Raw genomic sequence first — 67439 nt, 5'->3', positions numbered from 1 at the left:
TTGAGGTATGCTGACCCGCCAACCCGACCCGATTGCCACCCCTAGTACCCATTGACTCCCACACTATGACTTTCATAAGCGGCCCCACTCATAAATTGAGGGGGAAAGGGGGACACTTTCAGGTGAATGTGGGCCTCTTTCTTGCTTAGAGTGACACACACACACAATTTCTAAGACAACTTTGTTGAAATTTTGCTTCTTTCTTTTGCCATGGTAGCCTGTAACAAACACAATGTTGTCAGTATCGCTATCAGCCTTGTATCTTTTGGCTAGCGATTCAGATGAATAGGTCAATACCGATACTCAAGTGAATCGTTCTGAGTCGGTCAAAAAATAATTAAAAATATATTATGTGTCAATCAGAGCGAGATACATGTTAAAGCCATTAAAATAATAATTTTAAGTATTTTTTATATTTATTAAAAAATAATTGATCCAAGGGTGAAGCCTATCAATTTTCTGCCGATACAATACATAGCGCCCGATATGCACTGATTCTGACAAGATTGAACAAACGGACTCCATGGAAGGAAAAAATCTTTCATGAAAAAGAAGATGGATTTGCGAAAACTCCTCGGCTTTCTCTAAAATTCTTTTCACATAGGAAGATGTGTGATGGTTTGCACATGAAAAGATGATGGTGATGGGAAAACTTTTCTCGCATGAAGTGATAGTCGATTTCAATATGCTTAGTTCGTGCTTGAAAAATAGAATTTGCTGCAAGATATGTGGCACCGAGATTGTCACACCATAATGTAGAGACTTCACAGGAGTGGACGTTCAGCTCTGGTAACAATTGCTTAAGCCAAATGAGCTCGGATACAACTCCTGCAATAACTTTATATTCAGTTTCTATGCTGGACCGGGCAACAATTCATTGTTTTGTTGAACTCCTTGTGAGAAGATTTGTTCCCAAACAAGTCTGATAACTACTTGTAGAATTGTGATCATCTAAGCATCTTTTTCAATCAACATCAAAGAAAGCATATAGATGTTGAAAAAAGAACTTCTTAATCTGTAGGCACAAGTTGATGGTTCCCTTGAAGTAACGTAGGATTCTTTTTACAAGGGCCCAATGGTAGAAGATTTGTTCCCAAATAAGTCAGATAATTGTGATCATCTAAGCATCTTTTTCAATCAGCATCAAAGAAAGTAGACAAATGTTGAAAAGAGAACTTCTTAATCTGTAGGCACAAGTTGATGGTTCCCTTCAAGTAACGTAGGATCCTTTTTACAAGGGCCCAATGGTCCTAGCTTGGTTCATGCATAAACCGACAAGTTTTATTAAATGAGTATGCAATATCAGGTGTAAGGCCCTGATGATGCTTCTATAGTGAGTGGCGTCTTTTAGGAGTTGTCCCCATGCTTTAATATGGTTACATTTGGAGCAACAGGAGTAACAACCATCTTGCAATCTATCATTCATGTCTTAACGAAGATGTCTAAAATATATTTTCTCTGATAAAGCATAATACCTGAAGATTCTTAAATGACTTCTACCTCAAAAAAATAGTGCAGGGTACCCAAATCTTTAGTGAAAAACTCACACCCAAAGGCCTGAATAATATTTTTAATATTGGTAAATGAGTTTTCTATAACAATAATATCAACAATATAAATTAACACAAACATGTGTAATCATCGACCATGAGAAACAAATAATGATGGATCAACTCTGGACTCATTGAATCCCAATTTTTTTAAATAAGTATGTAATCTTTCAAACCACATCCTGGAAGCTTACTTCAGACTATAGATAACACGCTCAAGCTTGCACACAAAATTAGGATGACACTTATCTTCAAATCCTAGGTTGACTTATGAAAATCTCTTATTTCAAAACCCCATGAAGGAATGCATTATTCACATCTAATTGATGAATTGGTCATCCCAGACCAACAACTATCGAAAGAATCATTATGACAAACGTGGGTATGACAACATGGCTGAAAGTTTAGTTTATGCCCTCCTGTTGGCTATAGCCTTTGGCAACAAGTCAGGCTTTATATCTTGCTATGCGCCGGCCTATTAGCATGCCTCTTAATTTTGTAAATTTATTTGTATCAAACAAGATTGGTACCTTTATTAGGTGAAACCAGGGACTAGGTATGGTTTTGATATAGGACCTTAATTTCTTCTTTCATAGCTTGATAACATTTAGGTTTTGTGAGAGCTTGGTGAAACAAGTATGGTTTTTACTTATTTCATTGACAAGAGTTGTAGAATATTTGATGTCAAAGAATAATCTTGGTTTTAGAGATCCATCTTGAGATCCGGTAACCATGTGATGGGTTTGAACAAGTATTTGAAGAGGATGGTCAAGGGCAAGATTCAAACCTTGGGCATCATGGACGGTAGGTATCTCTTGGATGACATTGGATTCGTTAGGCTGGACAACTAGGGGACATGTCCTGTTGTGAATCATCTAAGAGGTCGATGGGGTGATTAGGATAAGAGACCTTACGGTTAATTAGACTTATTATACTAGATGAGTAATTTTTTCTGGAGGTTCGAAGACAATAGGACTCCTAGATTGGTTGGATCTTTAACTCTGAATCCACGATGACACTTATTGAGATGTGATGGGCTATTTCTTTTTATTATAGAGGAATAATCCTTCATAAAAAATGACATGCCTAGAAATAAAGATTTTTATGGATGCAGGATCATAGCACATGTAACATTTATAATTTGTATTGTATCATAAGAAAATACAAGGTTTGGATCTTGGGTCAAGTTTAGACTTTGTGTAGGGAACCAAGTAAGGATAACATGTACACCCAAAAAATTTAGTTCATAACTTGGGACACGTTTAAGGAGGAGCTCATATGTGGACTTTTGGCTAAGGTTTGATGTAGAAAGATGATTAATAAAGTATGTAGCATTTCTAAAGGCATCCACCCAAAATTTATGATCCAAAGGAGCATGATATAATAAAGTCAGACTTGTTTCCATAACATGTCTATATTTTCTTTCTACTATACCATTTAGTTCGGGAGTGTGAAGACATAATAGCTAATGTTGGATGCCACATTGACTTAAAAAATTTATAAAATCATCACTCACAAACTCTCCACCACCGTCACTATGATTTTTTTTTTAATTTGGCTACCAATCTATTTTTCAACAATGTTTTTGAAGTTTATGAAACATGCAAGTCTATCAGATTTCTTGACTAAAGAGAACAACCATGAGAACTTTGAAAAATCATCAACAAGAAGCAGATAAAATTTGTACCCTTCACCAGATGGTACAAAAGCAGAACCCGAGAGATCCACATGAATCAACTCTAAAGAAACTTGAGCAAAAAACTCTGCCTTATCAAAAGACAATTTATAGAACAGGATGAGCATAAATCAGTATTGTCACTCATAAATAAAATAGATTTATTTTTCTTAAGTTTTTTCAAAAGCATTAAACTAGAATGTCTCAAACAACAATGTCAAACTTTATCAAAAAGTCTAAACTTATTATTTCCAACTTTAGCAAAGTTAACTGAAGGTAACTGGTTCATTCTTCCATATTGTCCACTCGACCATGGATAAAGTTCTCCTATACTCGGTTAATTTAGGAAAGTAGTCTCACTCTGGATATCCTTCACATAAAAACCACTAGCATTGAATTGAAAGGGACAATTATTATCTTATATAAATTTGGCTATAAAAAAGAGATTTCTTTTAATAGAAGGCACATGTAGGACATCTTTCAACACAAATTTCTTATTTCCAATGTTCATGAAAATCTTACTTATTCTCGAGATAGAAAAATGAGTCTCGCTTCAAATTACCATAATACCATCTTATCCTTGATAATCACTCTTATTTGTTAAACATTGGTCTTCAGATATGACATGATGGGTGGCGCCTGTATCTAGGTACCACGTAGGATCTTGCATGCTACTAAGACTCATAGCTACAAAGGCTTTTGTAATATCAAAACATGTGCGGGCAATGTGATTTTTACATCCGCAAAACTGACATATCACCTTATCATTTCTCTAACTGCCTTCACTTGAGGTGGCCTAAATCATCATTGATTATCTCTTGTACCAAAATTTTGAAAATTTTAGAAAAAAGTATTGAAACATCCAATCCCTCTTCCTCTACCACCTTGACCTCCACGACTACAACAATACCCTCTTTGAGAAAAGAAGGTGGTGACTGAGGTGGCTGACTGCTGAGGAGGTTTAAGATTTAATATTCGAAGCATCGTTTCTTAATTTAACAAAAAGTAAAAAATTTCCCTAAAATTTAGAAGCTTTTCAAGAGAAGAGGTAGTGACAGTGATGATAAAACTCTCATATTCTCGAGATAACCCATTCAAGGTAAACTGAACCAAGTTTGCATCAGCGACTGGTTCATTGATAGCACAAATGAAGTCCACCAAGAATTTGACATGATTCAAATAATCTACCATAGACTTTTTCTCTTTTTTTATATTCTGAAAATTTTATTTTAACTATAAGATTCAAACACTTGAATGTGAAGCATATGATTGTTCTAACGCAATCCATGCCTCTTTAGTAGATGGGATACAAATAATTTGTCCCAACATGGCCTCAGTAATAGTGTCCTTGATCAAATTCAATGTGAGTTGATCTACCAATTTTCATAACATGAACTCTGGATTAGGTTTTAACTGATTTTCTTTAGAAAGAACCTAAATTGGTGCCAAACAAGTGTCATCAACATATTTGATCAAATCCTAGGTGAACCAAACAGTGAGCACCATAGCAAGTAGTTGTCCCTATCCAACTTTATGGACACTAAAGATGAGAAGGTGTTTTATTGGATTGCAGGATTAAGAATCAAGGATGACAAGGATGAGGCCATCTCAGAAATGCAGGAAAGATCACAGGCAGGCTCAAACATGCAAGGAGGAATACAAGACAAGATTAAACACAATCAGAGTCCACTTAGCTTTGATACCATGAAAAAGTAGAAAACACAAACAACTAAAACACATAATGTAACGTGATTCATTCAAAACCGACCTACGTCCATGATGTAAAGTCTCCCTCTCTAGTTGATGTTGAGAGGAGAGACTATTCCTTGTTTATTTATAGAGAAAATTTCAAGGTGGTCTTGGTTTTGGACTCTACAATTCTTTATAACCTTAGAGTCCATACACCCTTGAGATACATGTTTTTGAGTGTCCTTATCATTGTGGGTTATCTCATAAAGAGTTAAATTGGCAATTTTGATCTCTTGATTAATATAAGAGTTCTAATTAGTTAGGGACTCATTATAAGACTGAATTCCTCTAGAGAACGTTGTAAACTTCTGGGAGATTTTTGGATTCATGCTGAACTTTGGATCTGAATATGATCCTGTTATCTTCACAATCCTCATTATGAACAACTTCAATCAACCTATCAAGGGCCTCTTGGCTACTAAGAGATGTGAGACCTTTATTGATCAGATTAATGTTGTCACTTGGATGAAAGAAAACCTTAACATTGACATGTATAATAGAATTTTGCTTAATACTAGGTCTAAAAAAGATAGATCCAAAAATGAAGAATCACCCAAGAGCCAAGTTGGTGTGGCTACTCCTCAAAAAGAAAAGAAAAAGTCTAAGTGTCCCAAGCAAATTCAAGGGCAAGGCCAAAATCACAGATGAGCTAGCAATAAAGAGTTCACCAAGATCTAGCATACTCAATCTCAAGTCTTGGATATTTTGCTACAAAATGAGGATTTTGAATTTTTTAAAGTGGCAAATCCTCTTCAGATGAAAAGAAGGGACCCAATGAAACTTTGTAGGTATCATCAAGCTCTAGATCATGACACTAAAGAGTGTATTTTCCTTAGGCACATAATTGAGAACTGCATTGACAAAGGTAAACTGATCTTGAAAAATGAAGAAGCTCAAAAAGAACCAAGTTGCATCCAAAATGAGGAAGTCTATATGATTAGTAGAGCTGAACCAATATTAATTTTTTTTCATAATCCTCGGAGTCTACGTTGACCTTCATGATAAAAAAGGAGCCTCAAAATAGTCAAAATCACCATAACTTACCTACCCTCAGTAGTGTGATGAATTGATATCATTATGCTCACTAATGTGAAACTTAAGTCACGAAGAAAGAATATAATACTTCTACCTAAGTTTTGAAAAAAGAAATTGTGTTTGAGTTATCCAATGAGGCTATCATTATAAAAGAAGAAGATGAAGCCCTTCTGAAGGCTCAAAAAAAGGAAAGTCTTGTCATGGTTCTAAGAAAATAAGTTCATATTGTGTTGGAATCAACCATTGACACTCCCATTTTCGAGGAAGAAGAGGTGTTTGAAATTTCTATTGAAGAAGAAGACCTTAAATATGCTGACGCGATAAAAGATTTTGACTCATGCAACTTGATAAATGCAAATGATCATGCTTATATGAACTATCCAGATTACATTACTAAGAATTGAAAAACTAAAATTCTTTATGTCTCTTTTGAGAAAGAAGAAAATTTTACTGATACAATTTCTCAAGACAACTCAAAAATAGATAGAAAAAGATGCAGCTTTGTCATACCCATGTTCATGTTGTTCCTCAATCTTGTGATCTCGGCTTGAACCATGTACAATGTTCATAGAATAACCAAGGTATTCATATATTCAATTTAAACTTTTGTCGCTCTTGTTAAAAATGGTGGATTCACCTGTAATTTGTACTATACTAAGCAAATCTATGCTGGGTCAAGAGAACCAAAATGCCAGTAAAAATTTTCAATAATATGGAAGATCAACATCATATGTTATTTTATAGAGTCATATTTGGGGCAACATTGGAGCAAAAGTCAAGTTTTCAATCCTTTGAAAAATTGATGTTGCAAGGGAGGTGGATAAATTCATAATATGAGTCACATTATATCTTAAGAGAAAAATGTCAAGGCCCTTTCTTCACAACATTTGAAGTCTACTACTAGGGCATATCCAAAGCTCATCTTGTTCTCCACATTGAGTCAGAGAGTCACGGGAAGTAAAACTACGCTATCTAAATCAAGTTTGCTTTCAATCTCTTACAATCTAGAGTCATGCATTCATCATTCTCACATCTTTTGGGAATGTGAGTAATTTATTCTAATTATCATTTATAAATAGTTATTTGAAAAATAAAAAAATGAAAAACCAAAAATCTAAAAAATAAAAAATAACAAATATAAAAATCTAAAAAATATAAAAATTAAAAATTAAAAATTAAAAAAAAGATTGCCCTTTTTGCTACAAACTTTGTCATTTGAATGGATTTTTTTCAAAAGTCATTGTATTTATGAGAAGTCTACATGCACTGCACCCCACTCCTTGCATCACTAACGGTGGTCAATTTTTTTTCATTATTGTGAAGAGCAAATTTGAAACTAGAATAGTTTATGAGATGAAAGTATAAAATGAAGAATCTTGTAGTAAAATAGAATGATAGATATCTTTGTGAAACTTAAAAATAGCAAATGATAAATCATATAGAGGCATGTTGAGTCTTGTGCTATATGGTTTAAGACCATCATGATCTACTTAGAGGAAAACCTCTTCAAGTTGAAAGATGTCAAGATTGCCTTCTGCTTTGACTTTGCTTCTCATCCCTTCCTTTGGTCAGTCATATGGATTTATCCATATTATGCTCTGGTATTTTCTGCTCTAAGTCTTGTTTTCAACATCTTTGAAATTAACTAAGTTGGTTATATCATTGTACAAAACAAAACCTACCAATTTAGGCCTTATCATGGGGCATTTCTTTTTATTTTATGAAGATGGACATCAAGAAAAAAAAAGTGAACAAAATGCCAAATGCAAAAAAAAAAAAAAGTGAAAAAATGTTAAAAAAAAAAGTCATGTCATCCTCCTGGTTTAGTGGTTTATCTTAAAGTCATCACCCAGTCTTAGGTCCTAGTGTAAAAATAGTGCATTATTGAAAAAAAGTGAGAAACCTCCAAAATTTTCATTGCTTCCTCTGCAATTGAATATCTCATGCAAGAGATACGTAGGATCCCTTACTCATTTGTTTTTCTTTGAGCCTTATATTCAAAGATGTTGTGTCCAACCTTCTTTGTTACTCCTTTTGAGCCTTATAATACCCAAAGTTAAAAAGAAGAAGTTAATTTACCTTGTGAAAAAAAGTATTACCGTGCATTATTGAAAAAAAAGTGAGAAACCTCCAAAAATTTCATTGCTTCCTCTGCAATTGAATATCTCATGCTAGAGATACCTAGGATCCCTTACTCATTTGCTTCTCTTTGAGCCTTACATTCAAAGATGTTATGTCCAACCTTCTTTGTTACTCCTTTTGAGCCTTATGATACCCAAAGTTAAAAAAAAGAAGTTAATTTACCTTATGATTGTTTTCCAAAGTTCAATAACCAATGTCCTATTTATATTCTTCAAAGTCTTTAAAAAATGATTGGCTCCTTGAAAATATTCAATATAGATAAGTTTAATGCAAGTCTTGGAGTGAGGAGGTTAAAGTACATCAGAATGAAAAATCTCAGGTTTTTTATGCACTTGCAACTCTCATTTTCGGGCTTAAATGGCCAATGAGTCTTGCTTATTTAAAAGTATCTAGAGTCTCAATCTTTATAAGATTAGATTGGTAGTTATTGAATAACAAACTTATACATGTGTTTCTATGACTAGTTGCTTCAAAATTTGAGGGTCAAACAACAAAGGTCTGCAAGTTGATCCTACAATAAGAATTATTTTGATAAAAGTTTTTGTAATCTTTTGTTTGATTTTATAAAAATTTGATTTTTCGCAATACACAGATCATTGTAATAGCTTTTGTAAGAAGCATCATTTTGAGCTAATTTAAAAAAAAATCTATCTTTGTCTTACTTGTTTTATCTTGAAATCGATAGTTGGTCATTGGTAAGACCTGTCACCTTGAATAACTACTCATTATGCCAGACAGACCCTCATATGAAACATGGTTCTTATTTTATCTTGATACTGATGGTTGATCACCGACAAGACCCACACACCTTAAATGATTGATCATTAAGTTAGGGAGTGAGAAATATTTGAAAATACATTTTATCAACATAATCATTTTTCATCAAAGTTGTCAATATTGACTTCAAGCAAGCTAAGGACAAGTATCTTCTCCGTTATTTTCTCAAAAAGTTGATCTTTTTTGTGTAAAAAAATTGTCTAAAGAACTTGCTTTGTGATTAGCTTAATCAAAATGAGTCAAATCAAAATTTTTCATTATGTATCATGATATCATGTCATATGCAATTTTTTACATGTTACTAACTGATTTTCTTGCAACTGACATGGTTCTTAGAAACCTAATTATCCCATGTCCCATTAAGAAAAGTCTACCCAGTCTCATCTTAGAATCATCCTATAGATAGATGAACATTAGGTCTATAGGTTATCCTACATATTGATAGAGTAATCCCAAACCCATTTAACGAGTACGTAAACCATTTCAACCTTCCTATCTCTACAACGTAATTGTACCAAATAATATCATTTGAAATGTCTTTGTCATATCCTAATATATTATCATAAAAGTTTATCTCTATCTATGTTTTTTTAAAGAAGTCTCTATTTTTTGAAAAATTTGTCTGGCAAACTTATGCAGTAATGTATTTGTTTTGTCTAACCTCACTCAGCAAAGACTTTCCACTCATCATGTTGAGTTCAAGGGAAAGCCTTCGTGTAAAACAATGTAATGTATCAGTCTTTAGTCCAACTGTGCTTAGTAAGACCTCTTTGCCTATATAGACCGGCAACATAGAGAGACCCTCATGTTAAGCTATGTATATGCCTTTAGCTACAGCATGCACAATTTGTCATCATTGTCATTGTTCCTTATAGGACTTTTTCGAAAAAAATAATATTAGAGTCAATCTTTTGTCTTTCAAAATTGGTGTGTCTATATCTTTGTTATCGACCATGCTTTGAATGCTCGATAATAAAAAGGGGCATTTTTTAACACCTCAATTTTAACTGAGTTATTTCATGGTAGGAGTCACATACCAAAATCCAATGTCTTTGACTTATTTTAGAGTTATTCTAACTTCAACTTTATTTTTGGCTTTCAAACATCATTCTTTAGAATTTTTTTCAAAATATCGATTAAACAAAAGATCTTAGCTTTTCAACAAGTCAAAAATCAGGTCAATATGACATTAGAGTAGAAAGTTATGACCAAAATATTGTGACTTGTTCAATAAAAATTTATTTTTTAGCTAGGTCTTACTTTGTGCACATTTTTACCATAAAATGATCAAATTTGGTTTTTTTACTTGAAAATAAATTAAAGTCAAGAATGCTAGCTTTCCAACGCATAATAAATCATCTCAAAAAAACATTTGAATAGAAAGTAATAGGCAAAACAACTTAATCCATAAGACCGGTTTTAACCTTTTTTTGCTAACAATCCATGTGTCGTTAGCAAAATGCTGATGACACATGAATTGTTGTTAGCATCTTTAATGTGTCATTAGTAGTTTTTCCCATGTGTTAGCAAATCCCAATGTGTCGTTAGCACTTTTCATGATGCGCCATCATTTCTTTTTAACGACACATTGATTATCGTCAATAGTTTATTTTGACCAAAAACTGCTTTCTATTTGGAGATAAACCCTCAAATCTTATCCTTATTTTCTTAAAAAAATAAAAACAGAATATCCCCTAATTCTAAATAACTTAGATCTTATTTAACCTATCTAATTCCTAAAATTAGGCTAAAATGACCCTTAGTTAATCAAGAGTCTATTCGAACCCAAGCCAATAGGATTCCATCAAGACAGGTCTGGACAAATCCTGGATTTACGAGAATCATGCCCAGATCCATGAGAAAAAACTATAAATAAGGGTCCACCTCCCATTCTGACAATTGGAGTTTGAGATCTAGTCGTACCTATACTTTGTCGAATGCTATTTACAACTAGAAGTAGCCTATTTGAGCTCACTTAGCCTAGCCTAGGATCTAGATTCCATACCTCACCCATCTTCGAAGCCCGCGCCTAGCTAAAGTGTTACTCGAGTTTCATCATGCTAGTCATGTCGTAGGAAAATGCTATCTAAGTTCGATGTGAGATTTGATTTATTTATTATTTTATTTCATTTATTTTTGTAAGTCTGGAATTCCATAATTTCGTATATTATTTGTATTTATACTTTTTTCTCGAGTCTTGATGTCTCACACCATAAAGCTTATTTTTTTAGATCTGCATACGAAGTATGTGTACTCACAAAGACACATGCATTTACGAGGCAAAGGTGGAGCTGCTAAAAGACCTCACCATAGGCGACAAGGGTTATATCACGAAGAAGAGGGGCCGAGCACCAAAATATGGCGAAAACTTGATTAGTTGGCCATTACCGACTTTACATGAGAATAGTTGGGCGAGTGGTCTTCATCCCCACAACAGGCCCTTCCACCACCAAGATCCTCTAGTGACATATACGTGAGACCAGAGACACATCACACACAAATATTTGTCTTTCATGAATTTCACCCAAAATGGGTCCTTAGAAATCATGGAAATAATGAAAGGGAAAAGACCCAATGGTCCAACCAAGAGAACCATTCAGGCACTTCACCTGATCCCAAGAGATATTGATAGGGATATAAGGGATTTGGATGGGTTAACATTCACCCCCCAAAATCTCTCAAATTCATAAAAAATGAATCTGAGGGTGATAATGGTCTTTTTAGAGTCGGAATCAGGTGCAATCGCATGGCACAAAATTTGTGCATTAAGCACCTCATCCCCCTTCATCAGGCCTTGGGTCTCACAACTGACAGGCTGCACAAATATTTGTGCAATCATATTGCACTAGATCCTTTCACCTTCTAATTGGCTTTACAAGACAATAGAACATTGTAGGCAAAGAACAAAGAAAGAAATCTAGAAAAGGTGTGAGGGAACTTAAGAAGGATAAAACCTCCCTTTGTGACCATAACCCTTATGTGCCTATAGGGGTGGCAATCGGGTCGGGTTGGCGTGTCAGCATACCTCAACCCGAACCCGACCCGTTTATTAAACGGGTCGGCTGTGGCAAACACGAACCCGACCCGTTTAATAAACAGGTAACCTGACACGACCCGCCAACCCATTTAATAAATGGGTTGGGTTGGGTAAACGGGTTTTCAGGTTGGCGGGTCAAGTTGGCGGGTTGACGGATCGGGTTGGCAGGTAGGCAGGTTGGCGGGTCGGGTTGACGGGTTGGCAGGTCGGGTTGACGGGTCGGGTTGGCGGGTTGATGGGTCGGGCAGACGGGTTGGCGGGTTGGCGGGTTGACCCACCCGCCTAACCCGTTTATTAAACGGGTCAGCCGGGTTGGCGGGTTGGCATACCCCCAACCCGAACCCGACCTGTTTAATAAATGGGTTACGCGGGTCGACCCGTTCATTAAACGGGTTGGCTTAAGCCCAACCCGAACCCGCGCGGGTTGGCGGGTCGGGTTGGCGGGTCGTGTCAGAAATTGCCACCCCTATGTGCCTATATAGGAGTTTCATGACAACAAGCAGATAGGGCGAAAGAGGATCACCGTGACGAATCCCACGAGAACCATGAAATCAATCACACCCATTGATTAAAACCGAGAAGGATACAAGGGTGACATTGATCATGATAATATTGAGTCGCCTTTCATGAAATCCCAATAAAAGTAGACTTTGGTGAAGGAAATCCCAATCCACGCGATCAAAGGCTTTAGCATTCTCTTGAATCGTCCGACCCTGAAGAAAAGCTCCCTGGTTATGGGCGGTAATACGAGTAAGTACTAATGTTCGCATTCAAAGAAAGTTACACAAGTAAATTGGTCTATATTAGTGAGTCTCAATTTTGTCTGCCACATGATCTCCTCACCATGAGGAGCCAAAGGTAAAGACTCTCTAGGCTTGATCTCATGGTTAATGGTGTTTATATTGTCCACTGCCATAAGAGGTTGAAGTTGCACGATATGATTTTAGAGATTGTCGACCTTGCTATCCACACGGCAGAAAATCGATAAGATACTAACCTGATTTGGCTATTTTTTAATAAATATAAAAAATACTTGAAATTAATTTTAATATTATTTTAATGGTTTTAACATGTGTCACGTTCTGATTGACATGAAATATTTTTTTTAATTGTTTTCTTTAGCCCGATTCGGAACGATTCACTTGAGAATCGGATCGTTGGCGATTTAGGGCCTATACCGATACTGACAACATTGCACCAAGTAACCAATTGAAGAAACAAGGGGGGGGGGGGGAATGAGACCAACTCTCGCAGACTCCATCGTGCTTGCCTATTGTGATACAATCGACAGTACTTGCAATCAATTTACTGAAATCCATTTTTTTTATTTTCTTTTAAATATTTTTGTTAAATCTATCTTTGTAGAAGTGATGATCTACATGCTCCATTCAGTAGAAATCGGCTTCCATATCGACAGTACTCCATCGTGCTTGCCTATTGTGATACAATCGACAGTACTTGCAATCACTTTATTGAAATCCATTTTTTTTATTTTCTTTTAAATATTTTTGTTAAATCTATCTTTGTAGAAGTGATGATCTACATGATCCATTCAGTAGAAATCGGCTTCTATATCACTGAAAGTTATGATGTGTGTATAAGGTTTTTTGCAATGTTGTCACCGATTCAGCTGTACCCGCCGATACCGATACTCAACTGAATCGTTTTATATCGCTCTATATCGGCCCAAAAATAATAAAAAAGTATAGCGTGTCAATCATAACGTGTCATGTGTTAAAACCATTAAAATAATTTTAAAACAATGTTTTAATTTTTTTTTTTGGTATTTTTTTACAATTATTAAAAATAGTCAATTCGAGCCTACAGCGTATTGAATTTCTGTCTATACGATGCGTTTCGGTCGATATGTACCGATACTTATAACATTGGTTTTTTGACAACACAAAAATCAACAACCATAAAATCTACCAATTTTTCTTAACTAGAAAAACATATTATTAGAAAAGACGAGATCCAATGATCAATAGCCACTAAATCCCACATCTTGAACACATCATTGAGTCAAGAAACTTGCACCATGAGATTCCAACCGGATTGTACGTACAAACTATCGTACCAATATACATATTTTATATAAAATAAAAAATTGTTTTAGTGTGTTAAAATTATGATAAAAATGAGATATATTAAAACTATAATTGATATTTTTAAAAATAATTGCATTTTGCCAATATTGGTTGTGACTAGGGATATCAACGGGTCAGGTTTGGTTTGGACCTAGGTGAAACCAAACTTGAACCTTGATTTTCCAGTCTGAGCCTGAGTTTAGTGGGGCCTAGGTCTAATCAAACTCACCGTAAGAGAAATTATACTCAAACCTGATAAGAACTACTTTTGAACCAAACCTGGACCATAACCGTTAAAATATAGACCCGGGTCTAATCGAACCCATCATAAGAGAAATTATACTTGAACCTTGAACCTGATAAGAACTATATGAACCAGACCCGGGCCATAACCGATAAAATACTATTTTTTATCATTTTACATTAAAAATTTGTGAGTCTTAATCTGAACTAGAATTGGGCTTAGTACAATTTTTCACAAACTATACCAAGATTCCTGTATTAATCAAACCTTCAGGTCTTCTTATTTATCACCATACCCGGAACCTATAAGGTTTGGTAGGGATGGGGTCCGGGCAAACCTGACCCGTTGACACCCTTAGTTAGGGACAGGGGCGTAGCTAGGGGGGGGCAGGACTGGGCTGTAGCCCAGTCCTGACTCCCGAAACAGTTAAATTTTTTTTTTTAAAAGTCCAGTCCTTGCCCAGCCCCGATTCCATATGAAATAGATTTTTATCCATTTTTGTAGCCCAGCCCAGCCCTGACTGCAGCAAATAGTTTGATTTGTCTATATGAAATAGATTTTTATTAATAATTGTAGCCATTTTTTATTTTATCTCAAAAAAAAAATTTTCGAGGGCGCTGCCCCCGAACCCCCGACTATGGCACAAATAATTTTTTTTTTTGATACACCCCTATTTGCCCCCCCTTCACATGAATCCTAGCTACGCCCTTGGTTAGGGATGACAGTGGATCGGGGCAGGAGCAGTGGACAAGGTCTCCACCCCTCGCCCCGTCTCAAAATCCTGTCCTCCATCTTTGCTCTTGATTTTAACTTCCACCCCCGCCTTCATGGTCCAAACAGGACGAGGCGGGGCAGGGCTCCATTTTTCGTCGGTCCACTGTCATCCCTAAAGAAGGATCGGGGTGGGGCAAGGCGAGGATTGGAGGTGGGGCGGGGCGAGAAAAAACTTGAGTCCATCCCCACCTCCATCCTACACGAGTTTTGATTTTAACCTCTATCCACATTTCATATCCTCCATCTCCGGTCCAAACAGTCGGGTCCGATCGGGGCGGGGCCACTGCCATCCCTACCCATAGTTGTCACCGACTGCTATCAGCTTAAACAATCAATTTGGGTGCGGATATGAGTCGACACGCTGAGCTGGATACTGACACGTGTAACTTTTACTATTAAAATATAATTTTTATTCAATAAGGCACTAAAAAAATGTGTATTATCGTGTCTTATTTTTCGAACTTACGAGTCCAAATCACGTTACGTGTCCTCGTGTCGACGAATATTTGTGAGGTAGCTTAAACCCTTCCCGAAGGGGTGGAGTGTAAGAAAAGTATGGAAAGGAATGAGCTTTCTATCCCTCTTCCATAAAATAGAGCAACCCCCCCCCTCCCCCTCTCTCTCTCTGTGATATTTCTGGTTCCGGAGGCGATCGATCGAAGTTGCGTCGATGTCTGGTGGGTTCTTTCGGGTAAGAATGATCCTTCTTTGTTTCTTCTCTCCGATTTCATTCCTCTTTTGTGGAGTTTTCAGTCTCTGTCGATTCTTATTTTCTCTCGGAAACGAGATTTCTTTCGAGTGTGGCTTATTTTTTTTTTTGTGGGTTTTTACCCTAAGAATTAGGGTTTCAGCATTTTGTTCATTTTCGCGAGTTTCGCTGCTTTTCCTCTTTGGATTACAGGGCACGTCGGCCGATCAGGACACTCGCTTCTCGAACAAGGCGGCGAAGCTTCTCAAGTCGCAGAAATTCGCGCCGGAGCTCGAGCACCTGGTTCGTAATCTTCTTTGATTAGACCTAATTCATCGATTAGAAGCTTCCAGTGTGCCTTTTTCTTCTCATTTTTTGGATTTCTCGGAAAATTACGGGGTTTTCTATTGGGGCCGTTTGTGTTGTGTTTAGGTTGATACGACGAAGGTGAAGATGGACGTCATCAGGCCGTGGATTGCGAACCGAGCGACCGAGCTTCTTGGTTTCGAAGACGAAGTTCTCATCAATTTTATATTTGGATTGCTCGACGGAAAAGTAATTTCGCATACCGCAATCGATGTTTTTGTTTGCACAAATGTGGTTCTTAATTCACTTTATATAAATGCTTCTCTGTCATTTGGTTTGCTGCAGTGCTTTTGAACTGTTTTTGTGCGTTTCGAGAGAGTTCTTTTAGTTATTTGTCAGTGAAATGTCTAAAAAATGTTTTGTTTCTTTCAAACTTGGTGCAATTCGTTATTTGGAGAATATTCTTTAATTTGTTTGTCAGTGAAGTACATGAAAAATGCTTAATTAGAAAAATAACCGTTTCAAAGAGAGAGAGTTCTTTGTAGAATTCATTTTCTCTTTTCATTACTTGACTATCTTTGAGTAATTTTGGCTGTTTATTTATGATATTTGATCCTTAAATATGTTTTTTTGAGAAATTGAATTGCTAGAGTAGGGCTGCTATATGATTGTTGTTTGTAATTTATTCAAAGTTATATTTTGTTTAAGGATGTTGATGGTAACTGGGATTTTCGTTACTTAGCTACCCCTGAGCAAATTTGGTTGTTTTTTTACGATGTCTGATTCATGTAATACGATTTTTGAGAAATTCAAGTGATGGGTGACGATATCTCTGATTTATTCATTGCATTCCGTTGAAGGATGTGGATGGGAAACAAATTCAAATCCAGTTGACTGGCTTCATGGAGAAAAATACAGGGAAGTTCATGAAGGAGCTATGGAGCCTGTTGCTTAGTGCACAGAAGAACGTTAGCGGTGTACCTCAGCAATTTTTGGATGCCAAAGAAGAAGAGACAAAGAAGAAGAAGGTCCTATTTTTCAACACACTATTTTCAATAATGATTTCTATGAGTATGGGTGTTAATATGAATAGTTTTAAGTGAAATTTAGCTTGATCATATTTAAATGTAGCGTACACATCTTTCTTTTGAATATTATTATTATTATTATTTATTTGTGGATTTCAGGCTGAGACTGATCGCATTAACCAGGAAATTCAGCGAAAGAGAGAAAAAGATAATCGAGAAATGGAGTGGGAGAATAAGAGGAATCTGGTAACAGACTGATAGTTGTATTATGATAAAACTTGTAATGAAGCATCAAATTATTATTTTTAGATGTTATGAGCATTTCATTTGGATTTGACTTTTCTTTTCTTTCTTCTCAGTTCAGCTAGCTTCTCCAATATTTTGGGTTCATATCCTTGTTTACCTCGAACTACTGTAGGATGGTGAGACTGATAACTTGGGAGCTGCCAATCATGCTTCTGATGCTAGCTCAAAGCATTTGCTGCCAAAGACCTCAAATTCTCATATTGAAGACAGTGACACAGACAGACATAAATTGCAAAGAAGTGAGAGGTTAGATACATCACAAAGTTTCCTTGTCATCTTCTTTTTCTTCTCCTTAGAAGTTTGAATACGGATACCCCCATGTTTGCTTCGGTTTTTCTGGTTTATTTATCCTTCCATATGCACCGATAAATATTATATTATCACTATGTTAGGTTTTATTTGCATTTAATTTTTTTCTATTACATGTTTTATTCTTATTAATATCTTTACTAATTCATGCTGAGGCAGCGACTTTCCAAGTTAAAAAGGCTCATACAAGCATACAAAATTAAAATGAAAAACATGAAATATGTGGTAGATTGCCGACAGCCTAAACTTCAAGTAATCCTTCTGAAGATTTTCATGTAAAATGTTCTTCTATGTGCTCATAAAGAGGTTGACATGTGGTAGTTGTAAGAGTTGAGTGATTGGTGATTGCTCTTTTACAGTTCAGATCAGAGTTGCCAGTCGGGGAAGCGGGAGTGGGAAGCGATTCAGGAAGTAGAAGCGGGAAGCGAGACACTTCCAAAATTTTAGGAAACGGGAAGCACGGGATTACTTAGTAGCGAACCAGGAATCATCTCGGAAGCGAGGGGGAAACGAAAAAGAAAAAAAAAACAAGAAGGAAAAAAGAAAAAAAAAAGAAAAAAAAGAAGGGGAAGTGTGCTTCCCAATTTTTTTTGGCGCTTCCCAGCACGTTTCACGCTTCCAAAACGTGCTTCGGGCTTCCCCAGGTCCTATGACCCTTCCGGTAACCTTGGTTCAGATCATATGATATTGTAGATGAGGAAATAGATGCTTTTTTCTGTTGTAAGAGTTGGGTGATTTTTATTTGCACATGATACTGTGGAAGAGTATTGATATGATGAGCCAGACAGGAAACATAATGTCTCCATTATTTCATGGCTTACCCTTGTAAAATAGTGGTGAATTCGGTGAAACACCCATTGGATTGTGCAGGCGAGAAGTCAGTTGTCAAAACCTAATGGTCTATTTTATTTTATTATTTTGTTCAGTTATTGCATGTGTATGGGGGTTGATGCTGATATTGAGCTTCATATCATGTGATGCAGCGAAAGGAAATGACTTCTGGTGTTGTTTGGAAGGTCACTGAAAAAAATTTAGAAGTTTATCAGGGCATGGGTGAACCATGTACAGCTGTGGGGAATGTCATATCTCATCAAGGATGACTTTTTGAACTTGTAGGTCCATGTAGAGGTCTCCCTGGGTTTTTTGCTTATCAATTGTGGATTGCTAAGAGAGGTTTTCTTAAGTTTTTGCTGTTTGTCAGTTCGGTGTATGTGTATACATATGTATTATATAGCATCAATGTGTGGTTGAATTTTGTGTGTGCTAACATCGTCTATCTAGGTGATTCTACCTCTTGGTTATGCTGTCTTTTGTTTTTCTTCCCTCATAGCATGCCTAGATTCCTCGGTGGCTTGACGATTTTCAATTGTGGCATCATGGATAATCATATCATCTGTTTGAACTGTAATATGTTAGTTATATTTATATGTAAAACCAAATATCACAGATTAGGATTCTATTATTTGGCTGTGATAGGCACTAGAACATGGTTGAAGTAGGCAAGCTAGCAAGTTAGAAAATGGATGGTTCATGATTTAACAGTGTCAATGTAGTCAATCTTTTGGGACAGGAAATAAAATATTATTAGCATCTGGGTTAATCTGTTGTTTTAAATCTGGACTATTCATCAAAGTATTAGGGAATATGACTCAGACCAAGCCTTCAACTATGATCTGTTATCAACAAAAAAATGATCTGGTGTTAAAATTGATTCACTAAAGCAAATCTCAAATGTGTTTTGGGGGGGGGGGGGCTGGGTGGTTGGCATGAGGTTGTCTTGTGTGCATATTTTGCTTTGAATTTAAGTGCTTACTTGATTTTTATGCTTGGCTTATCTCTTCTTGTTAATTTAGATTTGGCCTTGTTCTCTGGGAAATCCTTGACCATGATATCCCTGAAATGCTTCTTTCTTTTGCATTTATAGCTTTATATTTTTTTTTATAATTCATGTGGTAGCTTTAGGCATTTCTTCAGCTCCAGAATTTCTTATACCATTCCCTCAATCTGTATATTTTCCCACTGCTTTATGATGTCAATAGTGAGGCCCCTTTTGCCTGTTTTAACTGTCAGTTACTTTCTCTGTTTTTCTTAATCTGCCAAAAAGTAGTTCTAATAAGTTTTGTTTCAGTATGTAGGGATTTCCATCATTGATATTTTAACACTTTGCTTTTTGCCTCTGCTATTTTAAGGTAAACATTGGGCTGGTATTTGTTGTTCCATGTAATGGCATTCCTCATGGACATGTTGGAAAAGTTGAATAAGTGCATCTTACACAGCACCTGCATGGCCAATGTTGATATAAGTGGCTTTGCTCCTGCAGGTTTGCAAAGTCCCCACTTGTTGATGACCGATCTCCTTCACCACACAGGTGTGCTGTTGTCCTCATGGTTTAAAAACTCGCCGGGTCAACCCAGTGACTCTGTCCGACTCGTCATTTACTGGTTCAAGCCAGTGAATGACCTAGAAATTAACAACTCGGCTGAGTCAGCCGACTTGGCCAAGTCTGCCCATGACTCGGCTGAGTCATACATATATATTATATTTTGTATATAATTACATATATCATATGAAATATAATATAAATATTATATATATTATATATAAAAATATGGTTATACATACCCAAAATGAATTTCTTTTTTGGTTCATATCGCTGACCCCAATTGTTTTGGGATGAAGGCATAGTTGTTGTTGTTGTTGTTGTAAACATATTATAAAAATATCATATAACGCATATCATATACAATATATTGGTAACATACTATAAAATATACATAGTATATGCATATATTTTCATATTGTATATAAAATATAAAGTTAACATCGCCCGGCCGAGTCACGAGTCAATCAAGGATGAGTCACTGGGTTTTAAAACTATGGTTGTCTTTTCTTTTCATTTATAAATTTATTCACTGGTATAGGCTAACATACTTTGGGTTATCTGTGTAGAAACTCTCCACCTTCCCCCAGACCAAGGAGCAAATCATTCTCAAACACGAGGAGCTCCTCGAGGTGTTCTTTTTTTTTCATTAAAATTTAGTTTACATTGACTTTTCTTACAGCTGTATCTTTGTTGAGCTATTTTTCAGCTCAATTTCTCGCTTGATTTTTCAATATTGATTTGTTTCTTGTTTGCAAGTAAGATCCTTGCAATAAGAAGTTGTTACAAGTGAGGAAGGATTTAGATCTAATATATTACACATGATAGTCATAAGCCCATACAAGGCACCACCATGATATTTTTAGAATCTTTGGCTCCATATAGTGTTTAATTTTTAAACTTGCAAATGCCTAGTAGAAGAAACATTGACAACTCTCACACTCTCTCTCTTTCAGTCACAATGTGAACACACATTGGCACATTTGTATGGTGCTGATTTGGACTTGTGATTGATGCCATGTCTCATTATACTTTTTCTAACAGAATCATGTCCTTATAAATTATGACATGGACTTTTCTTGATTCTAGGTCTCCCTCTTCTAGTGGAAGATATAGATCAAGGAGCACATCAAGATCACCTAGACATCGAAGGCACTCTCCTGATGGAAGACATTCTTATTCTCCAGTACACTTTCCCCTCCCTAAGCGTTCTCCACAGTATGCTCGGTCACCTCCACGTCGCAGATCACCTTATTTAAGGAGGAGGTCACCCTCACCGGTAAGGCAGAGGTCACCAACTCCTGCTCGGCATAGATCCATTTCCCCTTTGCGCCGTAAATCTCCATCCCTTGTGAGAAGAAGGTTTCGGTCACCGTGGCACAGGTCTCCACCTGTGCGAAGGAGGTCCTCTCCTATGCGATGTAGGTCTCCTTCTCCACCTCGACGTAGATCACCTTCTCCTTCTAGGAGGAGATCCCCTTTGGTTCGATCCACAAGATACCATAGAAGGTCTCCTGTCTGGTCACCTATAAGACGCCATGTGGAGGTCTCTCCCCACCAAAGAGACCGGTAAATACACAATGAGAACTTTGAACTAAATTATGTTTGTTTGTTATCATTGAACTATCTAACAAAAATATTTTTGGAACCATACGGTCTCAGGAGCCGAAGCCCATACGAAAGTAGCAGTCCTCCATACAAAGGTCGTAGGAGCTTGAGTAAGGAGCCTGGAGGTCGTGTATATGGTTCAGAACCGAGTAGATATCGAGATGAAGAGAAAATTCGCTGGTAGCAGCACCTGTCCTTGTGCCACACATCCACATCCCCCCCTCTATATGGGTTGTATTTTATTTTTTTCCAAATTTTTTGTTTGCAACATGTGCAGGACACGTGGAAGGTCCCCTGATGCCCATGCTCTTGAGAGAGATGAAAGTGAACATTCTGGTGGGGGGCGCAAGGTTCCTGAATCTTCAGTACGGCCACCATCTACTACTTTGAGGTCACCACAACGTGATGCGAAGACTCAACCTGGTTCCTCTCATAAAATCTCTAAGTTGTCACTCAATGAAGAGCCACATGGTCGCATTGAATCACCTGTGTACGTGCGAAACACAAATCTAAATGAGGATAGAGTGTCACTATCTGATCTTCTCTCATTTTCGACTCAACAGCAGTTTATGAACATATTTTTTTTCTTTCTTTTTCCCTGATAAGTTGTGAACATGTGTTCAGCTATTGATGTGTTTAACTCCTCTACTTTTCTCAGTGAGCAAGTTCAACGGGAGATCCCCAAAAGGAAACATAGGGAACAAAGGGTTACAAATGAGCATGAAATCAGCCCTTCCAGGTTTTAGTTTATGTTGATCATTCCTTTTTCTTCTACGACAAATTCCCCTGGAAAATTTCCTTTGCATGCATTTTTTGTTGAGTAAGACCTTTTGTTATTGTCTTACATGTATGTTAGTAATGATAGGGTGCTCTGGGAGCAACTACATCCACCTAGTAGAAACTATAAATTTTCATAATTCTTGAGTTCCTTTTGTTGATGAAACCCTATAGGATATTATCCCTATGTGTTCTTACTTGGCAAGTTTTTCATCATGTGATTGTCACATACATGTAGGTTTTCTAAGGTCCTTAAAAATTGATGTCCCACAATGTCCAAAAAAATGATCCAAGGCATGATTCCTATCAAACTAATTGTGCTGTATACATGTGTGAGGTCTGATTAAGTAGTCGTAGGATACACCCATGGTTTCTATTAGGTTGATGTAGGTGTTCCCGGAGCACCCTATCATTATCTCTCTCTCTCTCCATATATACACGTGTTGGGGTAATAGTGGACACCTAATTGTCAGATGCTCGTTGAATGCACCTTGCATGTCGATGTGGCACATAAAACAAGAATTAGCAGCAATCAATGACTGCCACTAAAGACTTTTTTTAATAATTGTGCACATGATCAGCAGTGTGCATGTTTGGTGTAATGTATGCCCTACTATATATATGTAGGGTCACTAGAATATGTTAACTGGAAATATGTGAACTGGAGCATGAACTAGGCATTTCTGATGCTTTGTTTTGCAAATCCAACCTTGCAGAGGCATTGGGCATGGTCCAATTCTTATGCATCGTAATTTGATGATCCAAGAGACTGTTTCTATAAAAGCAAGCATCCGGATCACATTTTATGGTGAAATTTAAGAAAAAATAAAAAAAAACCCATGAAAATCTCGGTTCATGCAGTTCACATATTTCCAGTTAAGATATTCTAATGGCCATATATATATATATGATACAAGATTCGTGTTAAATATGCCATGATGCTAATAAAAACATTTTATCAGATTTCTAGTGTTTTTTCAAAATTCTAACCATATATGTGTTGAACATGATTGATTTACTAGAAATCGACACGCAGATCATGCATTTTGGATGGAAAAATGGTATTTGGAGCCTTGAAAATTTCTGAAAATTGTAGATCATTGATTTTTTAAACCTTATAACCTAACCATGCATTGGTACTGTCAGAATTTCAAAAAAACACCAGAAATCCGATAAAATGTTTCATTTAGCACGGATCCTGTATATATATATATATATATAGGCGGCACCTATAGCACTGGTATTTTGAAAATATCACGCTATTGTCGGTTTTTCAAGGCCAGCCTATATTTTGCAGAGATTTTCAAAATATTTCCAGAACCTAAAATATCAAGAAATTTTCCCAGATTTTTCAAAAACATCTTTTTTATATATATTTTAAGTAACTTTTTTTTTTGCTTATTTTATGTTTTTAAAACTTTTCTAATTGTTTTCTCATATTTTTTCAAGAAAAATGATCGAATACCTATTATTTTCCTATCTTTCTTATTATTGTTTATATATTTTTTATTTTAAAGCTTACAAATTTTTTTTGAGGAAAATCACTTTTTGAAAGAAATTACCTTGAATGATACAGGTGACTATATATATATATATATATATATATATATGTGTGTGTGTGTGTGTGTGTGTGTGTGTGTGTGTGTGTGCCCACGCGCGCGTGTATTAGTACAATGCTCATGCAAATGCACGAGAAGGAAAGCATTAGAAGAATTGTTGCATAAAAAATTTAGAGAACTATAAAATGATTTTCTCATGATTCTGTTTCTCTACAAACACAACCCTTCTTGTACAATTATGACTGGTTTGGCTTGCAAAATAATTTACTCGTATGTTGAGATGCATTTTCATGCTATTAAAGAGTGCTGCTTGAAGGCCGATGATCATTGGAGAATGGTACTTGACGGCCAATTATCAGCCAGGAACCCAAAAAATGATGCTTATCTCCATCCCACATAAAAGCGAAGATGCCCATCAACGGCTTTTTGCAATATTGTTGTCCAATATATATATATATATATATATATATATATATATAGAGAGGGAGAGAGAGAGAGAGAGAGAGAGAGAGAGAGAGAGAGCCATCTTGCATAACATACATATATATAAGGTGTTTTGTGCATTAATGTCAATAGTAGTCACAAATATCGGTAGAGTCGTGATATTATAGGTTTGGTGATACATCTCGAGAAAATCTTGGGGCTTAAAAAATAAAAAAATAACAAAATTAAGTTAGAAAATTTCATGTTTAGACAAAATTCATAAATAATAAAAGAAATAAGTAAAAAATGTAAAAGAAAGAAGAAAAACATATTTAAAATGTAAAAAAAAACAGTAAAACTAATTGATAATATCGGGATAATATCAAGAGAATATCGAGATATTCTGATGATAATATAGCAATATTATCAAATTGGTGATATATCACGATATTTTACCTATATTATAGTTTGCTGAATTTACAGCGATAATATCGTGATATTTTCAAAATATTGCGGATATATGTGACTATGATGTCAATATGTTTTTATTAATAACATAAGAATGGAAAGTAAGAGAAGGAAAGTGAAGGGTGTAGGCATGGAGAGTTTGTTTTGGGAACATTTAATGCAAATAATGAAATTGAATGAGAATGACAAGATAGAAAGTGAAAGGGTGTATTCATGAAGAGTCTTTAGAATAAAAATGAGGAAAATATCATTAATAGATGTATGAAATGCTTGTTTTGGTGAGTTGGGTCCTAATAAAAATAAAAAATAAAGAAATCTTTTTTTATTGGTTGATTTTTAAGAGAGAGAAAAAGAGAGGGTAGCGGGGATTATAGAGAGAGCATTGAAAAAGAGAAAGCATAAGGGTGCATTAATGCAATTGGGCTCTATTTGGGAGAAAAGGGTATCAGAGGAGCTATGAGGGTGTCAGAGACGATTGCATGACATGACAGGGTCCAAATGGATTTGGACTTGTTTGGAAGAAGGAAGTGGAGGGAAGCGTAACTGTTGGTTTGGAGTTAGACAACTTCAAATACTAGAAATTTCAAATTTCAACTCCTCTAACAAAGCAGTATTTACAACTCCTTCAATCACAAGGATTCCAGTGGGTTCCTGAATTTTCGATGATTCAAATTTTTTACCCGTTTACCTCAGTAAATCCTATATTTACCTATTTTACCCCATTATTGGCTGCAATAATGGTGCCATTAAGAGGCTTACAACTAGGTGTGGTCCACAGGCCGGTCTGGGGTTCGCTAATGGACCAGGCCAATCATGTGTTGACCGGACCAGCCCATCAATTGATGGGCTGGACCAACAGCTTGGTTTGGGCCGGCCTGCTGGGAAAATCTCAGCCCATGGCCTGCCTGTTAGGCCTGTGAGCCTAATTGGGCTGGGACAGACTTATTATATTATATTTAAAATATATATTTTATGTTGTATATACATAATATATATTTTATGTTGTATATACATAATATATATGTATATAATATATATATATATGTATACATAATATATATGTATATATTATATAAAATATATATACACGACTTAGCCTGTATCCTCCCGGTTTGGGCCAGGTCGGGCAAAAAGCTCGATTCGTGCTGGAGCTTAGACCTAATTTATAACTACACTCGCCTACAGCCTAGCATGGTGATGTATCAAGAGGAGTTGAAAGACTGAATCCTTGAAAGAGTTGCTTATGCTTCCAAACAATAAGGGGAATCCACAACTCCTTTAAAATCCATTTCCCTTGAAGTCTAGTTTTTGTATTTCCTGGACTCCTTGCAAATCCCTCCAACACTGCATTTAATGGAATTGGATGGAAATGAGAGAGAGAGAGAGAGAGAGAGAGAGAGAGAGAGAGAGAGAGAGAGAGAGAGAGAGTTGTTTTGGACAAATATTAAAAAGTTAGATAGAAGACTTGTAATTGACTAAGAAGAGAGGCTTCAATCACCTGTAGCTTCCTACGGATCGGGACTTATATATATATATATATATTGTTAAAACTGCTTGGGTTGGCAGTTCTATCGTGAATACCGAGAAGGAGGAGTGGAGAAGAGAGGAGAGAGGAGAGAGGAGAGAGGAGAGGGGATTTCCTTGGAATCGGCAGCCACTTCTTTTCTGTGTGCTGCACTAAACATCATTAGTATAAAATAGGTTTACAATAATATTTTACAATGGCAAGATTGCCCCTGGTTAGTAATGTATAATACATTATAATGTAGCAACCACGTGAACCTATTCTATATGGATATGGATCCAGTATTGGATTCATATCCGATCTATATTCTAATACCCTCCCTAAGTTGTGCATGGGATTGAACCATGTGCAACTTGTTCTTCTGAAGGCACATAGACCGGTTCAATCTCTTTGTCTGCTATCTTTTGTCTGATGAAATGTTGGTCAATCTCAATATGTTTGGTCCGACCGTGATGAACATGATTGAAAGCAATTTGTACAGCACTTCTATTATCACACATGAGGGTTGAACTTGAGATACTCTCTCCCATTTCTGTAAGGAGATGCCTAACCCAGGTTACTTCTGCTGTGGTAGCTGCCATAGATCTATATTCTGCCTCCGTGCTAGACCTTGCCACAACTTTCTGTTTTCTGCTACTCCATGAGATAAGATTGCTTCCAATGAAAACACAGTATCCTGAAACCGACCTTCTTTCATCTAGGTCTCCTGCCCAGTCTGCATCTGTATAGGCCAATATGTCATGTTTTGGTGTTGCCCATGAAGATTGAGCATATTTGAGTCCATCACCCACCGTGCCTTTTAGATATCGGAGAATACGCTTGACAACATCCATATGACCAGTCTTTGGTTCATGCATAAACTGAGATACTTGATTTACAGAATATACAATATCTGGTCTAGTAAAAGTAAGATACTGTAACATGCCCACTAAACTGCGATACTTGGTTGCATCAGGATACAACTCGTCATCACAAATGCTGAGTTTTTGATTGACAACACTGGGTGTAGGCACAAGTTTGCAATCTGTCATTCCTGCTTTGGCCAAAAGATCAAGAGTGTATTTGTGTTGAGTTAATGACATTTCTCCATCCTGTCTGTCCACCTCTACACCAAGAAAATACCTTAGCTTTCTAAGATCTTTCATCTTAAATCACATACTCAGCAAAACTTTAATTTGTTGAATATGCTCTGGAGCATTACCAGTGACCACTATATCATCAACATATATAAGTAAGAAAACTACAGTGGTTCCATCCCTATATATGAATAAAGAATGGTCTAGTTGAGAACGAATAAAACCATGGTTCTGAATCTCTGAGGAGAAACTTTCAAACCATGACCGGGAGGCTTGCTTTAAACCATACAATGCTCTGGTTAATTTACATACATATGCTTTTGGGTCTCCCTCTACATAACCTTGAGGTTGCTCCATATAGACCTCTTCTTTTAAGTCCCCATGAAGAAATGCATTTTTGACATCAAGCTGAATAAGGCTCCACCCATGCTCAATGGCCAGGCCGAGGATAATGCGAATGGTTCTCATTTTCACTACTGGACTGAAGGTATCATCGTAATCTTCACCATATTCTTGGGTGAACCCTTTGGCAACAAGACGTGCCTTGTATCGTTCAATGTTCCCATCCAGTTTATATTTAATCTTATACACCCATTTTGATCCAACAACATTTTTATCTGGGGGACGACCAACTATCTCCCATGTTCGACACTCATGAAGTGCCTCTATTTCCTTATTCATCGCCTCAATCCATTTGTCAGATTGAACAGCTTGACAAAATCCAAGTGGTTCTTCATGTTTTTCAACCTTGGATAGGAAAATCTGAAAATCCATAGAGAAGTTATCGTAACTTACCCAATTTTCAATTGGATGCCTTATTCTGCTTGATTTTCTTGGTGCCTCCACATTATTAGGGAATGCCATGTGTTCTCCAACAGGTGCATCTGTTTGCGCTCTGGGTCTTCTGGTGTAGACATTCCCTTTGTATCTCTGACATTCTATTTCCGACACCTTATCTGAAACCGTCTCATCATGTATGTTTTCAGGAGCCAAAGTGGTACATTCAGCAGCATGTGAGATAAGTTCAGCACTGAGCCATGGATTATACAAATTATCAACCATATCACCATGTTCACGATCATAGTTGGCTTTATTTTCTGGAAAGTTATTTTCATCAAAGACAACATTTCCGGAAATTCTGATCTTCTTATTGATAGGGTCATAACACCTGTACCCCTTGTGTTCATCTGCATAACCTACAAATTGGCATATAGAGGATTTGTCCTGAATTTTGTTTCTCATGGATTTGTCAACATGTACATAACATGTGCATCCAAAAACTCGTAACTCATCATAATTAGGCTGTATACCAAAGAGAACATAATGGGGAGACTGGTTTTCAAGGATAGGCATAGGAAGACGATTTATCACATGAGTGACAGTATGAAAAACTTTTGTCCAAAAGTTGATGGGCAAATTACAACCATGCATCATACTCATTGCACTCTCCACAATATGTCTGTGTTTACGTTCAACAATTCCATTTTGTTGTGGAGTATACGGGCAAGAAACTCTACGATGTATCCCATTATCTTGGAGTAAGTCTAAAAACTCTTTGGAGGAATACTTACCACCTCCATCACATTGGAGAATTTGAATATTTTGGGAGAATTGATTTTTAACATAGGCATGAAAGTGACGAAAAATAAGAAAAACCTCTGATTTGTGTTTCATGAAGAATATCCAGGTAAAACGAGAGAAACTGTCAATAAAAGATACATAATATTTACTTCCAGAAGAAGAAAGATTGGGAGCTGGACCCCAAACATCAGAACATATTATCTCAAAAGGAATAAAAGATCTTTTATTTATTTGATGAAAAGGAAGTACATGACTCTTGCAAACTTGACAACTGGAACACATTTTATTCTTTAATGAAAATGAAACAGACTCTGAAAGAAAACCATTGGACACTAACTTTTCAATAAAGACTTGACTACAATGACCAAGACGAGAATGCCAGAGATCTGGCTTATTACATTTGGATAAACTTAGGACGTTTTCAGAGACATGATCAGACTTGGGCTTTAAGACACTGGAGGCTGGATCTTCATTGAAGACATACATGTTTTCACGTCGCTCTCCTTTAGCGAACATCTCCTTCGTTTGAAGATCCTTGACAAAGACAGAAGTAGGAGTAAATTCCACAGATGAATTGGTAGAATCAACAAGTTTAGAGATACAGAGACACTGTTTTTCTTTATATTTGGTGCATGAACGACATCAGATAAAGAAATAGATGACTCAGACAAAGGAATAAGGACATTGCCTATGTTTGAAATAGGGTGGTGAGTCCCATCTCCAGTTACAATCTTAGATTTTCCAGAATAGGGAACCAAGTAGAGAATTTACTCATTGCCAGTAACATGAGTCGCTGCCCCGGAGTCAACATACCATATTCCATCATCATTCTGTTTCAAGTTCAAGTTGGCCATCGCAGATAAGAGAAGATCCTTAGCATCATCACTGACCTGAAAGGTACCTGCAGTTCTTGGTGTAGCAATATTTTTATTATTTTGCGCTCTGTTTCGATTCTGCGGGTTGAACCAACAGTTGGCTTTGATGTGACCCCGTTTATTACACTGATAGCATGTGAGAACATTTCCTGAAAAACTGGCTGTGGAATTTGGTGTGGGTAGTAATCCGCGTCCACCCTAGATGGCAGTTCCCCTGCCTCTGTCACGTCCTCCTCGTGCTCGATCAACTATCATCCCTGTGGCAAGAACCTCATGCGTAGATGATTGTCCAGCTGAAGTATCAGACATGCTCTTCAGAGTCATTTCGTATTGAAGTAGTTTGGCGCGTAATTCCTCAAAACTGAGTAATGTAGGTAAGCACAATAAGGAGGTCACAAGGACATGATATTCTGATCCCAAGGCATTCAATGTTTGTTGCACCTTTTCTTTATCTGATACTGGATATCCAACCATGGCTAACTGGTCCGTAATGCTTTTAACTTGATTTAAGAATTCAATAATGCTCATTGCCCCCTTTCTTAACATCTGAAATTCGCGTTTGAGAAACAACACTTTAGCCTCTGATATCTGAGAATATGTCTGAGCTAAAACCTCCCACAAAACTTTGGATGTGCAATAATCAGGAATGAAAATCAATATCTCTTGAGATAATATGGAAGTGATGTATGCAACAAGAGCCTGATTGCGCTTCATCCAAGAAACAAATGCAGGATTGATAGTATTCGACAATCCTACATCTTCTTTGGTTTCGGTTATGATAAATTCTGGAGGTATAAGAGTAGATCCATCCAAGTGGCCTGAAAGGTCTTGACTACGAATAAAAGGAGCAATTTGCCTTTTCCAAGTCAGGTAGTTGTTGGTAGTCAATTTTTCTGAAACTAGCTGTCCAAGGAAGTTGGAAGAAAGACCCGAATTGCCTGAAGTATCCATTGGTAGCTGGTTGACAACGAGAAGATACGGCTTGCCTGAAGTATTAGTGACTGAAACTGAAATGAAAACACTGGTGGCTGAAACAACAAAACGACAGAGCAATTCAAGATAAAAGGTTAAGTAGAAGAGAATAAAGCAGTCGTGACAAAACAGTTTTCAGACCAGCAGTAACGTGATGTTCAGAATTGATGGATAAGAAAAGCAGAAAATAACGACAGCGTGGGAAAGAAATAGTTGGCGTGATATGGGAATGAAGCTGAAAGGAATCTCAGCGAAGGAAAATAGAAGAAACAGTTGATAGAAGAGAAGTATTTCAGTAGTAGAAGGAAGAGAACAAAAGACTCGCTGAAAAAGGGGAGAAAGAAATGAATCAGGCGTGACCTGTTTCAAACTCGGCTGAAGGGGATGAAGAGCAGAAGACTCGGCTGAAGAGGTGACCTGTTTGAAACTCGACTGAAGAGGAGGAACTCGGCTGTTCTGAAGAGGAGGAACTCGACTGTTCTGAAGATGAGAAACTCGGATGTTCTGAAGAGGAGGAAGAGGAGACTCAGCTCGTCTGTGAACTCGACTGAAGGTTAGGCACGGTAGGTCGTGAAGTAGGCCTTTTCACGATCGCTGATGAGGGAAAAGACTCGGCTGAAGGCTTGGCAAATCCTTTCACAATCCCTGACGAATGCACTTTTACGCCCAGATTAATCGTTGCTCTGATACCATGTTAAAACTGCTTGGGTTGGCAGTTCTATCGTGAATACCGAGAAGAGAGGAGAGAGGAGAGGGGATTTCCTTGGAATCGGCAGTCACTTCTTTTCTGTGTGCTGCACTAAACATCATTAGTATAAAATAGGTTTACAATAATATTTTACAATGGCAAGATTATCCCTGGTTAGTAATGTATAATACATTATAATGTAGCAACCACGTGAACCTATTCTATATGGATATGGATCCAGTATTGGATCCATATCCGATCTATATTCTAATATATATATATATATATATATATATATATATATATATATGTGTGTGTGTGTGTGTGTGTGTGGGGGGGGGGGGGTTGTGTAAATTTTGAAATATATTACATTTACTAATACCATTCAAGTGATGGCATTTTTGGGATATTTATAAACATATGGGTAGCTATGGAGAGAGAGAGGACATTGGTCCCAAGAACATCTAGCGTAGATGCACCTGCTATTGGGACTCACATACCATATATTAAATGTTTAAAATGTAAAACATAGAGATTAAAAAAGTTAAAAGTAAAAGAGTGGGGTTGGAACTACCATAATAGTAAATAAAAAACCACATAATCTGCAAATGAACTTAATCATTGCAATGAAGTGGGAAGGGATGGGAGACAATCAACGTGTCATGATGTATTGTAATGAATTTGGTGTCCAATTTTTATGTCGTGACAAACGTGCACAAAAATGATGTCACTGTTAGGGCTGCACGGGATTTGGGTTCAAGCCGAGCTTAGGCTGGCTTAGCTTAGCTTAGCTCGTTAAAAGAATTTGAATGTTTAGGCTTGGCTTAGGCTCGAGCCGAGCTTGAACACCTTCTGTTCATAACCGGCTTGAGTCGAACTTGAGCTAGGCCTGGCTCGAGCCAAACAACTTTATTTTAAAAAAATTGTTTAAAAAAATAGGAGAGGTTGGGTTTGAACTCACACCTCCTTTACGAGGGGACACCGACTTAACCATTGTGATAACAACCCTCTTGTTGGTCATTTTGTAAACATAATATATACATAGATGAAAACTGATGCCTCGTGTAATTGTGCGAATTGAACTCAATTGAGCTAATCAAACTCAATTTCTTGTTTAAGCTCGACTCGCTTATATGAATCGAGCTTGAACCCTTGCTCAAGCTCGGCTCATTTATTTTCTTGGACGAGTTTGGGCTGAGCCCAAGCTAGCTCGGCATTTTGTGCAGCCCTAGTCACTGTAACATAGCTTTAAACCCTTTGGTTTAATGTTAGCAACATTCAACTGATTGAAATAACAAAAACACTCCAAAAAAAAGCAAATTTGAAATTACATTTAAATACTTGTATGGTTAGGTTAAGTCTTGTTTTGGAGGAAAAAAAGTGAAATAAAACATTTAAAGAGTAACAAAGTCTATTATAGTAGGAAAAAGGTGAAAGTGACTCTTTTGACCCTAAAAGCAACTACATATTTTCAAAAAATGCCATTGATGTTGGTGTTTTGATTATTTCAATCAATTGCATGCTGCTAATATATATAAGTCCTAATCCTTGGGAAGTTACAGGTGACTGAAGCCCCTCAGGTCAATCACAATTCTTCTATTTCAACGTTTTAATCTCTTTGTCCAAATGCACCCCTATGCCTTTTCTTTTTTCAATGCTCTCTATAACCCATGCCACCTGCTCATTTTCTTTCTCTTTAGAACCAACCAATGAATACAAGCTTTCTTTATTTTTATTTTTATTAGGACCCAACTTCCCAACGCAAGCATTCTCATACATCTATTAATAATATTTTTCTTATTTTTATTTTAAAAGACTCTTCATGCATACACCCTTTACCTTCCATCTTTTCATTCCTATTCAACCTCATTAATTGCATTAAATGTTCCCAAAAAGATATCATGCTTACGCCCTTCGCCTTCCTTCTCTTACTCTCCATTCTTATATTCTCAATAAAAACATATTGACACTAATGCACAAAAAAACTTATATATGTATGCTATGCAAGATGACATTCGTTCATACCTCTCTCTCTTTCTCTAACCACCTCCTTGTATCTTTCTCCTTTTCCATATATTTTGTGGTCAATAATGTTATAAGAAGTCGTTGATGGACATCTTCGCTTCTACGTGGGATGGAGATGAGCGCCATTTTTTGAGTTCTTGGCTGATCATTAACCATCAAGTACCATTCTTCAATGATCATCGGCCTTCAGACAATACTTTGCAACTCAAACCGGTTATAGTTATACAAGAAGGGTTGTGTTTGTAGAGAAATTGGATCATGAAAAATTCATTTTATAGCCAAGGGCAGCCACTTGTGGCCACTCGCGATATTGTGGCAATTCTTGTTTTAAGCTATCGCATACTTGTTTGGTACCTTTCAACTGAGCGACAAACCCGATGCGACTGACTGATGAGCCGAGCAAGTTAAGGAAAGTGCGGGTGAGCGCTCTTGCTTGGGTCTCTGTGAAGGGAGACACTTCGCTCTACTTCCTTGACAATAAATAGAGTGTCTTTTCCCTTCGACGGATGGAGAACCCACAAGCCAGAGGGAACGAGAAGAGTATCAAAAACCAACAATTGCCTCTCTCTCTCTCTCTCTCTCTCTCTATATATATATATATATATATATATATATATATATATATATATATATAATGTCACATAGGTGCGGGGGTGCGAAGAGGGTATATATATATATCATAATCACCGATATGGCCGATATTTTGAAAATATCACGATATTAGAGGCAATTTCAAGGTTGCTGATAATATCGAGATTATATATCACGTTATTTTATGAGGTTTTTTTTACTTTAAGTTTGCTTTTCCTATTTTTTTGTTTCTTTTATATTTTAAAACCTTTAAAACATGTTTCTTTATATTTTTGAAAGAAAAATAATACAAACCTTATTATTTTCTTGGGTTTTTTTGTTGTATTTATATAAATTTTTTTCAATTTTTTAAACTCCCAAGATTTTCCCGAGATATTCTCGAGATTTATCAACTTTTGAAAATCTCTTTGAGAAATGCCCTCTCCGAGAAATTACCTTTAACGATACATGTGACTATGATATATATATATATATATATATAATTTTTAACGGTTTTAACTTTTAAGTTAACACTACGAGTATGTGTGTGCATTCATGTATTTATATATATATACATATATATAATATTGATAACACTGAACTTGGTTAGGGTTAACTAAATCTACTTTTAGACAGAAATGGACCTCAGTGTGGTTGACTTCACCTGACACAAAGGGAGTCGTGTTGAAGTGTTGAATGGGTGCGGGTGCGACGCGGGTGCAGTGCCATGTTATATATACACACACACACACACACACACACATTGTAGAGTATGAGAACTAGAGTATGAGTGTGAACTGAGATCTTCATATTTTTTTTCTTCTTAAATCTGACCCTACGAATGTGATCTACATGCATGGTTTCAAAGAGACTGACTCTTGTATATAATAATAATAATAATGTGTAGCTTGCAGACCATTTATCTCCCAAACCATTCCAGACCCCTTTAGAAAACATACTTTTATGTCGCTTTTGGTTAACCTAAACCAATAGATGTGATCTCTATGCTTTATTTAGTAGAAAACATATATTAATTTAAACTTTTTTCATGTTTAGATGTGTTTTTTAGTTCAACAACAAAATCAATGGTTCATGTTGCACCAAAAACTTGATTAACTAAAAATCAATAATTTTTGTTAAATTGATTAAATCCAAAGCATTGTTTTTAGTGAGTAAACAGTGATAAACATGTCTACCAGTTTGGATTAAGCAAAAAACACATATAAATATGTTTTTTAAAGGGGTCTAGGATGGTCTGGGAGATAAATTGTCTAGAAGCTACACATTTCTATATATATATATGTATGTATATATATGTATTATATACATCTGTGTGTGTGTGCTGATGATGTGTGTCTTCCTAGAAAATGATAACAATGACCCTTCTCATGTGATTTTCAACTTTAACCGTGACAAAATGCATTTGCAGGGGAAATTCTAGTGATGGACGTGATGCTCTGAAAAAAGCAAGCAAACATACACCTAAAGTTCATGTCAGAAGTGAGTTTCCTCGTGAGAGTGAAAGGGAGTATTCTCCTCCAGCATTAGCGGTTAATTCATCTCCTGAAAATCAGGACCACTTTGAGTTGTCTGAATCAACGAAGAGAGATCAGAGTCCCAGGAGGTGATCCATCTTTACTCTTATCCACTCAGGGCACGTTTTCATTGTGTGGAAAGTGGGCAGTTTCCACAGAAATGCATGGGCACCCATGCCATTTCTGCGGTCCCCACATTTCAACACAAACATGGGAGCTGCTTTCATTGCGGAAATCAGCTCCCATTTTACACGCTAGAACCCCTTTCCACGGACTCATGTAACGTGTGTGTGTGTGGGGGTGGGGGGGGGGTCCGATTTGCATTCCACAAGAGGTGCCGCGGCACCCTCTTCCACGGGATGCAAACACATCCTCAGTGATTTTCTTTTCTTCTGTTTGCTCTCTGAAATTATCTTTTGATTCCAGGGGCGCTGTTTCTTCCCGGGAAGATCACTCAAATAAGCAGACTGAACATTCATCTCATATTTCTGAAGAAATTGAATATGGCCCTGGCAGGCCAGACCAGAACGCTTCTCAGGATCATGCACTGGTAAGGCAGTCATCTTCAAGGCGACCTACAAGGGATGATTCATCTCCAGAAGAAAGGTTCACTGATGCAAGTATGGCTTCAAAGAAAATGCACACAAAAGATAAAATGGATGAAAAAGTTCTGTTACCATCTGCAAGTAATGATGATTATGACCTTGTGTACAAGAGGGAAGTCAAAAAATCCATAAAGAAGGTGGAACATACTCGTCAGGTGGATGCATATAGGTCAGATGGTGAGGAAAATGTAGACAGCAAAAAACAGAAGAGAGAAGAGAGCGAAAAAATGTATGGCAGTGATTATGATAGTGATGATATTTCACAAAATGATGAGAGGAAGGAAACAAAAAGGAGGAGGAAGGAAGAGAAGAGAATGCGAAAAGAGGAAAGAAGAAGAAGGCGTGAGGAGCGGCACCGGAGAAGAGAAGAGCGACGTGCAATCAAAATGAAGGAAAAATCTGATGTTGATTCTCCTGATTTTGAAAAAATTCACAAAGGTGCTGATAGGGCGGATGGTGATGCTGTACATGAAAATTCTCATCGAAGTGAAGAAGATGAAACAGAGTCGGAGCAAAAAAGGCTTGAGATCGAGCTTCGAAAGAAAGCTCTTGAATCATTAAGAGCAAAGAAGGCTATTAGTCACTAAATTTTTTCTCTAAGCATTTTGAGCTAATTTTCTTTTGTACAACTATATTTACAATGTTCTATCTATGTTGTGAAGAATGTGCCCTGTTTTTTCGTACACTAGTAAATTGATGTATTCTCTGTTTGCTGCTGACAGTTAAAATTGATAATGTTGATTTCCTGAGCTATTTAATGATGCAATCATTTCCAAGCTTATGCTGGTGGGCTTTCTGGTAATGACTGCCTTCCATTTTGTTGGTGCCCAACCTTGCTGTTCTATAATAACCTTTTTTAGCTGTGTTCCTTAAGAACTAATAAATTCTCAGTTCTGATTTTATAAATGTAATACTATAAAGATGCATGGCTTGTGAAATGAATTTGAATGGTATATGTTATCATGCATATCCTGTGTGACTGTTAGCGAGTTGCTCATGTCTGCCACAAACTAACTTGAATGGTAGTTTTTAACATGTTTGTAATAAACTAACTTGAGGGTCTGAGCTTTATTCTCTAATATATGGTCGATACTAAATCATATTTGTCATTGATTGATAGATGAAAAGTACTATGGCCTAGGTGCATTGGTTGATCAGAAGTGTACCGCAAGTGCCTCTGATGCCTTATAAGGTGAACTATTTTACAGATGCTTTATGAGATTTGTTCAAAGGTGGCATGAATTGTTTAATTGCAGTTTTCCTCTCACTTGTATAGATTGCAGCTGTAATATCTTTCTGTTGCTTTGACAGTCACCCATGGCTTTATTTTCATATATACATCAGATGATGTAATCTTCAATCTTCATCATGTATTTGGCTGATATCTTCTTAGTCTCTTTGGACGTCTCACTCATGTATGTATGCTGTCAATTTCTTAATAAAATAAAGAAAAAATGATCCCATTTCTTAACATGATCAAATGAAACAAAAACTTTAACTGCATATGTAATACGTCATGCTTTGCATCCATCCTCCAGAATGGGTTGGTCTGGAGCCACCGAATTCTTGTATGACTGGCCCATTCAACAGAGAAAACCCTCTCTCTCTCTCTCTCAACATGCCATGAATACCCAACCTTAAAACCTGCTAACCTTAATCTCCACAACAAGAAACAAGTGACCACAACATGCCAAAAAAGGCGTCCCACTCTGACATCTTTCCACCTTAGTAGTGTTGTAAGATTGTCTTCTACATCTTGGGTTTCAATTTGAAGTTCAGAAATCAAAAGAGAATAAATGAAAAAGATGAAAAGAAACATGAGTACCATTGAATTTTTTTGGGGAAAAGCTATGCGTTGGTCTGATGTTTGATGCTTATAGCTTGAAGTTGGAGGTAATGACAATGTAGAATATGCTTACACAAATATCTAACATTGGTAACGTTTTTGGTATTCGTACAAAATAATTGGAGAATTGTTGAATATGAAACTGCAAATAATGCGTACGCTATGTAAAGATTTGAACATTACCTAGATCAGCTGAATTTGCTTGACCTTTCTACTGTCAGCTGAAGCTTCCTAGTTTTTTTTCTTTTCCAGGTATTGTTAAGTTCACAGGCTAATGTGGTCTTTAATATCTATTCTTTTGTGATAACAAGGTAAAGTTGTTGGTGGCAGTGTACTATTCAGCACTGTTTCATATTTCCACTTTCTGAGGAAAGCGCATTCTGCACTTAGGACACAATGATGGAGTAAATTCTGACTTGTTTAATAAAGAGTGTTGCAAATGCACAAGAGATGGTAGCTTTTATCAAAGCTGATGGTTTCCTAATCAAGTATCCTAGTTATCATGGATAATTGCTACAATTCTGCATATTTACAGGCTTTAACTTTTAAGATATTAGCTGTCTTGGATCACTGTATGTGTCTACTCTGGTAGCTTTGGCTGGGAAAACTGGGATCTAGTATGAATGGCGAGGCTTATTGCATTTTTTTGCTTCACAACAATTTTGTTGAGCCTTTCTGCAAAGCTGGAGTTTTGGTTGTCTTGGTGTGTGCTGCAAATTATGATTTTCCAATATGCTATGATGAAGAATGTGATGCTTAATGCCAAGGTCGCCAAGTGGTGGGGACATTCTCATTGTAGTTTGGCAGTGCGTAGGCTTAAAGGAAAAGACATTCTCTTTGTTGTCAGAAAATGCAGTCTCTAAGAAAAAATACTTTTATACTGAAAAATAAAAAAAATAGAGAAATAATAGATTTGAAACGTGATGGAAATCATGTCAGTTTCCAATGGAAAGTGAACCCTAGCCTATGTGAAGCATTTTGTTCCATCGGTTACATTGTACGTAGGATCAAGGGGTGACTACACTTTCAGTTATCTGTGTTGACTTGGGAAGAATAAATATTTGTGCCAGTCATTAAAAGAGTTGTTGAAAGTCTGCAAAAAATTCATCAGATATAGCTTTTTCTATGCAATGCTTCTATGCAAATTGGTTTTCAGAATCTGGTTCTTATGACATCAGCTTAAAATAGATTTTTATCGCACCCTAAGTCACATGGACTTGGCTATAAGGTTGATGCACCCGTGTTGACATGCCCCGACAGGGGTACGGCTTCGGACACGTGGTGGACACGGTCAACCAAGTGTCAGATTCGATCAACGTATCGGGTCCGAGTCCATTCATATTTTGGACTTAGTCAACTTTAACCGAGTCTATTTTTGTTTATTTTTAAGGCAAAAGACGTATAAAAACTAAAAAAAATTGATCTTTATATATATATATATAGTTGAGTCTTATTATTGTTATATATATATATAGCCATGTTCCCTAATGGGCACAAATATGACCGAGTCTTTTATATATATATATATATATATATAGTCGTGTGTCTAAAATTTTTGAAATTGCTCCGCACCCGTACCTGCACTCATGTGACATAGATCTCACCTAGCTTGGCCACTTATGTTTCAATGACATCATTAAATGTAATGAAAATAGTTAATATTAGACATTAATCATTTTATTTATTTATTTTTGACTGGCATGGTTATATTCCTATGCTTAATGATCATCTCTCTTGAGTTGGTAATTTGTACTAATCTGCTTTATTTTTATCTTGCAATTGTGTCAATGTGACATCACCTTCGGTCATTTTTTCCCCCTTTTGATTATCACACTCAACTTAATCCAGCATGTAGGTACAAGCCAGAAATCCTTCTTCCTTTATCTCATAGTCTCGTTGCCTTTTATCATATTTGAGGGCAAATATCTTTTTTGAGACTTGTAAGGCTGGCAGCTTCATGTATTTACACTTTTCCTACTGCAAAATGAGACAATTGGTCTATGTGGCAATGCCTTTTGCAGTGAGACATGAAATTTATCAACCACGATTCTCGCTATTCTTCTTCACTTAATGCAACAAGTTGCAACCAAACATTTAATGGTAATCAAACATTTTGTTCGTTAATTACGGGTTGTTGTCGCATAAGATGTTTGTCATTACTTCATTTGCATTTTCTTGACCTAAGATCAGCTTGTCTAAGTTATTTCTTCGGCGTTCATTCCAAATATTGCATTTTAAGTGTTAACCCTTTTTTGGTATGAATTATTATTATTATTTTTTGATAGGCAGGTATAAATTATTTTTATGCAGAAGGAAAGTTCAAGATGATCTGGTATGATTTTTTACTCTTGAGAGAGAGAGAGAGAGAGAGAGAGAGAGAGAGAGAGAGAGAGAGAGAGAGATCAGCTAATAATTTAGCAATTAAGCTAGCCTTGGACAGTAAGGCTCTGTTTTGGAACCTTACATCAGAGGGCGTTTAGCTGCCTTCCACTGTGTTGTCCAAAACACAACGTTGGGATGGCAACACCATCATCAATGTGGCTTTTCAAAGCCAAAGCCTAGTTACTCCATGGGGGCAAAGGGTAAGCCCACAGAGTTTTATGCTGTCAGGACAACTGTAAGTAGGGAAGGCGAAGCCAGCACGGCTAGGTCTCTGATCTTGGGGGTGGTTTTTCCATGTAAATATAAAAAAATACCCACCAAAATAATTGGTTTTGGTTGGCTCCTCATTCCAGTGCCTTTCTGATCTATATCCAACACCTTCTGACATCCGCCGAGCAAGAACTTAAGGAGAGGTGCTCAAGTTGCTTCCTAAAAAATTCACCATCAGAGTCTATCCCAGCGGCTAATGTCACCTCAGTCTGTTGCACTTCCTACATTGCACCGCTGCTGGTGGTGGTGGAAGAGGAGCCTGGTCATGGCTCAAAGAACCCGCCTGATTTGTCTCCTATGCATAGCCTATCAACCCTAGTGGCATCAGTTTGGGTCGGATCTGCATTGCATTTGGATTGGGGGAAATTCCTTCAAAACCCATTTGTTCTTTTAAGGCTTCTTGACTTTGAATTTAATAAAAATACATAATATTGATTATATAAAAAAAAAACACAGATCCTCAATATGGTAATGGTTATCTTTTAGGCATTTTTATGTTAAAATTTGAATTTGATAATGTTAGGAAGCTCATCAGATCCTCGATCTTGTAATGGTTCTTCCCACCTAGATCCAAGTTCAAATAATTTACCCGGTAAATGCGTACCAAAAAATTTAAGGCATTGATCCACAGGGGCATTGTTATTAACATATAGTCAAAGCAGTTCACAATCTCATCTTGTCTTTGACTTCTAAGACTCATTTTTTTTTTTACTCCCAACAATGCCAAAACCACCTGGAAACCAATGAGCACTCCCAAACAACCTGTAAAGTTGGCCACTCTATGAACTTCAAAATGCATGTTTTCAACATCACACAGAAACATGTCTTGACATAGCCAAATGTTTTGGGTTCTAGATGTTGTTTATGAGACAATGATCCGAATGGTAGATGCCAACTGTGTGGTGGTATCTTAGGAGTGTTGCTACTAGGGGTGGCAATCGGGTCGGGTTGGCGGGTCAGCATACCTCAACATGAACCCGACCCATTTATTAAACGGGTCGGCTGTGGCAAACACGAACCCGACCCATTTATTAAACGGGTAACCTGACACGACACGGTTAACCTGTTTAATAAACGGGTCGGGTTCAGGGTTTTACATTGAAAAGTAAACGGGTTGACCTGCCCGCCTAACCCGTTTATTAAACGGGTTGGCGGGTTGGCATACCCCTAACACGAACCCGACCTGTTTAATAAACAGGTTAGGCGGGTCAACCCGTTTACGACATGAACCCGTTTAAGCCAAACCCGAACCCAGCTAAGAAGCGGGTTGGCGGGTCGTGTCAGAAATTGCCACCCCTAGTTGCTACATAACTGATTGAAAAGTAAATACATCCTGGATTTGGCAAATTTCATCTTTGGCACTTTCCTTGCCAATTACTGGCTCAACCTAGAACCTACAAACTCTCTCTCTCTCATCGTGCCAAAAGGAAAAGTAGAGAAGAGGCTTATGGTTGCACGGCACTTTCTTATCTTGTTCCTTCCACGGTAAGAAATCTCTCTCCCTCTCACCAAGGGGGGGGGGGGGGGGGGGGGGGGCTCTGCTTGTTTCGTATGAGCTGTTAGCGCAGGACACCATGTGTTGGGACGTTGCAAGTTCAAAACCCAAGGGTATGTTGTGTAACTGGTGAGGGTCTGCCTAACCCCAGCTTGCCTTTCAAAACTCTCTCTCTCTCTAGCTAAATGTTATGATTAAAGCACTCCTGAAAGAATCTGGCCAACTGTTTAACAGTTGGTAACTATACAAATCAGATAGTAGAACGGCAACACAAATCAGATTGTGCTTCAGCAAGTAATGAAGAAAAATATCATGCATGACATTTACGCGTGTTAATGGATGAGGTTTACCCGGATTCGATCCGTACCAAACCTTATAGGGTCTGGGTACGGTGATAAATAAGAAGACCCGATTAAGACCTAAGTCCAGACCTGAAGGTCCGATTAATACATGGACCCGGGTATAGTTTGTGAAAATTTATATCAGATTCATGCCTGACCTGAGTTTCGATTAAGACCTGCAAATTTTCAATGTAAAAATGATAAAAAATATTGTTTTATCGAGTATGGCTCCAGTCTGGTTCATGTAGTTCTTATCAGGTTCGGGTATGGTTTTTCTTATGGTGGGTCCAATTAGATCCGATTTTGGATCCAAAATCATACTCGAAAATTGGGGCCAGGTATGGTTTCACCTGTCCGAACCAAACCCAACCCATTGATACCCCTAATGACATTATGGGAGGGACAGTCAGCTTGTATAATGGCAATACAAATCAGATTTGATGACTTGAGATTAGAAAAAGCGTCCATCACTCTAATTATACTTTTGTTTTTCAAGTCCCCCACTCAGCCACAGACATACCACTTTGATTTGAACGGCCAAACTATTCTTCATAGTGTATTCAAGTGCTACTGTATGATTTCCAAAGTTCTCTTTTTGTTTGGTTTTTGCTAGCCCAGCTACTGACTGCATATTAGCCCAGCTACTGACTGCATATTAGCAGGCCTCTGGTTGGTAAAACTCTTGAGATTCCTCCCGCCTATCGACCTTTTCGCAAGGAATGCCCTCGCGCGAGTCATAGGCGGCGAAAAACTAATGCCGAATTTAGCTGGTAAATACCCAATCAGATGCACTTATATTTGTAATAACATTCGGGCATTCATTTGATTGTGATGTAAAACTCTACCCTGAATTTGGGTTCAATTATAACACAGATCCAGTTTACCTAATCTGACTAAATGGATCCAAAATGCTGTCAGATATCTGATCCAAATCTCAAACACTTACCTCTTTTTTTTGATATTTACACGGAGAAACCACTCCCCAGAAGACCTAGCCATGCTGGCTCTGCCTGCGTGGAAAATTTACATTTAGCCATATAGGATTATACATATTTAAGACAGGTGCCAACCTTTTATGAAATTACTCATAGGATTGCCAGAGTTGCTTTTTTTTTCTTTTAAATTACTTGTTTACCCTTAAATATTCCTACAAAAGTAGAGTGCTAAAAAGCGACATCAGTAAGTTAAAGAGATAAAAAAAGGTTAAAATTAACATTTTCAAGAGTCCGCTGGAGTTAGGTGTAGGGCTGGTAAACGAACTCGTGACTTAGCTTGCTTTGGCTCGTCATGAACTCGTTCGTGATCGGTTTATATGGTTGGGGAGCCGAGCCACGAGCAACTCGTTTAGTTTAATCGAGTCGAGCCTGAACACCAGCTCCTTTCGGCTCGACAGTGCTTGTATAGATAAAATATATATATATATATTTATAAATAATATATATTTTGTGTAATAAAAGAAAGAATGCATAAAATATATATAAAAGAGAAAGATGAATGAAAAAGATATACATAAAATATAAACTATTAAGTATAATTTATAAAAAGTTATATATATTTTCAAGTATAATATATAAAAATATATATATACTATGTATAAATAACATGAAATCTTTCTACACTAGCCAACTCTTTTGTCACATTCATGGATGAGCCCAGCTCGAACTTGGCTTGGCTAAACACAAACACGAGACTAGCCATTAACTCAATCCACTAGTAATCGAGTCCAGCCCAAACATGCCCTCTTGGGTTCATTTTTTCTCAAAACGTCAGGAGCCTCCCTTAAATATTCTAAACCTGAAGTGGCTAATCATAAATTTGCCATCAATTTGGCAATCATGTGGGTCCCGTCCCCCCCCCTCCTCCTCAAGATTTTATCCTCCACCCCCCTCTCCATCCCCGGCGGGATGGATTTTATCCTCCACCCCCGCCTTCATCCCCGTTTCATGTCCTCCATCCCCGATTCAAACGGGGATGAGGCGGGGCTGGGCGGAGATATTGCGGGGAAAAGTGGTCGGGGCGGGGATGGGGAAAAGTGCACGTCCATCCCTGCCTCCACCCCCGGACGAGGATGGATTTTAACCTTCGTCCCCGCCTCCATCCCCGTTTCATGCACTCAATTATTTATTTTTTTAGTTTTCATAAAATTAATGCAATTAATTAGATAAATAGTAATAGTTAACAAGTTACTATGCAATAGTTAATTTTTAAAAATTTTATATTAATAAAAAATTTAATAAATAACTCAGGCCCATCAGACCGGCCCAGGCCCTGGCCTAAAACCTTGGCCCAAACCAGCCCCACCTCTATCCATGATTCTGTCTTAAATACCCACCTGAGTTTGAGAGGTTTGATCAATTATATGAATGCTGTTTTAATATCTTTCATACTGAATTTTTTTTATTTTATTATTTGCTATTTATCATTAAAATGTATTGGTCTTTAAACCATCTTCATCCTCGTGCCACACCCAATTGGTCCCTCTTATGGAGAAAGTGATTCAACTTTGTTTGAGAAAAGAGAAATGAAAATTTAAGATTTATTTCATATTTAATGTCAAAAGCGGTTCATGATTTTTCTCAATTAACCATAGCAAAGTTTATGAACATTTCTAAAAATTTCAAAAATGTATGTGCTTTTGAATTATACTAAAAATTTAGGTGTCAATAAAAAAGTACCCTAAAATAATATTGCATAACTTGTTAGACAGGTTAGACAAGACATGAAAGACATCCCCAAAGACCTAAACACGTCTACTCCTACACCATCTAAAGGAGTGCCCAAAGTCTTAAATCTCTAGAAGAATTCTTTTCTTCTTCTGCACTTGTGATATGACTACACAAAGCCAACTTGACACTTGATAGAGACGTGTGAGCTAAAAATAAAGGATGGGCATAGCATAGGGAATGGAGATGACATTTATTTTTTTGAAAAAAAAAAATCATTTGGGGTCACTTAATTTAAAAAATGATCTTTTTTGAAATTTTGGTTATGAAAACAGGTGTATTGAAAACCGCCAAATAGAAGATTAACCTCAAACATCATTCTTTTGAGATTTCTATAATGCCTTTTGAGTTGAAAATAAAGGATCATATTAAAAAATTTATAGATGGGGAAGCACTCTTTTTGAGATTTGCCGCAAATTGTTGGCCTTAAATGAAAATTTTATTTCTTTAAATAAAGAAAAACATTCTTTCCTTAGTGTATTTATTTGGGAAAAATTTCATTTGGGGTCACTTAATTTCAAAAATGAACTTTTTTGAAATTTTTGTTATGGGATACAGGTTTCTTGAAAACTGCCAAATAGAGACCTCAGATTAACCTCCAACATCATTCATTTGAACTTTCTATAATGCCTTTTGAATTGGAAATAAAGGATCATATTAAAACTTTTAGAGATGGAAAGCACTTTTTTGAGATTTCTATAATGCCTTTTGAGTTGAAAATAAAGGATCATATTAAAAAATTTATAGATGGGGAAGCACTCTTTTGAGATTTGGCGCAAATTGTTGGCCTTAAATGAAAATTTTATTTCTTTAAATAAAGAAAAACATTCTTTCCTTAGTGTATTTATTTGGGAAAAATTTCATTTGGGGTCACTTAATTTCAAAAATGAACTTTTTTGAAATTTTTGTTATGGGATACAGGTTTCTTGAAAACTGCCAAATAGAGACCTCAGATTAACCTCCAACATCATTCATTTGAACTTTCTATAATGCCTTTTGAATTGGAAATAAAGGAACATATTAAAACTTTTAGAGATGGAAAGCACTTTTTTGAGATTTGGCGCAAATGGTTGGCTTTAAATGAAAATTTTCTTTCATTAAATGAAGATAAACATCCATTCCTTAGTGTTTTTATTTGGGAAAAATTTCATTTTGGAGTCACTTAATTTCAAAAAATGAAATATTTTGAAAATTTTGTTATGGGATACAGGTTTCTTCAAAACAGCCAAATAGAGACATCAGATTAACCTCCAACATCATTCTTTGAGTTGGAAATAAAGGATCATATTAAAAAATTTAGATGGGAAGCACTCTTTTGAGATTTGGCGCAAATTGTTGGCCTTAAATGAAATTTTTCTTTCTTTAAATGAAGAAAAACATTTTTTGGATGCCCTTATTACGGACTGAGAATGGTATTTTTAATTCCACTAAAAAAATGATATTTGTAAAATATTATTTATTTATTTTTAAGATATCATATTTTTGACCAAATAATAACGTGATAAAAACACTTTTGTTTGATTATTTTAAAGATTATTCATATTTTTATTTATGTAAATATTTAGATATATCTTTTATATTTTTAAATATACCAATATTTAAGAAAAAAAAAAGAAAATCTATCCCAAAATTTCTCCGAAATGAGATTTGTGATTGATCGCGAGAGCAACTGAGAACTAGGGTGGAAACAAGTAAAAAAGTGAGGAAAAGTTTTAGTTGTCAAGAAAGGGATTTGAAATATTTTTAACCAAATAATAACGCAATAAAACATGTTTGCTTCTTAGATTATTCATATTTTTATTTATGTAAATATTTAGATATATCTTTCATATTTTTAAATATACCAATATTTAAGAAACAAAAGAAGAAAATCTAGCACAAAATTTCTCTGGAACGAGATTTGTGATTGATCGTGAGCAAATGAGAACTAGGGAGTAAACAAGTAAAAAGTGAGGACAAAATTTAGTTGTCAAGAAAGGGATTCAAAATATTTTTAACCAATAATAACACGATAAAAACACTTTTGTTTGCTTCTTAGATTTTTCATATTTTTATTAATGTAAATATATATATATCTTTTATATATTTAAATATACCAATATTTAAGAAAAAAAAGAAAAAAATCTAGCCCAAATTTTCTTCGGAATGAGATTGGTGACTGAACGCGAGCAAATGAGAACTAGGGAGGAAAAAAGAAAAATTTTAGCTGTCAAGAATGGGATTCGAACCCATGCCCTTTCGGACCAGTACCTGAAACTGGCGCCTTAGACCAACTCGGCCATCTTGACTTTGATGAGAATGTGTTATTATTAGTTATATTTAACCTTTAACTATTCCGTGGGCCCGCGGGCTGCTCGTGGGCTGCCCGTGGGCCTGGTTCGGGTTCGGGCTTAGATTTAAAACAATGTCCCGACCCAACAAATTATCAGGTCGGGTCAGGCTAGCCCGCCGGGCTGACGGACTGGCCTGCAGGATTGTTTGAAATTAAATATTAATTCAAAATAGGGTTAAGCCCGTGGCCCATGTGTTTTATAAAGTAACTTTTAAGATTTTTTTTCCATAAGAAGTGATTTTTATGTTGGAAAGCATATACTAAAATAAAAAATTCCTAAACACTAACCTAATCTTCTTCATTTCAAGGTTAAATCAGATAAATTTAGGGAAAGTTGGTAAGTTGAATCACAGTGACAAAAGTTGAAAACGCAAAATATCGGCAATCGAAAACTCGGGAGATCTTGAATTTTTTTATAAATCTTGCATTTTTTTTTGGAAAAATCTTGGCAATAAAAAATATAAAAACATAATTTTTATAAGAAAATATAAATAAAACACATTTAAAAATAAAAATCTCAAGGGTTTTCACGATAAATATCCACTAAAAAAGTAAATATCACGATATTTGTCACGGTTTGAAATTCTCGAGAGAAATTCCCGTTTTAAACTTTCATGCAATTTCTCACGGTATTATCGCAAGATTTTTATAAATCTCACGATATTTGTCACAGAGAGTTGAATCTCCTAAATTTTAACCTAATCTTCATCATCCCAACGTTTTTTTTATGATAGGCCATTTCAACGTTGAATAGGGCTAAATTTATCATAATTTCAAGTTAATTAGGGTAAATTTAAAAGAAGTTGATAACTTGGTAACATGGTAAGTTGGTAACTAGCCATAATTTACTAAACCTAAACCCTAAACCCTAAACCCTAAACCCTAATCACATTTGACTTTCTTTTCGGTTTGCAGAACCACAACAAGTGCAACCACTTGTGACGGGACACTGTTTTTTCCGGTAGTGAGATGACATTGAGCCTCTCTTTCAATGACCCATGAAGGTAGGTCTCACATTAAAGACCTATCACTTATAATTAGGCGTCAATGGGTCGAGTTTGACCCGGACCTGACTCACACCAAACCATATAGGGTTAGGGTTTGGTGCTAAATAAAAAGGCCTGATTAGAATCTGGGTCGGACCCGAAGGGTCCCATAAATATATGGAGCCGTGTATGGTTTGTAAAATTTTATACCAGACCTGGGCCCGACCTGAGTTCCCACTAAGATCTGCATTTTTTAATGTAAAAATGATGAAAAATATTATTTTACTGGGTATGATCTGCATCTGGTTCATATAATCTTTTTAGGATCTGGGTATGGTTTCTCTTATGATGAATCCGATTAGACATGGGTCCAGATCCTATACCATCATCTCAAATCAGGTTAGGGTCTGGTTTCACCTGAGTGCGAACCAAACCCGACCCATTGACACCCTACTTACAATGGGAAAACCCATTTTTTCACAGCAAAAAAAAAAACATTTTAAGTTCAATGAAAATCTAAAGAGGGAACAAAAAATAAAGAACGTTTGAAACCCATCTTTTTTGTTTTTTTTAATTTTTAAATTATGTTTTCAAAAATTGATGCAATCAACAAATAAATCTGACCCAACCCAACCCATTATAAGCACATGAACCCAACGAGCGGGCGGTGGGCTAAGAATCAGACCCAGGCCTGACCTGAACCGGGCCTCTACCCTGCCTGGTTGCATCAACAGGTTGGGTTTGACCAAGCCCAGCCCATCAGAAACTTGGTCAAAGCAAGTCATTAATCGGGCTGGGTTGGCCCGGCCCATCCATTGTCCAGCCATATTCCAAACAAAAGAAAACTTTTCACGTTAAAATTTTCTCATAAATTTCTAGAAATTTTCTTGTGACGATTCTCTCTCTCTTCCAAATGGATTTTCACGTCATAAAAAAAGAAATAACAGATTTAAATGGCTGACTATTTTTTTTTAAACACCAATATTTGTCTACTCATATGTATATTTTTCTTTTCATCCGAAACTTTTTCTCTTTCAAACATGGCCCAGAGGTTTTCACATAATTTTCTCGGGAAAAATCCAAATCATTTAGGTTATATTTGGAAGCAAGAAAGATGTAGGAAAAGTAATGCAAAATGAAAATTTCATATAGATTTTTTGACTCTTCCAAACAATAGAGACTTTTTAGTTGAAAGAGTTTTTCTAAACAATACATTTTTTGACGGGGAACATTCCTCCACCCCTGTTTCCTATCAAGAAAAAAGTTATTTTTACACTTTCCACCACCCATCTCACCACATCTCACCAACACCACCACCATCTCACCATCACCACCACCACCACCCTCTCTCTCATTTTATCGCAATTTTCTACCCTGTTTTTCTCATGCTACACAAACAACCGAATTTTTGTTTTTGAAAAATGTCACAAATCAAAACTTCTCATTGGCAAAACTTTCTTTTTCTATGAGAGTTTTTCTTGCTTCCAAATGTGCCCTTATATTTATGGTACTTTCATTGGCAATATATTGACAAAAAATAAATAAATTTTAAAATTTATAAAAATATGAAAAATGGTCGTATTGTATGGCCAAAATGACATATTTTCTAAAATGCCCCATAATTTACTAAATCCGTCAAATGGACAATATCACAGGTTCTCAATTTTTTTCTTGTTGCTTTTACCTGTCACAAGTGCAAATTTTTTATTTTCTCATATCCTGATGCTAAAATAATACACCCATGAAACTCTTCAACAAAATCATATATAAAGTTGCGAAATTCTAAAAAAGTTTGCGAAATTTTAAACAATTTGCAAAACTCATCATGAGTTTCACACAAAAACCAACGAAAATCATAAATTTTGTGAAAGTCTGATAATTGTGAAATTTTTTATGAGCATCACATAAAGTATTGCGAAATTCTAAAATATTTGTGGAACACATATATTGTGAAACCTCTTATTTTAATCACACCCGTATTGCGAGATTACTTTTTCTTGCAAAATTTTGTCTCATATAAATGACACTATGTTTCACAACTCATTTTTTTTAATTCAGATGCCTTATTTTTGCAACACCTACCATTCTTATGGTCCCCAACCGCTAGTCTCCAATACTTTCGACGGTATTTCAATGACATTCTCATGACATTCATGCAAATATTTTGGTGGGTGACGACTTTATGAAAATCCCTCATTGATTTGCCTGTTTGTTTTATCTATTTTTTTTTCTGTTTTTTGGGTTTTCGTCCCATATAAATGCACATATGATTACTTAATTTTGCCTATTGCTTGTCAATATTCAATGTTGTTGCCAATATTTATCTTTGTTTGGCTGGAGCTAATTTTGAATATGCACGAACATTGAATAAGGGTTGGTTTTATAGGGTATTGTAGTTATTGTGGGTTGTCGGTTTTTAGAGTTGTCAACGAGTGATACTTTTTATGGTCGGTGTAAGCAATTATGATGGCTGCTGAAATGATATTTGTATTATTGTAGCACTGAGCAACTCTTTTGGCGATATATAATATTCTTTAAAAATAGCAGCTATAAGGAATTTGTAGCATTAATGTCTCAAAAAATTGAATATATGAAAGAGTTAATGATCCTTCAATATAAGTGCACTCCAAAATTAGATGGTGAAGATATATGGATACATCTCTTGCACAACGATGATGTCCAGTCAATGTTATATAAGAGCAATATTTATTTAGTTGCTAGTAAAGCTATATAAGACATGATCAAAAGTAATGTACAAGAATGAAATGATGAAAATTTTATGGATAGTGTGTATCTATCTCGACCACCCGCTATTGAGCTCACTCACCTGACGAACATGTCACCGTTCCCAACAGTTAATAATGAGAAGATCACTGCAAACGATGTGAAACCACTTGGACAAACTAGTGCCGACGGTTTCCATCGCAAGATGTTGTATGACACTCAACCTTCCAATGCATATTACAAATCTAGGTAAAGGTTGAAACTCTTTCTAATTTATACTTGAGCTGGATGTGTTATTTTTTTGGTTAATCTTGAAAGTTGAGATTACATGAATGCTGCATTTTTTAAAGCAAAGAGAGTCATAGATACAATGAGTTTTGATTTACTTTATGTAATCGATCAATTATTTTGCACCAGCAGCAATGACACGAACAATGCAAAATCTGATGATAGGGATGATCTTGAATATATCATATCGACTTAATTAGACTCAGAAACAATAAGGGAAGACCAAGTTAGTGATGATTTAAAACAAGTACTGGTAAGTGAGAACTATACACTAATGACATTTGAGAAGTTGAAACCTTTGTTCTCAATGAACAAATTTTCATTCAACGAAGAGTAATTAAAAATAATTGATACAAAGAATTCTCAGTTGTATGATGAGTTGCACAACGAAAAACTTCATAAATGCAATCAGTTCCAATACCTATCAAAAGAGTTAAACAATCACGAAATTGCTTGTGGCAAAAGGTTATCTGATCTTGAACAGTGTTGTAAGTTTTTGAAAGATTATGCAGTTAGGAATAACTTAAAACAAAATTTATGAATAGCTACAGTAACAGAGTCACTCTCGTATGTACGAGAATGAACCCGTGGGCTATGGTAGATTGCTCTTGAAAAATCTATTGTACAAAGATGGGCGAAACAATGTTCTTTAAAGTGAACATGTATCAAAATGAGTACACATATGGTGGATCAGTGGGCAATCTTGTTGTAAAAAAAGTGCCTTTAAAGTGGATTGCACGTATTATTCACAGATACTTGCACAATAACCCAAAAAATGACTCCAAGAAAATTCATGAACGACCTCAATCATGATGTAGATGCAGTGGTTTCTTATAAAGAAGTATGACATGAACGTGAATTGACTAGGCTGATGCTATATGGTTTATTCAAGAAGTCCTTCAAGATGCTTTCCGTTTATTATCGTCATTTGATGATGGCTAACCTTAGATTGATAGCATTCATTGAGATTAGGGGTGGCAAAACCTGACATGACCCGCCAACCCGCTTCTTAGGTGGATTCGGGTTTGGCTTAAATGGGTTCATGTCATAAACAGGTCGACCCGCCTAACCGGTTTATTAAACGGGTCAGGTTCGTGTTAGGGGTATGCCAACCCGCCAACCTGGCTGACCCGTTTAATAAACAAGTTAGGCAGGCTGGTCAACCTGTTTACCCGAACCCGACCCGCCAACCTGTTTACCCGACCCAACCAACCTGCCGACCTGCCTGATTACCCGTTTAATAAATGGGTCAGGTTCGTGTTGAGGTATGCTGACCCGCCAACCTGCCGACATGACCCGCCAACCCGACCTAATTGCCACCTCTAATTGAGACTGATACAGACAGTAGATTTATGTACATGTTCCTATCCTTTTGACTATGCATCAATGGGTTTGTCAAATGATGCCCTCCACTTATTATGGTAGATGACACCTTCATAAAAAAAATACATGGGTATTTTATTGTTTCCCTACACTATTGATGCTTCCGATAATATGTTTCCTATAGCATTTGAAGTAGTGAATAATGAGTCAAATAAGTCATGAAAATGATTTTTGAGGCATTTGCATGGCGTAAGTGTCATTATGGATATTGCATGAAGTACCTCACTGAAAACTTTTTGAAGAAATTTTGTGCACCACTTAGTTCATACTGATGGTGCGCTCCCAAATCACCTACGAGACAACAATGCTATTTTTATATTTCAAAGATTCATGAGCAAAATAAAGAAGCATACAAATATGATGCTAATAAGATAACATCAATACATTGGGCTAACAATTATTTTCTCGCTAGAAGGTACGAGTGCTTAACCTTTAATATAATATAGCAGTGTTTTAATTCATGGATTCTCTTCATACATGACAAATCCTTAATCCCACTTATTGAGAAGCTTTATCTAATGTTAATAAATCTTTATAAGAAAAGGACTAACGGGGAGAAAATGACTGACACTGTGGTACATGAGGTAATTACAAAGATTAAAGAACGTTAGAATGTGTTCATTCTCCAGGGCAACTCGCACGGGTAGAACATGAGATTTTAGACTTTTAGAATCGCTTTCTCAAGATCTCTTGAGAAAGCGACTATGTTGGAACGAACCAAACATACCTTTAGTGAAGCTTGAAGTAATGGCGATATTTGAAGAATAATCATTGATATGGTTACTTTTATACTATATATTCTTTTATTGTTTTTGAACCCATATATATATATATATATATATATATATATATATATATATATATATATATATATAGCAGCCAAACTTGTCCTCAATAATTCCTCGACAAAAGTTTTCATCGATAAATCATGATTAATTGGCAAAACAATATAAATTTATATCAAAAACCACTGAGCTCAATCAGCTGATGCCATTACTCTTCAATGTTTTGTTGAGGTGACCACACTCAAAAGTGTGCCATGTGATGACACATGATCCTAACTGGAAGCTGGCCAAACTCATCTCCATTTCTCCAACTCACAGGGATACCCTGGTAATTTTTTAAATCTGTTAGGGCCAAAACAGACATATCACGTCTTGGTTGTTGACCAATTATATTCCAATTCTACACCGTTGCGTGTTAGTCTCATCTTCTAGAAAGAAAGAGGGGGTGCAGTAAAAAAAATAGCAAAGAGCCAAATTGTAAGGAGCCCATCATCATTAGGATTAGAATGACACACAAGTTTTGGCATAATTTAAAAAATACACTTAAGATTTTAAAATCTTTTTGAAAAATAGAAAAACAAAGTTCTCTTGTTTTTTTTTTAAATAAAAATTTCTTAAAATTGACTTCATCCACCTAGCAAAGTATATGGGAGTAATTAGTTCAAAGATTATGCTTTTTAGTTTTCAATAATTAGAACATACCCTTATCAAGGGGTGCTCCGCTTGTCTGGTAGGAGCAGCTAGTGCACGTCACCTTGTGTTGGGACGTTGCAGGTTCAAAACCCAATGGTATAGTTGTATAACTGGTAGGAGTCTGCCTAACACCAGCTTGCCTTTAAAAAAGAAAAGAAAATGAAACATACCCTTGGCCTTGCATGTCAAATTAGGTGGATATGGAGTGGACATCTCACTCTCTCAGTTATTAATCGTATTGTTTAATTTTATCATTAAAATGTATTGATCATTAAATGCCATTGTCCCCCACGCTACAACTAATTGGTTCAATTCATAAAAATAAAAATTAAATCATAGTTACCAAAAGTGTCTCCTTTAAAAAGTGAAGCACGCTTTCATAGCAGGAAACAAGGAAGAAACTCGCTTATCAATTGGTGAAAGCGCTCTTCTCACTTGTTTTGCAAATCGTTTTCTAGCTTCTCTTATGCTTTTAATTTTTCTTCATCACTTCTCTTTCATTTTTCCTTGTTTTCTTCTTGTTTTTTGTGTTTTCATGTTATTAAATTTTTTTTTTTACTTTTTCTTATTTTTCTCTTTGCCTTTTTTTTTGTGTGTTTTTAATGTAAATCTAAAGAGCTCCATTTATGAAAGAACTCCATTACGTTATTTCTATGAACAAAAATCGAAAAAGTATGAAATATCAAAAGAAATTGTAGAAACTTAACGAAACTGAAAAATAAACAATTTCAATATTTTTCATAAACTATCATTTGTCCACTCTACATAGGCTTTCAACCTTTTATAGACGAGGTCTCTCAAAAAAAAATAAAATTTATCATAATTATCTTAATCTAATTAAATATGAATATCAAATCTAAGATCTATTACACAATGATCTGAATACTAAAAATATCTAGACTAAATAATATGGATTTCAAATGATTTAATAAAAAAAGCATACCTAGATATGAATCGCTTCGCTCCTGTATCATTCTCTTCGTGTTGGAGAAGACTTGCCCTCAAGTTTTGATCCTTCTTATGCTTCTTCCAATTGAGTTCTAACTGTAAAAAATAATGGACCATTAAAATGTCTAGAAAGCACAGATCCGATAGCACTGGTGCAATCTGATCCAAAAAATGTCTAAACAAATGCAAACTAACAAACCAACCATCCTGGTGTAACATGTAATTAAATGGGTCTTCATGTAGAACATCAATAACCCAGAAAGATCAATCTTAAGATGTACTTGGATCTAAATTTATGTAAATAAAAAGGGCTCGATTTATAAGAAAACTATGTTATGCTATTTTTATGCACGAAAACCAAAAAAATTAAAAAATATCAAAAAAATTGTAGAAACTTAACGAAAATAAAAAATAACTAAAAATAACTAAAAAATAACAATTTTAATATTTTCATAAACTCTCAACTGTCAACTTTACATAGGGCTTTTATTGATGAGGTCTCTCAAATTTTAATCCAAGTAAACTACGTAATTTGATAAACTCCTAAAAAATAAAACTCATCTTAATTATCTTAATCTAATTAAATCTGAATATCGAATCCAAGATCCATTACAAAATGATCCGAATACTAAAAAATATTTAAACTAAATAATATGAATATCAACTGATCCAATAAAAAAAGTAGACCCGGATATGCATCGCTTGGCTCTTGCATCAGTTTTCCATGTTATTATTTATTTTCTTTGATTTTTCCATGCTTTCCCCGCACTTTCTATTCATTTCTCACTTGTTTTCCCCTCATTTTCTCCATGTTTTTTTTTTGGCTTTTTACACATTTCACAATCCCTTTCAAAATGAATAACACTTCACGCTTCGTACTACTTTCTAAAATTCACTTTCCTGTTTCTATTTCATGCACTGCTTCTTATATCTATTTCCCTTCCTGGTAAACTTTAAAAAATATAAGAGAAAAATAATTAATGAATTCTTGAAGGTCCGTTTGAATACTTGGAATCTCATATGAGAGGATTTCATTTACAAGTATATCTATCCCTGATCCAACATCTCAGTGGCGGAGCCAGGGGTGGGCATGGGTGGGCGGTCGCCCACCCCAGAATTAGAAACCGAGTCGAAATATGATACGACTCGGGTCTTCTTCTTCATTCCCCATGATTTGGAGGTTGCATTCTTTCCTTGCGAATGCTTGTCGAAGAAGATCAGAGCAGGGTCGTGCAAGAGTGGAGATCACGCCTCCCTGCGATACAGAGTTGCTCTGCCTCGATGCTGTGGCGAGGACCGTCCCCTCTAAGAGAGAGCTGAGGAGGCACCTCAGTTGGAAGACCTTCGGCTTGTTGCTGGATCACCACCGAGAAGGAGGTGGCTCAACTAGCGAAACAGGCTTTTGATCTCGATGTATGATCTTCACCACCATGGAAGCTTCGTGCCACTGCGCCACCAACAGAGGTCGATGATCACCACCCGAAGTCTGCCCACCCAACAAAAAACTTCTGGCTCCGCCACAGTCCATCTTTTCCTTGCATTGGGCAAAAGATCCCTGTCTCTCTCTTAAAATGTGAATATGAAATTCACATTTTTAGTTTGGATTTCAGATTCATGGGATCTCAGTGTGAAACCCGCTAATTAAAAATATACACATTAGACATCCGAAGTGTTCAAAAACACCTTAAAAATCTTGTTTGTGATTTGATTAACAATACAAGTAGGGGTGCAAATGGGTCAGATCCAAGTTCGGGATTTTACATTTTTTAGCTGTTCCAGATCCAATTCCGATTTGAATCCCCAACGGAGCGCTCACTGTTTGCATCACAAAATACAAGGTCTAAAATGTTTATCTGATTTTTTATTATCAATAGCAAAGTTCAGTGTATTTTAAAAAATTTCAACACTTAGGTGGGTTTATGCTAAAAATTTAATTGCAAATATGGAATTTAACATAAAGATGAAAGTAATCAACAGTTAAGCTGGATTAAAGAGGTTAATCTCATGAGGTTAGTGAGAGAGAAATTATGTTGGGAGAAGTGACAACGACGTGCTCCCAATTCCACACTGCCTCAGGCACACGTTACCCCACAAAACCTCCGGTTTTCAGACTAAGGATCCTCTTAAAACCAGCAAAAAAAAACTGAGTTCTACTTCTACCCATAGACAAAACCACCATTCTCTCTCTCTCTCTCTCTCTCTCTCTCTTGGTTGGGGCTTCATGAAGGTTTAGTTCTTTTCTTGTTATCTGTTTCTTCATGGTTTTAACTGTCTGCCTTGCCTTCATCCCTTTCCCTGCTGCTGCTGCTGCTGCTGAGATGAGTACACTCACACCATTCTTGAGAGAAAGCGAGTTAGCATCGAGAGCAGAGATTTCTGGAAGATCTCCTTTTTGTAATGCCCCCTTCCAATCTCTTATCTTTTCTTTTTTCTCTTTTTCAAGCGTTTGGTTTACAGGCGAATATAATAAATTTATGAATAGTGTGCAACACCCTTTAAGGCTAGGTCATCTCTCTCTCTTGTCTTGCTGAACAAATATCTGATTATTTTCTCATTTTTAAGAGTTTAGAGAGTGACAGAAATAGAAAAGTAATGATTTTATGATCTTGTTCCATGTTTCTTTATGTTGTTTTTGTAATTTTTTAATCTCCTTTCCTTCAGTTAAATATAAGTAGTGCAACTGGTTGGAGGGACAAAAGTTTAGCCCCTCTCTCTCTTTGAGGGATAAAAGTTTGGCCTCTCTCTCTCTCTCTTTCTGTCCTCTGTCTTTGAGGGACAAACTTTCTCTCTCTTTTTTTTTTGAGGGACGAAAGATTGGCCTCTCTCTCTCTCTGTGATGCATAATCTTTGTTCTTTCTTTCTTCTTTGTGTATGGAGCATGCTCTTCAACGATACTTTTGATGAAGTTTGCTGAGGGTTTTGTTGTTATTGGCCAAGTACAAATACTTCTGGGTTTTGTTTTTTTTAGCCAAGTACAAATACTTCTGGCCGTTTTCTCAGTGAGCACTATTCTCTCTTTAACTTGGAATTAACCCTTTTGGTTTTCATGTCCCTCTTTCACTCAGATGCGCTCCAATCCGAGACAGGAAAAAATATGATATAATCCTTTCCTTTTTTTAGGACACAAGAAGAGAGCTACCCAATTACCAAAAGAGCCTAAACACGATATACCAATTCAAGCTGATTCACCAAAACACGTGGGAGGGATCTCTCTCTCTCTCTCTATGGTCTGTTGTTGGGTGTTTGGTCTTGGAGAGAGAAAGGGTTCGCTTCATCTGAGCTCCAGTCGTCTCCCCTTCTCTCTCCTCAATCTGTCTATATTTTTGTTCGGAGTTGTTTTTTAGAGAAAGATCCGCTACATCCGAGCCCGAGTCCTCTCTCTCTCTCTTTATTCTTATTGTGGTGTTTGTTTTAGAGAGATTCGCTACATCAGAGCTCGAATCCTCCCCCCTTCTCTATCTGTTGAGTGATTTTGCTGGGGAGTTGTTTTAGAGAGAAAGAAGAAGAAGAGCTGGCGAGCCGGTGGTGGGCAGGGAATGCGGGGCTCGGAGGTTCGGGTCCGGTGACCTCGCCGGCGCTCGCCTCCTCCACCCTCAACCTCCGCAACTCAGACGATGAGCCGGCCGCCAGTCAGGACCGGCTTGGCGGCCCGGCGAAGCGCGTTCAGGACCACGCCAACGCTGCGTCCAACAGCGGCACCACCAACGACGAGGAGGAGCACGACGGCCAAGCTGACGGCGAGCACGAGCACGACGACCACGCCACGGGCGCCGAGGCGCTGGAGCACGGCTCGCGCCGCCCGAGGGGCCGCCCGCCGGGCTCGAAGAACAAGCTGAGAACGCCGGTCGTCATCACGCGCGAGAGCCCCAACGCGCTGCGGAGCCACGTCCTCGAGATCAGCAGCGGCAGCGACGTCGCCGAGAGCGTGGCCGGCTTCGCCCGGCGGAGCCAGCGCGGCGTGTGCGTGCTCAGCGGCAGCGGTGTCGTCGCCAACGTCGCGCTCCGGCAGCCGGGGGCGCCCGCCGCCGTTGTCAACCTCCGCGGCCGCTTCGAGATCCTCTCCCTCTCCGGCTCTTTCCTCCCCGCGCCGTCCCCGCCGGGAGCCACGGGGCTAACCGTCTACCTCGCCGGCGGGCAGGGGCAGGTCGTCGGCGGCAGCGTCATCGGCCCGCTGGTGGCTTCCGGCCCCGTCATGGTCGTCGCAGCCACCTTCGCCAATGCCTCGTACGAGAGGTTGCCGCTCGACGAAGAAGCCGAGAACTTGATGATGCAGCAGCAGCAGCAGTCCTCCTCCGGCGGTGTCAATACTTCGCAAAGTAATAGTGGTGGTGGTGGGGAGCAACAGCACAGCCTGCCCGAGGCTTCATCGTTGCCCATTTACAATCTGCCTCCTAATTTGCTACCAAATGGGCAGATGCCCCAAGATCTCTATGGTTGGGCTCCTCCACGTCCACCACCATACTGATTTCCTTTTGTAACCATCTTTTCCCTTTGAGGTGTTTTGGTCGAGTTTTGTGTAATGGTAGTTCTCTTCTTTCTTTCTTTGTGAGTGTGTGTGCGCGCGTGCGCGTATGTTTGCTTTGGTGGGTGATTGGTTGTGTGTACATTTAGATTCAACGATGGTTCCTTTGTTTCTTTTTAGTATTTGATTGATTTATGTTAGGTTTGATGACACTTTTATGCTCTGCTAGTGTGAACTGAGAGAGAGAGAGAGAGAGAGAGAGAGAGAGAGAGAGAGAGAGAGAGAGAGAGAGAGAGAGATGTGTGCCTTCTACAAGTTTATATGGCATTCCATTGAATGAGAGAGAGAGAGAGATATGCTTGTTTTTGTGCTTTTACAAGTTTAGATGACATTCCATTGTATTGGGGGACAGAGAGTGAGTTTTTTCCGGTTTCTACAAGTTTCACCGGCGTTCCATTGTGTGATATCTTAAGATTTTGGGTGGTTGGATTTTCCTTTTGTTTATGAAAGAAAGAATGGACTATGCAGAGTAACAGGAAGGCTGGAAGGGCATGCAAATTGCTTCTCATTCTCCTTGTTAACTGTGACAAGTTTAATGGCGTTCCATTGCGTGACAGCTTCGGATTTTGGGTGGTTGGTGATCTCAAAACCTAAGGTGGGTTTGACTTAGGGCTCTCCATTCGTCATGGTAGGGTTTGAGTCAAAGAGTTTTCTTTTCAAGAGCAAGGGGTTTGGCATAGGTAGGGTTTGAGTCAAAGAGTTTTCTTTTCAAGAGCAAGGGGTTTGGCATAGTGGAATGGAGCCTAGGCCGATTGATGGGCAGCAGTCTAGGTTCAAATCTCATGGGCATCACCCTCCTGCTTAGCCCGAAACTTGGCGACTCTATGGGGTCGAGGGATAAACCGAGTTTTACACTGACATGGACAGAGACAGTAAGGCAGGCAGGCTAAGCCAGGGTGGCTAGGTCTTTGAACCCGTTTATCCCAGTAAAACAACAAAGAGTTTTCTTTTCGAATGTGCAGTGGAAGGATAGATGAGGAGGAGGCAAGGGAAGTGGATAGGGAAGGAGCTGACTGAATAAAAACAAGAACAGTAGGGCTCTGACAATACAGAAAGGAAGCTGTTGGTGGTTCTATTAGAGCAAGTGGTCATCTCATCCGATAGTCCCTCTGAATGATTGACTGAGTTGGTGGATGTATTGATTGAGATTGTTGAAAATGGTCTCTTTAGGGTTTCTCCTTTGGTTTGTTTGTGTGATAACAAGGGGTGTCAATGGGTAGTTTTTACCCTGACCAAGACCCAATTAAGACTCCAGTCCGGACTTAAAGGTCCTATTAATACATGGACATAGGGATAGTTTGTGAAATTTTATACTAGACCCAGGCCCGCCCGACCCAAGTTTTGATTAAGACCCACAAATTTTCAATGTAAAAATGATAAAAATATTATTTTACCAGATATGGTCTGGGTATGGTTCATGTAGTTTTTATCCGGTTGGGGTATGGTTTCTCTTATAATAGACCTGATTAAACTCGGATTCAGACCCAATACCATACACAAAAATCCGGTCAAAGTCTGCTCTCAGGTCTGAACCAAACCTGACCAGTTGACACCCCCAAGTGATAACCACAAACAGTCTAATTCCTATGAGCCCACTGTTTTTTAACTTTCTGTGTGCTTGCTTGCACATCTATTCTTCCATGATTTGATAGTCTGTAAAAAAAATCGTAAGACATAAGAGTATGACCCATCGATGGGGTAGAGCAGTTGAAACGGGCCTCTACTGTAAGACGAGCAGTCGGGGTTCGATTCCCACTAGCGTTATTCCTCTTGCTGAGGCCAAAGCCAAGCCATGTTTATTCTTCTTGGGTCAAGGGGTGCACCCAGGTTTATACCTCGGGGGTGGTTTTTCCATTCTTATATAAAAAAACAGTAAAAAGATGTGATCACTACAATTATTTTGATTTATAATTCGGAGAAACTGTACTCGGCACGAAGACTTGATCACATGAGTTCAGTCTGTCATACCTATTGTCATCGTGCCAGCGGCGTAAAATTCTGAGGCTAGGACCCCGCCCTCAGGTCCTTCCTATACGGGGCGTTGGCTTGCATAGAAGGGAGCAGTGTGACAAATATCGCGAGATTTATGAAAATCTTGCGATAATATCGTGAGAATTTGCTTGAAAGTTTAAAACGGCAATTTCTTGCGAGATTTACAAAATATCACGAGATTTATGAAAAAACATAAATATAATGATTTAAAAGTGATATTTATGTTTTAAACGGCTATTTATCGCAAAAAAATCATGTATTTTTTTTAAATAATTTTTATTAATATTTTCTTATAAAAATTATTTTTTATATATTTTAAATTATTTTTTATTGCAGTTTTGCCAAAAAAACGTGAGATTTTATGGATTTTTCTCAATTTCTCACGAGTTTTTGAAAAACTAAAAATTACTGATAAAAACGTTTGTCACTATGGAAGGGAGGTGGACATGCTAAAAAAGCTTTAAAATGTTTGATTATTTGTGTTTCATGTTGATTGTACCCACAATCTAGTTGGATATAATGATACAAATCTTTTTTAGCATAATTGATTTAGTCAAAATGGTGAGTTAGTGCCTCTAGATTTTTGCCTTGCTGGAAAAAACTGTATAAAACGTTGGATTCAGGCAATCCAAAAGTTGGTTCCTACTAAACGATGAATGTGGCTTGGGGTGTCAACAGACCTGGTTTACTCGGACCCGACCCGAACTAAATCCTATAAGGTCTAGGTATGGTGATAAATAATAAGACCCGATTAGGACCCGAGTTTGGGTCTGAAGGTCCGATTAATACGTGGACCTGAGTATAGTTTGTGAAATTTTATACTAGACCTGGACCCAACCTGAGTTCTGATTAAGACCCACAAATTTTCAATGTTAAAATGATAAAAAAATATGGTTTTACCGGGTATGGTCCGGGTCTGGTTCATGTAGTTCTTATCAGGTCTGGGCATGATTTTTATTATAGTGGACCCGATTAGACTCGGGGTCTGGACCCAATACCATACTAAAAAACCAGGTCCAAGTCTAGTACCACCTTTGTCCGAACCAAACCCGACACATTGACACCCGTAGATTTGGCCAATACCCAATCCGACTAATAGGATGTTAAACGGATATGGATTCTGATTCTGATGCAGATGGTTTGAAAACTTCATATCAAATCCAGTTCTTTTACATGTAATGGAATTCAGATATTCGTCGAATCCAAATATCCATTAAATTCAGTAACAAAAAATCAAAACCATATCTCTACCTGATTATATAATCGGACATGGTTTTGGCTTAACAAATCTATCTAAATGGAGTCAGGTTCGGTTGAATATCAGATAAAAATCCTATCCAATGATCTCTATCTGTGAGGTTAGATTTAACAGATAAAAAAAGTTTTGCTAAGTTGATTGTTCCATTGTAGCAAATATTAACCCTTAGATAATAAAGAGAAGAAAGTGGTACGTCTAGTAAACCAACTAACAACTGGGCTGGGTTTGGCTCTAATCGGGGCTAATCAGGTGCGCTCAGTAAACCAAGCCATGAGCAGCTTGTGCAACATAAGCAGGCCGATCATGAACAATGGATGCTCAGCTTGGCTCATCTGGACGAGCATATATATTATTTATATAAAAAGTACATGATAAGTTGAACTGCCAAGTGATAGCTAAAAGGGTCTTAGATTTGAACCAGGGTTACCAGAAACTCCACAGTGAGAAACTCTTTTCAAAACCGAAAACCATAGGTGAGAATCCTCTCTTCGGCGAGAAAAACTCTGGGTGGGGCTCTACAGCCACCCTGCCTTAGGTGACCCACCTCTCAAAAGCTACGGACACACCCGTGTGCCAATGGGGTTGATAAAGTAATTGTTATAGTATTTATGACAACTACCAGTCATTTTGCCAACGAAAGTTTCAAGCAGTTGGTTAGGTGGGTCAGCTTAAGATGTTCAAATTGAAGGATGTCTAAGATGTACATCTAGTGTTAAATAATATGTGCGAGCCATTAGAATATGTTAATTGGAAATATGTGAACAGACTGTAAACTAGGGTTTTCTGACACTTTTTTCGCAAATCTGACCATGCAGAGGTGTTGAGCACGGTCCATTTACTCATAATCGATTGTTAGATTGCTTATTTTTTTTATTGAAAAGCATGATTTTTGGATGCTTGAATATTTATGGAAATTTTGAGCTATTGATTTTCAACCTTATGCACACAGTAATCAGATGATCCTAGAGCCTGTCCACAAAAAACCAAGCATGTAAATCACATTCATACAATAAAATTTAATAAAAATAAATAAAAACTCAAGAAAATCTCGGTCCATGCTTGGTTCATATTCTTTACGTTAACCATTTTAATGGCTCTAACATGTGCTATTGTTATTTTATATTTTCTTTTATAAGAATTGTTATTTTATGTTGTTTTTGTATCTATGGGGCGGTGATATTATTCTTGCAAAGTTTTGTTACAGTACTTTTCTCCGGTTATTAGACCCACTTGTATAATAGTTGTTCTCACAGTTGCTATCATCAAGAAATGAGAAATTAGACAACTCGACATTAAAAATGCTTTCCTACATGGGTTTTTAAATAAAAAAGTATTTATGAAGCAACTTCCAAGATACGGAGACCCAAAGCATTCTGAACATGTCTGTCAACTCAAAAGAGCTTTGTACAGGCTTAAACAAGCCTCTCACGTCTGGTTTGACCATTTTTTTTATTTATAAAATATGAGTTGTTTTATATCGTTACTGATTCATCTGTTTGTTCATCATAGCAAAAAAGGCAGTCTCATACTTCTCATCTATGTGGATGACTTGATACTCACATGTGACAATGATGAATTCATAAAAGTGTTCATTTTGAAATTAGGAAAAGAATTCACTGTTAAAGATCTTGGCAAGCTTCACTTCTTCTTAGTTATAGAAGTTCAGTACTACAAACATAGAATGTTTTTGTGTCAAGAGAAATATGGGCGAGACATACTTGACAAACCCAAAATGCAAGATTGTAAACCCATCTCTACCCCATGGCCATTAAAACAGAGAAAAAAAAAGAGACGATCCTTTTTTATAGAAGCTTGGTTGGATCACTATAATACATCACTATTACATGCTCAAATTTATCCTTTAGTAATAACTATGTCAGTCAGTTTATGTAAAATCTCATACAGTCTCATTTTCAAGAAGTTAAGAGAATCTTAAGTTATGTCAAAGGTTTCATGGAAGATGGTTTATACATTACTTCTCAAAACACTCCCGATCTCTATGCTTTTTTTAATGCAGACTGGGTTGGTTGCCCAGTTACTAGAAGATCCATAGGGTTTTGTATTTTTCTCGAAAGCAATTGTATTTCTTGGAGCGCTAAGAAGCAAATGATTGTTGTTAGGTCCAGGAATGAAGCAAAATAAGGGACCATGACTACATTGATATCTTTCATACTTCGTGATATCGGGATATTTTTATCCCCACCTCTTGTTTTACATTGTGATAATCTCAGTGCTTTGTATATGACTATTAATCCTGCGTTATGAAAAGGGTAGCAGAGAATTTACTTCTTGCATTCAATCAACTTGCAAATATTTTCACTAAGCCTCTTTCAAAAGCTCAATTCAGCAACTTGAAGAACAAACTTGGCCTATGCTCCTGACCAAGTTTAAAGAGGAGTGACAAAATTGAAAAATACAATCACATGAATGAAGATTTTGGCTAGTCTATTGAAGAGAAAAGGAAAGACTTCAGCATCCAATCCACTATTTTTTTAAAAAAAAAATATCATTGATAGAAGAAAGAAAACATGAGGCAGACCAAACAATGAGATATCATTTGAAAAGCCTCTTAATTAGTACATAGTGATAAAATTGAAGTACAGTAGCATAACAAAACAGAACAAAGTGAGAACACTAAGAATCTTTTGGACCCAACAAACTTTAAGCTTTTCCCCAAAGTCAATCGCCAATCCAGAATGGACGGAGAGTTAGCCATTTCGAAACAACATAAACTCCAAACCTGAATGCATCGAATGAGCGAACCCTATGAAGAAGAAGACATAACACCGAAAGCCTTGCAAAATCCAGTGAATTGAGAGTAAGGCCATGAAATTAGGACCTGAAAGCAATTGTCTAGCCGGTGTTAATAATCCTACAACAGAATATATATGAGACAAATAGGCTCCATAGGATTATCACTATGTTCTTTGAAGTTGTCAACTGTTCAGTCCCAACCCACAGAAAAATCCTTCTCAACCAAGTTGTTGTTGTAGTAGCCATGACTGCCGAATATACATGAGAGGCAGTCAAGTTGAAAGACCACCCCTAACATCGATCGTGAAACAAGAAAGGAAAAATCAAAACCAGTCAGCCAAACAAAATCACTTTACAGACCAAAAAAAGTTCTAGCAATCCAATCCCAGAGGCCACCAGTTTGAATCTTTACAACGGCTCCAGAAATAGTGGCAACCTCTCGCAAAGCCAGAAAAGCCTCCCTCATTTCAATACAAACTGAACTCACACACTCTGACAAAACACAAGTCCACACACACACACACACACACACAAACACCCACTTTTTCAACCAATCTTCTGTCTGAATTTTACCATTGAGAATAAACCAGCCTAGTAACAAGGCACGATACGGTAAACCATTAGCCCATAATGCCTTCTTGGGTAACCAAATGACCGATGGGTCATTCATAGACAAGTAGAAAGAGGCAGTTGAATACCTCCCATCTTTTGCAATATTCTACACCACTCGATCGGGGATTTGAGATTAGACAATATAATTTATCCATTGCCTAAATACCACCTTCGATGGATCTCTTCTAAGAGTAACCTCCCATTCATTCGAATTTGGTAAAAAATAATCATTAACCATAGCATAATACCTCTAGGCAGCTTGATAAAGTTGAGAAAATTCATCACTCAAAGAGGTCCCCCAGACCTACACATTGTGCCAGAAAAGCATTCTCCCATCACCAATGGTCACCTCAATGAGTTGGCGAAAAATGACAATTACTTAAATCCTCTCCTTCCAAATACCCGATTCCCCTTGCCATCTATAATTCATACTCTATCTCCAAGGCCACTCTACACATGGTAGAAAGCATAGTCTTTTTTGCAAATCATCCATAACCTTCTGCCAAGAAGAACCAAGTTGAACTTATGAATGTCCTTAATACCCAACCCTTCAAAGATCAAAGGTTTTGCAATATGATGCCACCCCACCAAAGCCTTCGCCTTATCATTCAAATTCTCATTCCAAATAAAAGTATTAAAAAATTTTATAAGCCTTTTTTTACCTTCCTTGGCATTTTAAAAATTTGAATAAAATGTAGAATCACCGTAGAGATGCTAAATTTTACCAAGGT

At 37.0% G+C, this 67439-nt stretch overlaps 1 protein-coding gene, 1 non-coding gene and 1 pseudogene across 5 annotated transcripts; 2 read left to right on the top strand and 1 right to left on the bottom strand.

Moving 5' to 3' along the window:
• Positions 1-15665: 15665 nt before the first annotated feature.
• Positions 15666-37736, top strand: LOC149828224 (uncharacterized). Of its 3 annotated transcripts, XM_090017457.1 has the most exons (15): positions 15666-15761; positions 15972-16061; positions 16191-16313; positions 16925-17092; positions 17252-17338; positions 17511-17644; positions 20028-20075; positions 20657-20719; positions 21177-21656; positions 21750-21875; positions 21973-22185; positions 22354-22434; positions 35664-35858; positions 36196-37172; positions 37495-37736. In XM_090017457.1, the coding sequence occupies exons 1-14, from the start codon at positions 15741-15743 to the stop codon at positions 36959-36961; spliced, it is 2595 nt and encodes an 864-aa protein (XP_089873583.1). In that variant the 5' UTR covers positions 15666-15740; the 3' UTR covers positions 36962-37172; positions 37495-37736. The 3 variants fall into 3 exon arrangements, with proteins under 3 accessions (XP_089873583.1, XP_089873584.1, XP_089873585.1); XM_090017459.1 differs by lacking the exons at positions 15666-15761; positions 37495-37736 and having other exon boundaries at positions 16048-16061; positions 16870-17092; positions 36196-37155; XM_090017458.1 differs by lacking the exons at positions 20028-20075; positions 20657-20719; positions 37495-37736 and having other exon boundaries at positions 36196-37155.
• Positions 37737-47638: 9902 nt separating this feature from the next.
• Positions 47639-47719, bottom strand: TRNAL-CAG (transfer RNA leucine (anticodon CAG)). The gene has a single exon. It is a non-coding gene; the product is annotated as a tRNA-Leu (tRNA).
• Positions 47720-57828: 10109 nt separating this feature from the next.
• On the top strand, positions 57829-60109 carry LOC149828222 (AT-hook motif nuclear-localized protein 20 pseudogene; annotated as a pseudogene). Its single transcript, XR_016434466.1, has 2 exons — positions 57829-57923; positions 59063-60109. The product of XR_016434466.1 is annotated as an AT-hook motif nuclear-localized protein 20 pseudogene (transcript).
• The last annotated feature ends 7330 nt before the right edge of the window (positions 60110-67439 follow it).

This window comes from Nuphar pumila, chromosome 9, assembly GCF_984573655.1.
Source record: "Nuphar pumila chromosome 9, dmNupPumi1.hap1.1, whole genome shotgun sequence".
Taxonomy (NCBI): Eukaryota; Viridiplantae; Streptophyta; class Magnoliopsida; order Nymphaeales; family Nymphaeaceae; genus Nuphar; species Nuphar pumila.
This window is presented reverse-complemented; position numbering and strand designations above follow the sequence as displayed.

Excerpts from the sequence above, each read along its gene's own strand:
- LOC149828224 (XM_090017457.1), top strand. The coding sequence starts at position 15,741 with ATGTCTGGTGGGTTCTTTCGG. Across the intron at positions 16,314-16,924 it reads TTGGATTGCTCGACGGAAAA|GATGTGGATGGGAAACAAAT; the intron begins GTAATTTCGCAT and ends ATTCCGTTGAAG. Across the intron at positions 20,720-21,176 it reads AACACGAGGAGCTCCTCGAG|GTCTCCCTCTTCTAGTGGAA; the intron begins GTGTTCTTTTTT and ends TCTTGATTCTAG.